Below are 69,780 nucleotides of genomic sequence, written 5' to 3'. Positions count from 1 at the left end.
ATTCATAGCTAGGGCAGTGTACTCCTCTCTGGGTTGCCCAGGTTGAGTGGCCCAGTCGTCAGAGAGACTGGCGAAAGCAGCGCTGGGCGGACTCCCTTTGCCAGTCAGTCGAACGGCCTCCTTGACTGAAAGAGAACTGCAGTGCCAAAAGACACCGCGCTGACGACTGGCTCCGGGAAGAGACTCGGCACAGCACTCTCACAGAAGCGAAAGCTAGGCCGTGGGCCCAGCCTGAGGAGCAGTACGTACGTTTGCCACACTTCTTTACACAGCTAGGCGTGAGCCAGAGAGCCTTGGTCACTGAGGCCTACCTAAGGTACTGCCATACTTACCCAGTAGATCCCACGCAGAGGTCCCTGTGCCCAAACTGGCCTCCACGGAAGGGCCCTGTTCCTCCCGTTGTGTTTCCTTGAGGTAATCAGAAACCACTGAGGATACCTGTAGGAGCTCAGGTATGAAGCTGGGCGACCCTGGCCAAACCTGATTCCCCTCCGTGCTAGACGAGACAGTGGCGGGTCCTCAGCTGCCTGAAGCACACTCCTCGCGCGCACCTTCTCTTTGCTGCCGGAAGGCCTCACGTAAGAAGTCTGAGTTGACTCGTGACAGAAGAAGTCTGAGTTGACTCGTGTGAGGCCTGCTGCTCTCCGTTCCTTGCTGGGAGCTTCAGCAGGAGCGCTCTGGAGCTCGCCGGCAGGAGAACTGTGAGTCCCCCCCGCCCCACCCCGGCCTCAAGCAAAAGTCCAGATTTCCCCCGTTAGTAACACCTCGGAGTGCCAGAGGGAGCGGAGGGGCATGCGTTAACGGAATGCTTCAACCGTGGAAGGTATTTCACGAGACACTGTGCACTCACGTTCGTTGTAACAACTGTCAAAGGGCACTCACTGTATGCCTTCCAACTCCTCGGCCGCGTTGGAGCCCCAGGAAGTAAATGCGTTCGTTTGACTAAGCTCCGTGAACGTGCAGCGGTGATGGCGAAGCGCTGCCCTGTTCGCTCGAAAGCTCTCGTTCGTGCGGCCTTCACACGGCCTCAAGGTACGCAGTTCTAAACAGCCTTCCATTCCATGCTGGTGTGCCAAGCCCCCCACCCACCCGCAGGGAGGAATTTGGGCTCTTCTGAGAAACACCAGTGTGCGCCACAAGTGAAACCAGGGCGTCTCCCCCAGGACGTCGCCGACCGGCAGCCGGATGCCAGAGGTGTACTTCCAGCCGGAAAAAGAGGGAAAAGCACAGCTTTCCCGGGGACAATTCTGGACCCTTGGGACCATCCAGAATCACCAAGGCCTCAACTTTGCACGGCCTGGGGAACGCTCTTCCGCCTGTCCAGCAATCCCCACGTCAAAACCTTTCTCAGCAGAGGCAGGCACTCTCTCCCTTGTACTAGATAGCTCGGCAGAGCCTTCCGAGAAACATGCTGCGTCATTCAGCTTGAACGTGGGACGCGGAGGGGAGAGTACGCTTTCTCCCCGCTTGGAGGCGCCTTGCGCTTGGCTTCAAAGCTGCCTTGAACAGCACTAGCGGCCCGACGTCTCTGCACGGCAGGGCTGTCGTTGTGGGCCGAGGCTGCGTGTTCTCCCACAGCGAAAACCGTGCTGGCAATCCCTTTCTAGGAACTCCTCCCACGGCACCCCAGGTTCAGCTCCGGCCGAACGAAAGGTGACCTCAGGCCTCAAGGTGAAGTTCCAGCGTTTCACGTCAGGGGAGTTGGGTGTGCAGGGGTCTCCGATGAGGCCATACTCCACCACGGAGTGCCTTAACCCTGCGACGCTCCTGGGGACACACAGGGTAGGAGCCCATTCACCAGGTTCGCATGGTGATCTCTCTCCGTGCCGGAACGGTGGCCTCTGGCTTCTGAGGAGCCTTCGCGTAAGCAGGCCCCTGGAGACAGCTCTTCACATTCATAGCTAGGGCAGTGTACTCCTCTCTGGGTTGCCCAGGTTGAGTGGCCCAGTCGTCAGAGAGACTGGCGAAAGCAGCGCTGGGCGGGCTCCCTTTGCCAGTCAGTCGAACGGCCTCCTTGACTGAAAGAGAACTGCAGTGCCAAAAGACACCGCGCTGACGACTGGCTCCGGGAAGAGACTCGGCACAGCACTCTCACAGAAGCGAAAGCTAGGCCGTGGGCCCAGCCTGAGGAGCAGTACGTACGTTTGCCACACTTCTTTACACAGCTAGGCGTGAGCCAGAGAGCCTTGGTCACTGAGGCCTACCTAAGGTACTGCCATACTTACCCAGTAGATCCCACGCAGAGGTCCCTGTGCCCAAACTGGCCTCCACGGAAGGGCCCTGTTCCTCCCGTTGTGTTTCCTTGAGGTAATCAGAAACCACTGAGGATACCTGTAGGAGCTCAGGTATGAAGCTGGGCGACCCTGGCCAAACCTGATTCCCCTCCGTGCTAGACGAGACAGTGGCGGGTCCTCAGCTGCCTGAAGCACACTCCTCGCGCGCACCTTCTCTTTGCTGCCGGAAGGCCTCACGTAAGAAGTCTGAGTTGACTCGTGACAGAAGAAGTCTGAGTTGACTCGTGTGAGGCCTGCTGCTCTCCGTTCCTTGCTGGGAGCTTCAGCAGGAGCGCTCTGGAGCTCGCCGGCAGGAGAACTGTGAGTCCCCCCCGCTCCACCCCGGCCTCAAGCAAAAGTCCAGATTTCCCCCGTTAGTAACACCTCGGAGTGCCAGAGGGAGCGGAGGGGCATGCGTTAACGGAATGCTTCAACCGTGGAAGGTATTTCACGAGACACTGTGCACTCACGTTCGTTGTAACAACTGTCAAAGGGCACTCACTGTATGCCTTCCAACTCCTCGGCCGCGTTGGAGCCCCAGGAAGTAAATGCGTTCGTTTGACTAAGCTCCGTGAACGTGCAGCGGTGATGGCGAAGCGCTGCCCTGTTCGCTCGAAAGCTCTCGTTCGTGCGGCCTTCACACGGCCTCAAGGTACGCAGTTCTAAACAGCCTTCCATTCCATGCTGGTGTGCCAAGCCCCCCACCCACCCGCAGGGAGGAATTTGGGCTCTTCTGAGAAACACCAGTGTGCGCCACAAGTGAAACCAGGGCGTCTCCCCCAGGACGTCGCCGACCGGCAGCCGGATGCCAGAGGTGTACTTCCAGCCGGAAAAAGAGGGAAAAGCACAGCTTTCCCGGGGACAATTCTGGACCCTTGGGACCATCCAGAATCACCAAGGCCTCAACTTTGCACGGCCTGGGGAACGCTCTTCCGCCTGTCCAGCAATCCCCACGTCAAAACCTTTCTCAGCAGAGGCAGGCACTCTCTCCCTTGTACTAGATAGCTCGGCAGAGCCTTCCGAGAAACATGCTGCGTCATTCAGCTTGAACGTGGGACGCGGAGGGGAGAGTACGCTTTCTCCCCGCTTGGAGGCGCCTTGCGCTTGGCTTCAAAGCTGCCTTGAACAGCACTAGCGGCCCGACGTCTCTGCACGGCAGGGCTGTCGTTGTGGGCCGAGGCTGCGTGTTCTCCCATAGCGAAAACCGTGCTGGCAATCCCTTTCTAGGAACTCCTCCCACGGCACCCCAGGTTCAGCTCCGGCCGAACGAAAGGTGACCTCAGGCCTCAAGGTGAAGTTCCAGCGTTTCACGTCAGGGGAGTTGGGTGTGCAGGGGTCTCCGATGAGGCCATACTCCAACACGGAGTGCCTTAACCCTGCGACGCTCCTGGGGACACACAGGGTAGGAGCCCATTCACCAGGTTCGCATGGTGATCTCTCTCCGTGCCGGAACGGTGGCCTCTGGCTTCTGAGGAGCCTTCGCGTAAGCAGGCCCCTGGAGACAGCTCTTCACATTCATAGCTAGGGCAGTGTACTCCTCTCTGGGTTGCCCAGGTTGAGTGGCCCAGTCGTCAGAGAGACTGGCGAAAGCAGCGCTGGGCGGGCTCCCTTTGCCAGTCAGTCGAACGGCCTCCTTGACTGAAAGAGAACTGCAGTGCCAAAAGACACCGCGCTGACGACTGGCTCCGGGAAGAGACTCGGCACAGCACTCTCACAGAAGCGAAAGCTAGGCCGTGGGCCCAGCCTGAGGAGCAGTACGTACGTTTGCCACACTTCTTTACACAGCTAGGCGTGAGCCAGAGAGCCTTGGTCACTGAGGCCTACCTAAGGTACTGCCATACTTACCCAGTAGATCCCACGCAGAGGTCCCTGTGCCCAAACTGGCCTCCACGGAAGGGCCCTGTTCCTCCCGTTGTGTTTCCTTGAGGTAATCAGAAACCACTGAGGATACCTGTAGGAGCTCAGGTATGAAGCTGGGCGACCCTGGCCAAACCTGATTCCCCTCCGTGCTAGACGAGACAGTGGCGGGTCCTCAGCTGCCTGAAGCACACTCCTCGCGCGCACCTTCTCTTTGCTGCCGGAAGGCCTCACGTAAGAAGTCTGAGTTGACTCGTGACAGAAGAAGTCTGAGTTGACTCGTGTGAGGCCTGCTGCTCTCCGTTCCTTGCTGGGAGCTTCAGCAGGAGCGCTCTGGAGCTCGCCGGCAGGAGAACTGTGAGTCCCCCCCGCCCCACCCCGGCCTCAAGCAAAAGTCCAGATTTCCCCCGTTAGTAACACCTCGGAGTGCCAGAGGGAGCGGAGGGGCATGCGTTAACGGAATGCTTCAACCGTGGAAGGTATTTCACGAGACACTGTGCACTCACGTTCGTTGTAACAACTGTCAAAGGGCACTCACTGTATGCCTTCCAACTCCTCGGCCGCGTTGGAGCCCCAGGAAGTAAATGCGTTCGTTTGACTAAGCTCCGTGAACGTGCAGCGGTGATGGCGAAGCGCTGCCCTGTTCGCTCGAAAGCTCTCGTTCGTGCGGCCTTCACACGGCCTCAAGGTACGCAGTTCTAAACAGCCTTCCATTCCATGCTGGTGTGCCAAGCCCCCCACCCACCCGCAGGGAGGAATTTGGGCTCTTCTGAGAAACACCAGTGTGCGCCACAAGTGAAACCAGGGCGTCTCCCCCAGGACGTCGCCGACCGGCAGCCGGATGCCAGAGGTGTACTTCCAGCCGGAAAAAGAGGGAAAAGCACAGCTTTCCCGGGGACAATTCTGGACCCTTGGGACCATCCAGAATCACCAAGGCCTCAACTTTGCACGGCCTGGGGAACGCTCTTCCGCCTGTCCAGCAATCCCCACGTCAAAACCTTTCTCAGCAGAGGCAGGCACTCTCTCCCTTGTAGTAGATAGCTCGGCAGAGCCTTCCGAGAAACATGCTGCGTCATTCAGCTTGAACGTGGGACGCGGAGGGGAGAGTACGCTTTCTCCCCGCTTGGAGGCGCCTTGCGCTTGGCTTCAAAGCTGCCTTGAACAGCACTAGCGGCCCGACGTCTCTGCACGGCAGGGCTGTCGTTGTGGGCCGAGGCTGCGTGTTCTCCCACAGCGAAAACCGTGCTGGCAATCCCTTTCTAGGAACTCCTCCCACGGCACCCCAGGTTCAGCTCCGGCCGAACGAAAGGTGACCTCAGGCCTCAAGGTGAAGTTCCAGCGTTTCACGTCAGGGGAGTTGGGTGTGCAGGGGTCTCCGATGAGGCCATACTCCAACACGGAGTGCCTTAACCCTGCGACGCTCCTGGGGACACACAGGGTAGGAGCCCATTCACCAGGTTCGCATGGTGATCTCTCTCCGTGCCGGAACGGCGGCCTCTGGCTTCTGAGGAGCCTTCGCGTAAGCAGGCCCCTGGAGACAGCTCTTCACATTCATAGCTAGGGCAGTGTACTCCTCTCTGGGTTGCCCAGGTTGAGTGGCCCAGTCGTCAGAGAGACTGGCGAAAGCAGCGCTGGGCGGACTCCCTTTGCCAGTCAGTCGAACGGCCTCCTTGACTGAAAGAGAACTGCAGTGCCAAAAGACACCGCGCTGACGACTGGCTCCGGGAAGAGACTCGGCACAGCACTCTCACAGAAGCGAAAGCTAGGCCGTGGGCCCAGCCTGAGGAGCAGTACGTACGTTTGCCACACTTCTTTACACAGCTAGGCGTGAGCCAGAGAGCCTTGGTCACTGAGGCCTACCTAAGGTACTGCCATACTTACCCAGTAGATCCCACGCAGAGGTCCCTGTGCCCAAACTGGCCTCCACGGAAGGGCCCTGTTCCTCCCGTTGTGTTTCCTTGAGGTAATCAGAAACCACTGAGGATACCTGTAGGAGCTCAGGTATGAAGCTGGGCGACCCTGGCCAAACCTGATTCCCCTCCGTGCTAGACGAGACAGTGGCGGGTCCTCAGCTGCCTGAAGCACACTCCTCGCGCGCACCTTCTCTTTGCTGCCGGAAGGCCTCACGTAAGAAGTCTGAGTTGACTCGTGACAGAAGAAGTCTGAGTTGACTCGTGTGAGGCCTGCTGCTCTCCGTTCCTTGCTGGGAGCTTCAGCAGGAGCGCTCTGGAGCTCGCCGGCAGGAGAACTGTGAGTCCCCCCCGCCCCACCCCGGCCTCAAGCAAAAGTCCAGATTTCCCCCGTTAGTAACACCTCGGAGTGCCAGAGGGAGCGGAGGGGCATGCGTTAACGGAATGCTTCAACCGTGGAAGGTATTTCACGAGACACTGTGCACTCACGTTCGTTGTAACAACTGTCAAAGGGCACTCACTGTATGCCTTCCAACTCCTCGGCCGCGTTGGAGCCCCAGGAAGTAAATGCGTTCGTTTGACTAAGCTCCGTGAACGTGCAGCGGTGATGGCGAAGCGCTGCCCTGTTCGCTCGAAAGCTCTCGTTCGTGCGGCCTTCACACGGCCTCAAGGTACGCAGTTCTAAACAGCCTTCCATTCCATGCTGGTGTGCCAAGCCCCCCACCCACCCGCAGGGAGGAATTTGGGCTCTTCTGAGAAACACCAGTGTGCGCCACAAGTGAAACCAGGGCGTCTCCCCCAGGACGTCGCCGACCGGCAGCCGGATGCCAGAGGTGTACTTCCAGCCGGAAAAAGAGGGAAAAGCACAGCTTTCCCGGGGACAATTCTGGACCCTTGGGACCATCCAGAATCACCAAGGCCTCAACTTTGCACGGCCTGGGGAACGCTCTTCCGCCTGTCCAGCAATCCCCACGTCAAAACCTTTCTCAGCAGAGGCAGGCACTCTCTCCCTTGTACTAGATAGCTCGGCAGAGCCTTCCGAGAAACATGCTGCGTCATTCAGCTTGAACGTGGGACGCGGAGGGGAGAGTACGCTTTCTCCCCGCTTGGAGGCGCCTTGCGCTTGGCTTCAAAGCTGCCTTGAACAGCACTAGCGGCCCGACGTCTCTGCACGGCAGGGCTGTCGTTGTGGGCCGAGGCTGCGTGTTCTCCCATAGCGAAAACCGTGCTGGCAATCCCTTTCTAGGAACTCCTCCCACGGCACCCCAGGTTCAGCTCCGGCCGAACGAAAGGTGACCTCAGGCCTCAAGGTGAAGTTCCAGCGTTTCACGTCAGGGGAGTTGGGTGTGCAGGGGTCTCCGATGAGGCCATACTCCAACACGGAGTGCCTTAACCCTGCGACGCTCCTGGGGACACACAGGGTAGGAGCCCATTCACCAGGTTCGCATGGTGATCTCTCTCCGTGCCGGAACGGTGGCCTCTGGCTTCTGAGGAGCCTTCGCGTAAGCAGGCCCCTGGAGACAGCTCTTCACATTCATAGCTAGGGCAGTGTACTCCTCTCTGGGTTGCCCAGGTTGAGTGGCCCAGTCGTCAGAGAGACTGGCGAAAGCAGCGCTGGGCGGGCTCCCTTTGCCAGTCAGTCGAACGGCCTCCTTGACTGAAAGAGAACTGCAGTGCCAAAAGACACCGCGCTGACGACTGGCTCCGGGAAGAGACTCGGCACAGCACTCTCACAGAAGCGAAAGCTAGGCCGTGGGCCCAGCCTGAGGAGCAGTACGTACGTTTGCCACACTTCTTTACACAGCTAGGCGTGAGCCAGAGAGCCTTGGTCACTGAGGCCTACCTAAGGTACTGCCATACTTACCCAGTAGATCCCACGCAGAGGTCCCTGTGCCCAAACTGGCCTCCACGGAAGGGCCCTGTTCCTCCCGTTGTGTTTCCTTGAGGTAATCAGAAACCACTGAGGATACCTGTAGGAGCTCAGGTATGAAGCTGGGCGACCCTGGCCAAACCTGATTCCCCTCCGTGCTAGACGAGACAGTGGCGGGTCCTCAGCTGCCTGAAGCACACTCCTCGCGCGCACCTTCTCTTTGCTGCCGGAAGGCCTCACGTAAGAAGTCTGAGTTGACTCGTGACAGAAGAAGTCTGAGTTGACTCGTGTGAGGCCTGCTGCTCTCCGTTCCTTGCTGGGAGCTTCAGCAGGAGCGCTCTGGAGCTCGCCGGCAGGAGAACTGTGAGTCCCCCCCGCCCCACCCCGGCCTCAAGCAAAAGTCCAGATTTCCCCCGTTAGTAACACCTCGGAGTGCCAGAGGGAGCGGAGGGGCATGCGTTAACGGAATGCTTCAACCGTGGAAGGTATTTCACGAGACACTGTGCACTCACGTTCGTTGTAACAACTGTCAAAGGGCACTCACTGTATGCCTTCCAACTCCTCGGCCGCGTTGGAGCCCCAGGAAGTAAATGCGTTCGTTTGACTAAGCTCCGTGAACGTGCAGCGGTGATGGCGAAGCGCTGCCCTGTTCGCTCGAAAGCTCTCGTTCGTGCGGCCTTCACACGGCCTCAAGGTACGCAGTTCTAAACAGCCTTCCATTCCATGCTGGTGTGCCAAGCCCCCCACCCACCCGCAGGGAGGAATTTGGGCTCTTCTGAGAAACACCAGTGTGCGCCACAAGTGAAACCAGGGCGTCTCCCCCAGGACGTCGCCGACCGGCAGCCGGATGCCAGAGGTGTACTTCCAGCCGGAAAAAGAGGGAAAAGCACAGCTTTCCCGGGGACAATTCTGGACCCTTGGGACCATCCAGAATCACCAAGGCCTCAACTTTGCACGGCCTGGGGAACGCTCTTCCGCCTGTCCAGCAATCCCCACGTCAAAACCTTTCTCAGCAGAGGCAGGCACTCTCTCCCTTGTAGTAGATAGCTCGGCAGAGCCTTCCGAGAAACATGCTGCGTCATTCAGCTTGAACGTGGGACGCGGAGGGGAGAGTACGCTTTCTCCCCGCTTGGAGGCGCCTTGCGCTTGGCTTCAAAGCTGCCTTGAACAGCACTAGCGGCCCGACGTCTCTGCACGGCAGGGCTGTCGTTGTGGGCCGAGGCTGCGTGTTCTCCCACAGCGAAAACCGTGCTGGCAATCCCTTTCTAGGAACTCCTCCCACGGCACCCCAGGTTCAGCTCCGGCCGAACGAAAGGTGACCTCAGGCCTCAAGGTGAAGTTCCAGCGTTTCACGTCAGGGGAGTTGGGTGTGCAGGGGTCTCCGATGAGGCCATACTCCAACACGGAGTGCCTTAACCCTGCGACGCTCCTGGGGACACACAGGGTAGGAGCCCATTCACCAGGTTCGCATGGTGATCTCTCTCCGTGCCGGAACGGCGGCCTCTGGCTTCTGAGGAGCCTTCGCGTAAGCAGGCCCCTGGAGACAGCTCTTCACATTCATAGCTAGGGCAGTGTACTCCTCTCTGGGTTGCCCAGGTTGAGTGGCCCAGTCGTCAGAGAGACTGGCGAAAGCAGCGCTGGGCGGACTCCCTTTGCCAGTCAGTCGAACGGCCTCCTTGACTGAAAGAGAACTGCAGTGCCAAAAGACACCGCGCTGACGACTGGCTCCGGGAAGAGACTCGGCACAGCACTCTCACAGAAGCGAAAGCTAGGCCGTGGGCCCAGCCTGAGGAGCAGTACGTACGTTTGCCACACTTCTTTACACAGCTAGGCGTGAGCCAGAGAGCCTTGGTCACTGAGGCCTACCTAAGGTACTGCCATACTTACCCAGTAGATCCCACGCAGAGGTCCCTGTGCCCAAACTGGCCTCCACGGAAGGGCCCTGTTCCTCCCGTTGTGTTTCCTTGAGGTAATCAGAAACCACTGAGGATACCTGTAGGAGCTCAGGTATGAAGCTGGGCGACCCTGGCCAAACCTGATTCCCCTCCGTGCTAGACGAGACAGTGGCGGGTCCTCAGCTGCCTGAAGCACACTCCTCGCGCGCACCTTCTCTTTGCTGCCGGAAGGCCTCACGTAAGAAGTCTGAGTTGACTCGTGACAGAAGAAGTCTGAGTTGACTCGTGTGAGGCCTGCTGCTCTCCGTTCCTTGCTGGGAGCTTCAGCAGGAGCGCTCTGGAGCTCGCCGGCAGGAGAACTGTGAGTCCCCCCCGCCCCACCCCGGCCTCAAGCAAAAGTCCAGATTTCCCCCGTTAGTAACACCTCGGAGTGCCAGAGGGAGCGGAGGGGCATGCGTTAACGGAATGCTTCAACCGTGGAAGGTATTTCACGAGACACTGTGCACTCACGTTCGTTGTAACAACTGTCAAAGGGCACTCACTGTATGCCTTCCAACTCCTCGGCCGCGTTGGAGCCCCAGGAAGTAAATGCGTTCGTTTGACTAAGCTCCGTGAACGTGCAGCGGTGATGGCGAAGCGCTGCCCTGTTCGCTCGAAAGCTCTCGTTCGTGCGGCCTTCACACGGCCTCAAGGTACGCAGTTCTAAACAGCCTTCCATTCCATGCTGGTGTGCCAAGCCCCCCACCCACCCGCAGGGAGGAATTTGGGCTCTTCTGAGAAACACCAGTGTGCGCCACAAGTGAAACCAGGGCGTCTCCCCCAGGACGTCGCCGACCGGCAGCCGGATGCCAGAGGTGTACTTCCAGCCGGAAAAAGAGGGAAAAGCACAGCTTTCCCGGGGACAATTCTGGACCCTTGGGACCATCCAGAATCACCAAGGCCTCAACTTTGCACGGCCTGGGGAACGCTCTTCCGCCTGTCCAGCAATCCCCACGTCAAAACCTTTCTCAGCAGAGGCAGGCACTCTCTCCCTTGTACTAGATAGCTCGGCAGAGCCTTCCGAGAAACATGCTGCGTCATTCAGCTTGAACGTGGGACGCGGAGGGGAGAGTACGCTTTCTCCCCGCTTGGAGGCGCCTTGCGCTTGGCTTCAAAGCTGCCTTGAACAGCACTAGCGGCCCGACGTCTCTGCACGGCAGGGCTGTCGTTGTGGGCCGAGGCTGCGTGTTCTCCCACAGCGAAAACCGTGCTGGCAATCCCTTTCTAGGAACTCCTCCCACGGCACCCCAGGTTCAGCTCCGGCCGAACGAAAGGTGACCTCAGGCCTCAAGGTGAAGTTCCAGCGTTTCACGTCAGGGGAGTTGGGTGTGCAGGGGTCTCCGATGAGGCCATACTCCAACACGGAGTGCCTTAACCCTGCGACGCTCCTGGGGACACACAGGGTAGGAGCCCATTCACCAGGTTCGCATGGTGATCTCTCTCCGTGCCGGAACGGCGGCCTCTGGCTTCTGAGGAGCCTTCGCGTAAGCAGGCCCCTGGAGACAGCTCTTCACATTCATAGCTAGGGCAGTGTACTCCTCTCTGGGTTGCCCAGGTTGAGTGGCCCAGTCGTCAGAGAGACTGGCGAAAGCAGCGCTGGGCGGACTCCCTTTGCCAGTCAGTCGAACGGCCTCCTTGACTGAAAGAGAACTGCAGTGCCAAAAGACACCGCGCTGACGACTGGCTCCGGGAAGAGACTCGGCACAGCACTCTCACAGAAGCGAAAGCTAGGCCGTGGGCCCAGCCTGAGGAGCAGTACGTACGTTTGCCACACTTCTTTACACAGCTAGGCGTGAGCCAGAGAGCCTTGGTCACTGAGGCCTACCTAAGGTACTGCCATACTTACCCAGTAGATCCCACGCAGAGGTCCCTGTGCCCAAACTGGCCTCCACGGAAGGGCCCTGTTCCTCCCGTTGTGTTTCCTTGAGGTAATCAGAAACCACTGAGGATACCTGTAGGAGCTCAGGTATGAAGCTGGGCGACCCTGGCCAAACCTGATTCCCCTCCGTGCTAGACGAGACAGTGGCGGGTCCTCAGCTGCCTGAAGCACACTCCTCGCGCGCACCTTCTCTTTGCTGCCGGAAGGCCTCACGTAAGAAGTCTGAGTTGACTCGTGACAGAAGAAGTCTGAGTTGACTCGTGTGAGGCCTGCTGCTCTCCGTTCCTTGCTGGGAGCTTCAGCAGGAGCGCTCTGGAGCTCGCCGGCAGGAGAACTGTGAGTCCCCCCCGCCCCACCCCGGCCTCAAGCAAAAGTCCAGATTTCCCCCGTTAGTAACACCTCGGAGTGCCAGAGGGAGCGGAGGGGCATGCGTTAACGGAATGCTTCAACCGTGGAAGGTATTTCACGAGACACTGTGCACTCACGTTCGTTGTAACAACTGTCAAAGGGCACTCACTGTATGCCTTCCAACTCCTCGGCCGCGTTGGAGCCCCAGGAAGTAAATGCGTTCGTTTGACTAAGCTCCGTGAACGTGCAGCGGTGATGGCGAAGCGCTGCCCTGTTCGCTCGAAAGCTCTCGTTCGTGCGGCCTTCACACGGCCTCAAGGTACGCAGTTCTAAACAGCCTTCCATTCCATGCTGGTGTGCCAAGCCCCCCACCCACCCGCAGGGAGGAATTTGGGCTCTTCTGAGAAACACCAGTGTGCGCCACAAGTGAAACCAGGGCGTCTCCCCCAGGACGTCGCCGACCGGCAGCCGGATGCCAGAGGTGTACTTCCAGCCGGAAAAAGAGGGAAAAGCACAGCTTTCCCGGGGACAATTCTGGACCCTTGGGACCATCCAGAATCACCAAGGCCTCAACTTTGCACGGCCTGGGGAACGCTCTTCCGCCTGTCCAGCAATCCCCACGTCAAAACCTTTCTCAGCAGAGGCAGGCACTCTCTCCCTTGTACTAGATAGCTCGGCAGAGCCTTCCGAGAAACATGCTGCGTCATTCAGCTTGAACGTGGGACGCGGAGGGGAGAGTACGCTTTCTCCCCGCTTGGAGGCGCCTTGCGCTTGACTTCAAAGCTGCCTTGAACAGCACTAGCGGCCCGACGTCTCTGCACGGCAGGGCTGTCGTTGTGGGCCGAGGCTGCGTGTTCTCCCACAGCGAAAACCGTGCTGGCAATCCCTTTCTAGGAACTCCTCCCACGGCACCCCAGGTTCAGCTCCGGCCGAACGAAAGGTGACCTCAGGCCTCAAGGTGAAGTTCCAGCGTTTCACGTCAGGGGAGTTGGGTGTGCAGGGGTCTCCGATGAGGCCATACTCCAACACGGAGTGCCTTAACCCTGCGACGCTCCTGGGGACACACAGGGTAGGAGCCCATTCACCAGGTTCGCATGGTGATCTCTCTCCGTGCCGGAACGGCGGCCTCTGGCTTCTGAGGAGCTTTCGCGTAAGCAGGCCCCTGGAGACAGCTCTTCACATTCATAGCTAGGGCAGTGTACTCCTCTCTGGGTTGCCCAGGTTGAGTGGCCCAGTCGTCAGAGAGACTGGCGAAAGCAGCGCTGGGCGGACTCCCTTTGCCAGTCAGTCGAACGGCCTCCTTGACTGAAAGAGAACTGCAGTGCCAAAAGACACCGCGCTGACGACTGGCTCCGGGAAGAGACTCGGCACAGCACTCTCACAGAAGCGAAAGCTAGGCCGTGGGCCCAGCCTGAGGAGCAGTACGTACGTTTGCCACACTTCTTTACACAGCTAGGCGTGAGCCAGAGAGCCTTGGTCACTGAGGCCTACCTAAGGTACTGCCATACTTACCCAGTAGATCCCACGCAGAGGTCCCTGTGCCCAAACTGGCCTCCACGGAAGGGCCCTGTTCCTCCCGTTGTGTTTCCTTGAGGTAATCAGAAACCACTGAGGATACCTGTAGGAGCTCAGGTATGAAGCTGGGCGACCCTGGCCAAACCTGATTCCCCTCCGTGCTAGACGAGACAGTGGCGGGTCCTCAGCTGCCTGAAGCACACTCCTCGCGCGCACCTTCTCTTTGCTGCCGGAAGGCCTCACGTAAGAAGTCTGAGTTGACTCGTGACAGAAGAAGTCTGAGTTGACTCGTGTGAGGCCTGCTGCTCTCCGTTCCTTGCTGGGAGCTTCAGCAGGAGCGCTCTGGAGCTCGCCGGCAGGAGAACTGTGAGTCCCCCCCGCCCCACCCCGGCCTCAAGCAAAAGTCCAGATTTCCCCCGTTAGTAACACCTCGGAGTGCCAGAGGGAGCGGAGGGGCATGCGTTAACGGAATGCTTCAACCGTGGAAGGTATTTCACGAGACACTGTGCACTCACGTTCGTTGTAACAACTGTCAAAGGGCACTCACTGTATGCCTTCCAACTCCTCGGCCGCGTTGGAGCCCCAGGAAGTAAATGCGTTCGTTTGACTAAGCTCCGTGAACGTGCAGCGGTGATGGCGAAGCGCTGCCCTGTTCGCTCGAAAGCTCTCGTTCGTGCGGCCTTCACACGGCCTCAAGGTACGCAGTTCTAAACAGCCTTCCATTCCATGCTGGTGTGCCAAGCCCCCCACCCACCCGCAGGGAGGAATTTGGGCTCTTCTGAGAAACACCAGTGTGCGCCACAAGTGAAACCAGGGCGTCTCCCCCAGGACGTCGCCGACCGGCAGCCGGATGCCAGAGGTGTACTTCCAGCCGGAAAAAGAGGGAAAAGCACAGCTTTCCCGGGGACAATTCTGGACCCTTGGGACCATCCAGAATCACCAAGGCCTCAACTTTGCACGGCCTGGGGAACGCTCTTCCGCCTGTCCAGCAATCCCCACGTCAAAACCTTTCTCAGCAGAGGCAGGCACTCTCTCCCTTGTAGTAGATAGCTCCGCAGAGCCTTCCGAGAAACATGCTGCGTCATTCAGCTTGAACGTGGGACGCGGAGGGGAGAGTACGCTTTCTCCCCGCTTGGAGGCGCCTTGCGCTTGGCTTCAAAGCTGCCTTGAACAGCACTAGCGGCCCGACGTCTCTGCACGGCAGGGCTGTCGTTGTGGGCCGAGGCTGCGTGTTCTCCCACAGCGAAAACCGTGCTGGCAATCCCTTTCTAGGAACTCCTCCCACGGCACCCCAGGTTCAGCTCCGGCCGAACGAAAGGTGACCTCAGGCCTCAAGGTGAAGTTCCAGCGTTTCACGTCAGGGGAGTTGGGTGTGCAGGGGTCTCCGATGAGGCCATACTCCAACACGGAGTGCCTTAACCCTGCGACGCTCCTGGGGACACACAGGGTAGGAGCCCATTCACCAGGTTCGCATGGTGATCTCTCTCCGTGCCGGAACGGCGGCCTCTGGCTTCTGAGGAGCCTTCGCGTAAGCAGGCCCCTGGAGACAGCTCTTCACATTCATAGCTAGGGCAGTGTACTCCTCTCTGGGTTGCCCAGGTTGAGTGGCCCAGTCGTCAGAGAGACTGGCGAAAGCAGCGCTGGGCGGACTCCCTTTGCCAGTCAGTCGAACGGCCTCCTTGACTGAAAGAGAACTGCAGTGCCAAAAGACACCGCGCTGACGACTGGCTCCGGGAAGAGACTCGGCACAGCACTCTCACAGAAGCGAAAGCTAGGCCGTGGGCCCAGCCTGAGGAGCAGTACGTACGTTTGCCACACTTCTTTACACAGCTAGGCGTGAGCCAGAGAGCCTTGGTCACTGAGGCCTACCTAAGGTACTGCCATACTTACCCAGTAGATCCCACGCAGAGGTCCCTGTGCCCAAACTGGCCTCCACGGAAGGGCCCTGTTCCTCCCGTTGTGTTTCCTTGAGGTAATCAGAAACCACTGAGGATACCTGTAGGAGCTCAGGTATGAAGCTGGGCGACCCTGGCCAAACCTGATTCCCCTCCGTGCTAGACGAGACAGTGGCGGGTCCTCAGCTGCCTGAAGCACACTCCTCGCGCGCACCTTCTCTTTGCTGCCGGAAGGCCTCACGTAAGAAGTCTGAGTTGACTCGTGACAGAAGAAGTCTGAGTTGACTCGTGTGAGGCCTGCTGCTCTCCGTTCCTTGCTGGGAGCTTCAGCAGGAGCGCTCTGGAGCTCGCCGGCAGGAGAACTGTGAGTCCCCCCCGCCCCACCCCGGCCTCAAGCAAAAGTCCAGATTTCCCCCGTTAGTAACACCTCGGAGTGCCAGAGGGAGCGGAGGGGCATGCGTTAACGGAATGCTTCAACCGTGGAAGGTATTTCACGAGACACTGTGCACTCACGTTCGTTGTAACAACTGTCAAAGGGCACTCACTGTATGCCTTCCAACTCCTCGGCCGCGTTGGAGCCCCAGGAAGTAAATGCGTTCGTTTGACTAAGCTCCGTGAACGTGCAGCGGTGATGGCGAAGCGCTGCCCTGTTCGCTCGAAAGCTCTCGTTCGTGCGGCCTTCACACGGCCTCAAGGTACGCAGTTCTAAACAGCCTTCCATTCCATGCTGGTGTGCCAAGCCCCCCACCCACCCGCAGGGAGGAATTTGGGCTCTTCTGAGAAACACCAGTGTGCGCCACAAGTGAAACCAGGGCGTCTCCCCCAGGACGTCGCCGACCGGCAGCCGGATGCCAGAGGTGTACTTCCAGCCGGAAAAAGAGGGAAAAGCACAGCTTTCCCGGGGACAATTCTGGACCCTTGGGACCATCCAGAATCACCAAGGCCTCAACTTTGCACGGCCTGGGGAACGCTCTTCCGCCTGTCCAGCAATCCCCACGTCAAAACCTTTCTCAGCAGAGGCAGGCACTCTCTCCCTTGTAGTAGATAGCTCCGCAGAGCCTTCCGAGAAACATGCTGCGTCATTCAGCTTGAACGTGGGACGCGGAGGGGAGAGTACGCTTTCTCCCCGCTTGGAGGCGCCTTGCGCTTGGCTTCAAAGCTGCCTTGAACAGCACTAGCGGCCCGACGTCTCTGCACGGCAGGGCTGTCGTTGTGGGCCGAGGCTGCGTGTTCTCCCACAGCGAAAACCGTGCTGGCAATCCCTTTCTAGGAACTCCTCCCACGGCACCCCAGGTTCAGCTCCGGCCGAACGAAAGGTGACCTCAGGCCTCAAGGTGAAGTTCCAGCGTTTCACGTCAGGGGAGTTGGGTGTGCAGGGGTCTCCGATGAGGCCATACTCCAACACGGAGTGCCTTAACCCTGCGACGCTCCTGGGGACACACAGGGTAGGAGCCCATTCACCAGGTTCGCATGGTGATCTCTCTCCGTGCCGGAACGGCGGCCTCTGGCTTCTGAGGAGCCTTCGCGTAAGCAGGCCCCTGGAGACAGCTCTTCACATTCATAGCTAGGGCAGTGTACTCCTCTCTGGGTTGCCCAGGTTGAGTGGCCCAGTCGTCAGAGAGACTGGCGAAAGCAGCGCTGGGCGGACTCCCTTTGCCAGTCAGTCGAACGGCCTCCTTGACTGAAAGAGAACTGCAGTGCCAAAAGACACCGCGCTGACGACTGGCTCCGGGAAGAGACTCGGCACAGCACTCTCACAGAAGCGAAAGCTAGGCCGTGGGCCCAGCCTGAGGAGCAGTACGTACGTTTGCCACACTTCTTTACACAGCTAGGCGTGAGCCAGAGAGCCTTGGTCACTGAGGCCTACCTAAGGTACTGCCATACTTACCCAGTAGATCCCACGCAGAGGTCCCTGTGCCCAAACTGGCCTCCACGGAAGGGCCCTGTTCCTCCCGTTGTGTTTCCTTGAGGTAATCAGAAACCACTGAGGATACCTGTAGGAGCTCAGGTATGAAGCTGGGCGACCCTGGCCAAACCTGATTCCCCTCCGTGCTAGACGAGACAGTGGCGGGTCCTCAGCTGCCTGAAGCACACTCCTCGCGCGCACCTTCTCTTTGCTGCCGGAAGGCCTCACGTAAGAAGTCTGAGTTGACTCGTGACAGAAGAAGTCTGAGTTGACTCGTGTGAGGCCTGCTGCTCTCCGTTCCTTGCTGGGAGCTTCAGCAGGAGCGCTCTGGAGCTCGCCGGCAGGAGAACTGTGAGTCCCCCCCGCCCCACCCCGGCCTCAAGCAAAAGTCCAGATTTCCCCCGTTAGTAACACCTCGGAGTGCCAGAGGGAGCGGAGGGGCATGCGTTAACGGAATGCTTCAACCGTGGAAGGTATTTCACGAGACACTGTGCACTCACGTTCGTTGTAACAACTGTCAAAGGGCACTCACTGTATGCCTTCCAACTCCTCGGCCGCGTTGGAGCCCCAGGAAGTAAATGCGTTCGTTTGACTAAGCTCCGTGAACGTGCAGCGGTGATGGCGAAGCGCTGCCCTGTTCGCTCGAAAGCTCTCGTTCGTGCGGCCTTCACACGGCCTCAAGGTACGCAGTTCTAAACAGCCTTCCATTCCATGCTGGTGTGCCAAGCCCCCCACCCACCCGCAGGGAGGAATTTGGGCTCTTCTGAGAAACACCAGTGTGCGCCACAAGTGAAACCAGGGCGTCTCCCCCAGGACGTCGCCGACCGGCAGCCGGATGCCAGAGGTGTACTTCCAGCCGGAAAAAGAGGGAAAAGCACAGCTTTCCCGGGGACAATTCTGGACCCTTGGGACCATCCAGAATCACCAAGGCCTCAACTTTGCACGGCCTGGGGAACGCTCTTCCGCCTGTCCAGCAATCCCCACGTCAAAACCTTTCTCAGCAGAGGCAGGCACTCTCTCCCTTGTAGTAGATAGCTCGGCAGAGCCTTCCGAGAAACATGCTGCGTCATTCAGCTTGAACGTGGGACGCGGAGGGGAGAGTACGCTTTCTCCCCGCTTGGAGGCGCCTTGCGCTTGGCTTCAAAGCTGCCTTGAACAGCACTAGCGGCCCGACGTCTCTGCACGGCAGGGCTGTCGTTGTGGGCCGAGGCTGCGTGTTCTCCCACAGCGAAAACCGTGCTGGCAATCCCTTTCTAGGAACTCCTCCCACGGCACCCCAGGTTCAGCTCCGGCCGAACGAAAGGTGACCTCAGGCCTCAAGGTGAAGTTCCAGCGTTTCACGTCAGGGGAGTTGGGTGTGCAGGGGTCTCCGATGAGGCCATACTCCAACACGGAGTGCCTTAACCCTGCGACGCTCCTGGGGACACACAGGGTAGGAGCCCATTCACCAGGTTCGCATGGTGATCTCTCTCCGTGCCGGAACGGCGGCCTCTGGCTTCTGAGGAGCCTTCGCGTAAGCAGGCCCCTGGAGACAGCTCTTCACATTCATAGCTAGGGCAGTGTACTCCTCTCTGGGTTGCCCAGGTTGAGTGGCCCAGTCGTCAGAGAGACTGGCGAAAGCAGCGCTGGGCGGACTCCCTTTGCCAGTCAGTCGAACGGCCTCCTTGACTGAAAGAGAACTGCAGTGCCAAAAGACACCGCGCTGACGACTGGCTCCGGGAAGAGACTCGGCACAGCACTCTCACAGAAGCGAAAGCTAGGCCGTGGGCCCAGCCTCAGGAGCAGTACGTACGTTTGCCACACTTCTTTACACAGCTAGGCGTGAGCCAGAGAGCCTTGGTCACTGAGGCCTACCTAAGGTACTGCCATACTTACCCAGTAGATCCCACGCAGAGGTCCCTGTGCCCAAACTGGCCTCCACGGAAGGGCCCTGTTCCTCCCGTTGTGTTTCCTTGAGGTAATCAGAAACCACTGAGGATACCTGTAGGAGCTCAGGTATGAAGCTGGGCGACCCTGGCCAAACCTGATTCCCCTCCGTGCTAGACGAGACAGTGGCGGGTCCTCAGCTGCCTGAAGCACACTCCTCGCGCGCACCTTCTCTTTGCTGCCGGAAGGCCTCACGTAAGAAGTCTGAGTTGACTCGTGACAGAAGAAGTCTGAGTTGACTCGTGTGAGGCCTGCTGCTCTCCGTTCCTTGCTGGGAGCTTCAGCAGGAGCGCTCTGGAGCTCGCCGGCAGGAGAACTGTGAGTCCCCCCCGCCCCACCCCGGCCTCAAGCAAAAGTCCAGATTTCCCCCGTTAGTAACACCTCGGAGTGCCAGAGGGAGCGGAGGGGCATGCGTTAACGGAATGCTTCAACCGTGGAAGGTATTTCACGAGACACTGTGCACTCACGTTCGTTGTAACAACTGTCAAAGGGCACTCACTGTATGCCTTCCAACTCCTCGGCCGCGTTGGAGCCCCAGGAAGTAAATGCGTTCGTTTGACTAAGCTCCGTGAACGTGCAGCGGTGATGGCGAAGCGCTGCCCTGTTCGCTCGAAAGCTCTCGTTCGTGCGGCCTTCACACGGCCTCAAGGTACGCAGTTCTAAACAGCCTTCCATTCCATGCTGGTGTGCCAAGCCCCCCACCCACCCGCAGGGAGGAATTTGGGCTCTTCTGAGAAACACCAGTGTGCGCCACAAGTGAAACCAGGGCGTCTCCCCCAGGACGTCGCCGACCGGCAGCCGGATGCCAGAGGTGTACTTCCAGCCGGAAAAAGAGGGAAAAGCACAGCTTTCCCGGGGACAATTCTGGACCCTTGGGACCATCCAGAATCACCAAGGCCTCAACTTTGCACGGCCTGGGGAACGCTCTTCCGCCTGTCCAGCAATCCCCACGTCAAAACCTTTCTCAGCAGAGGCAGGCACTCTCTCCCTTGTACTAGATAGCTCGGCAGAGCCTTCCGAGAAACATGCTGCGTCATTCAGCTTGAACGTGGGACGCGGAGGGGAGAGTACGCTTTCTCCCCGCTTGGAGGCGCCTTGCGCTTGGCTTCAAAGCTGCCTTGAACAGCACTAGCGGCCCGACGTCTCTGCACGGCAGGGCTGTCGTTGTGGGCCGAGGCTGCGTGTTCTCCCACAGCGAAAACCGTGCTGGCAATCCCTTTCTAGGAACTCCTCCCACGGCACCCCAGGTTCAGCTCCGGCCGAACGAAAGGTGACCTCAGGCCTCAAGGTGAAGTTCCAGCGTTTCACGTCAGGGGAGTTGGGTGTGCAGGGGTCTCCGATGAGGCCATACTCCAACACGGAGTGCCTTAACCCTGCGACGCTCCTGGGGACACACAGGGTAGGAGCCCATTCACCAGGTTCGCATGGTGATCTCTCTCCGTGCCGGAACGGCGGCCTCTGGCTTCTGAGGAGCCTTCGCGTAAGCAGGCCCCTGGAGACAGCTCTTCACATTCATAGCTAGGGCAGTGTACTCCTCTCTGGGTTGCCCAGGTTGAGTGGCCCAGTCGTCAGAGAGACTGGCGAAAGCAGCGCTGGGCGGACTCCCTTTGCCAGTCAGTCGAACGGCCTCCTTGACTGAAAGAGAACTGCAGTGCCAAAAGACACCGCGCTGACGACTGGCTCCGGGAAGAGACTCGGCACAGCACTCTCACAGAAGCGAAAGCTAGGCCGTGGGCCCAGCCTCAGGAGCAGTACGTACGTTTGCCACACTTCTTTACACAGCTAGGCGTGAGCCAGAGAGCCTTGGTCACTGAGGCCTACCTAAGGTACTGCCATACTTACCCAGTAGATCCCACGCAGAGGTCCCTGTGCCCAAACTGGCCTCCACGGAAGGGCCCTGTTCCTCCCGTTGTGTTTCCTTGAGGTAATCAGAAACCACTGAGGATACCTGTAGGAGCTCAGGTATGAAGCTGGGCGACCCTGGCCAAACCTGATTCCCCTCCGTGCTAGACGAGACAGTGGCGGGTCCTCAGCTGCCTGAAGCACACTCCTCGCGCGCACCTTCTCTTTGCTGCCGGAAGGCCTCACGTAAGAAGTCTGAGTTGACTCGTGACAGAAGAAGTCTGAGTTGACTCGTGTGAGGCCTGCTGCTCTCCGTTCCTTGCTGGGAGCTTCAGCAGGAGCGCTCTGGAGCTCGCCGGCAGGAGAACTGTGAGTCCCCCCCGCCCCACCCCGGCCTCAAGCAAAAGTCCAGATTTCCCCCGTTAGTAACACCTCGGAGTGCCAGAGGGAGCGGAGGGGCATGCGTTAACGGAATGCTTCAACCGTGGAAGGTATTTCACGAGACACTGTGCACTCACGTTCGTTGTAACAACTGTCAAAGGGCACTCACTGTATGCCTTCCAACTCCTCGGCCGCGTTGGAGCCCCAGGAAGTAAATGCGTTCGTTTGACTAAGCTCCGTGAACGTGCAGCGGTGATGGCGAAGCGCTGCCCTGTTCGCTCGAAAGCTCTCGTTCGTGCGGCCTTCACACGGCCTCAAGGTACGCAGTTCTAAACAGCCTTCCATTCCATGCTGGTGTGCCAAGCCCCCCACCCACCCGCAGGGAGGAATTTGGGCTCTTCTGAGAAACACCAGTGTGCGCCACAAGTGAAACCAGGGCGTCTCCCCCAGGACGTCGCCGACCGGCAGCCGGATGCCAGAGGTGTACTTCCAGCCGGAAAAAGAGGGAAAAGCACAGCTTTCCCGGGGACAATTCTGGACCCTTGGGACCATCCAGAATCACCAAGGCCTCAACTTTGCACGGCCTGGGGAACGCTCTTCCGCCTGTCCAGCAATCCCCACGTCAAAACCTTTCTCAGCAGAGGCAGGCACTCTCTCCCTTGTAGTAGATAGCTCGGCAGAGCCTTCCGAGAAACATGCTGCGTCATTCAGCTTGAACGTGGGACGCGGAGGGGAGAGTACGCTTTCTCCCCGCTTGGAGGCGCCTTGCGCTTGGCTTCAAAGCTGCCTTGAACAGCACTAGCGGCCCGACGTCTCTGCACGGCAGGGCTGTCGTTGTGGGCCGAGGCTGCGTGTTCTCCCTCAGCGAAAACCGTGCTGGCAATCCCTTTCTAGGAACTCCTCCCACGGCACCCCAGGTTCAGCTCCGGCCGAACGAAAGGTGACCTCAGGCCTCAAGGTGAAGTTCCAGCGTTTCACGTCAGGGGAGTTGGGTGTGCAGGGGTCTCCGATGAGGCCATACTCCAACACGGAGTGCCTTAACCCTGCGACGCTCCTGGGGACACACAGGGTAGGAGCCCATTCACCAGGTTCGCATGGTGATCTCTCTCCGTGCCGGAACGGCGGCCTCTGGCTTCTGAGGAGCCTTCGCGTAAGCAGGCCCCTGGAGACAGCTCTTCACATTCATAGCTAGGGCAGTGTACTCCTCTCTGGGTTGCCCAGGTTGAGTGGCCCAGTCGTCAGAGAGACTGGCGAAAGCAGCGCTGGGCGGACTCCCTTTGCCAGTCAGTCGAACGGCCTCCTTGACTGAAAGAGAACTGCAGTGCCAAAAGACACCGCGCTGACGACTGGCTCCGGGAAGAGACTCGGCACAGCACTCTCACAGAAGCGAAAGCTAGGCCGTGGGCCCAGCCTGAGGAGCAGTACGTACGTTTGCCACACTTCTTTACACAGCTAGGCGTGAGCCAGAGAGCCTTGGTCACTGAGGCCTACCTAAGGTACTGCCATACTTACCCAGTAGATCCCACGCAGAGGTCCCTGTGCCCAAACTGGCCTCCACGGAAGGGCCCTGTTCCTCCCGTTGTGTTTCCTTGAGGTAATCAGAAACCACTGAGGATACCTGTAGGAGCTCAGGTATGAAGCTGGGCGACCCTGGCCAAACCTGATTCCCCTCCGTGCTAGACGAGACAGTGGCGGGTCCTCAGCTGCCTGAAGCACACTCCTCGCGCGCACCTTCTCTTTGCTGCCGGAAGGCCTCACGTAAGAAGTCTGAGTTGACTCGTGACAGAAGAAGTCTGAGTTGACTCGTGTGAGGCCTGCTGCTCTCCGTTCCTTGCTGGGAGCTTCAGCAGGAGCGCTCTGGAGCTCGCCGGCAGGAGAACTGTGAGTCCCCCCCGCCCCACCCCGGCCTCAAGCAAAAGTCCAGATTTCCCCCGTTAGTAACACCTCGGAGTGCCAGAGGGAGCGGAGGGGCATGCGTTAACGGAATGCTTCAACCGTGGAAGGTATTTCACGAGACACTGTGCACTCACGTTCATTGTAACAACTGTCAAAGGGCACTCACTGTATGCCTTCCAACTCCTCGGCCGCGTTGGAGCCCCAGGAAGTAAATGCGTTCGTTTGACTAAGCTCCGTGAACGTGCAGCGGTGATGGCGAAGCGCTGCCCTGTTCGCTCGAAAGCTCTCGTTCGTGCGGCCTTCACACGGCCTCAAGGTACGCAGTTCTAAACAGCCTTCCATTCCATGCTGGTGTGCCAAGCCCCCCACCCACCCGCAGGGAGGAATTTGGGCTCTTCTGAGAAACACCAGTGTGCGCCACAAGTGAAACCAGGGCGTCTCCCCCAGGACGTCGCCGACCGGCAGCCGGATGCCAGAGGTGTACTTCCAGCCGGAAAAAGAGGGAAAAGCACAGCTTTCCCGGGGACAATTCTGGACCCTTGGGACCATCCAGAATCACCAAGGCCTCAACTTTGCACGGCCTGGGGAACGCTCTTCCGCCTGTCCAGCAATCCCCACGTCAAAACCTTTCTCAGCAGAGGCAGGCACTCTCTCCCTTGTACTAGATAGCTCGGCAGAGCCTTCCGAGAAACATGCTGCGTCATTCAGCTTGAACGTGGGACGCGGAGGGGAGAGTACGCTTTCTCCCCGCTTGGAGGCGCCTTGCGCTTGGCTTCAAAGCTGCCTTGAACAGCACTAGCGGCCCGACGTCTCTGCACGGCAGGGCTGTCGTTGTGGGCCGAGGCTGCGTGTTCTCCCACAGCGAAAACCGTGCTGGCAATCCCTTTCTAGGAACTCCTCCCACGGCACCCCAGGTTCAGCTCCGGCCGAACGAAAGGTGACCTCAGGCCTCAAGGTGAAGTTCCAGCGTTTCACGTCAGGGGAGTTGGGTGTGCAGGGGTCTCCGATGAGGCCATACTCCAACACGGAGTGCCTTAACCCTGCGACGCTCCTGGGGACACACAGGGTAGGAGCCCATTCACCAGGTTCGCATGGTGATCTCTCTCCGTGCCGGAACGGCGGCCTCTGGCTTCTGAGGAGCCTTCGCGTAAGCAGGCCCCTGGAGACAGCTCTTCACATTCATAGCTAGGGCAGTGTACTCCTCTCTGGGTTGCCCAGGTTGAGTGGCCCAGTCGTCAGAGAGACTGGCGAAAGCAGCGCTGGGCGGGCTCCCTTTGCCAGTCAGTCGAACGGCCTCCTTGACTGAAAGAGAACTGCAGTGCCAAAAGACACCGCGCTGACGACTGGCTCCGGGAAGAGACTCGGCACAGCACTCTCACAGAAGCGAAAGCTAGGCCGTGGGCCCAGCCTGAGGAGCAGTACGTACGTTTGCCACACTTCTTTACACAGCTAGGCGTGAGCCAGAGAGACTTGGTCACTGAGGCCTACCTAAGGTACTGCCATACTTACCCAGTAGATCCCACGCAGAGGTCCCTGTGCCCAAACTGGCCTCCACGGAAGGGCCCTGTTCCTCCCGTTGTGTTTCCTTGAGGTAATCAGAAACCACTGAGGATACCTGTAGGAGCTCAGGTATGAAGCTGGGCGACCCTGGCCAAACCTGATTCCCCTCCGTGCTAGACGAGACAGTGGCGGGTCCTCAGCTGCCTGAAGCACACTCCTCGCGCGCACCTTCTCTTTGCTGCCGGAAGGCCTCACGTAAGAAGTCTGAGTTGACTCGTGACAGAAGAAGTCTGAGTTGACTCGTGTGAGGCCTGCTGCTCTCCGTTCCTTGCTGGGAGCTTCAGCAGGAGCGCTCTGGAGCTCGCCGGCAGGAGAACTGTGAGTCCCCCCCGCCCCACCCCGGCCTCAAGCAAAAGTCCAGATTTCCCCCGTTAGTAACACCTCGGAGTGCCAGAGGGAGCGGAGGGGCATGCGTTAACGGAATGCTTCAACCGTGGAAGGTATTTCACGAGACACTGTGCACTCACGTTCGTTGTAACAACTGTCAAAGGGCACTCACTGTATGCCTTCCAACTCCTCGGCCGCGTTGGAGCCCCAGGAAGTAAATGCGTTCGTTTGACTAAGCTCCGTGAACGTGCAGCGGTGATGGCGAAGCGCTGCCCTGTTCGCTCGAAAGCTCTCGTTCGTGCGGCCTTCACACGGCCTCAAGGTACGCAGTTCTAAACAGCCTTCCATTCCATGCTGGTGTGCCAAGCCCCCCACCCACCCGCAGGGAGGAATTTGGGCTCTTCTGAGAAACACCAGTGTGCGCCACAAGTGAAACCAGGGCGTCTCCCCCAGGACGTCGCCGACCGGCAGCCGGATGCCAGAGGTGTACTTCCAGCCGGAAAAAGAGGGAAAAGCACAGCTTTCCCGGGGACAATTCTGGACCCTTGGGACCATCCAGAATCACCAAGGCCTCAACTTTGCACGGCCTGGGGAACGCTCTTCCGCCTGTCCAGCAATCCCCACGTCAAAACCTTTCTCAGCAGAGGCAGGCACTCTCTCCCTTGTAGTAGATAGCTCGGCAGAGCCTTCCGAGAAACATGCTGCGTCATTCAGCTTGAACGTGGGACGCGGAGGGGAGAGTACGCTTTCTCCCCGCTTGGAGGCGCCTTGCGCTTGGCTTCAAAGCTGCCTTGAACAGCACTAGCGGCCCGACGTCTCTGCACGGCAGGGCTGTCGTTGTGGGCCGAGGCTGCGTGTTCTCCCACAGCGAAAACCGTGCTGGCAATCCCTTTCTAGGAACTCCTCCCACGGCACCCCAGGTTCAGCTCCGGCCGAACGAAAGGTGACCTCAGGCCTCAAGGTGAAGTTCCAGCGTTTCACGTCAGGGGAGTTGGGTGTGCAGGGGTCTCCGATGAGGCCATACTCCAACACGGAGTGCCTTAACCCTGCGACGCTCCTGGGGACACACAGGGTAGGAGCCCATTCACCAGGTTCGCATGGTGATCTCTCTCCGTGCCGGAACGGCGGCCTCTGGCTTCTGAGGAGCCTTCGCGTAAGCAGGCCCCTGGAGACAGCTCTTCACATTCATAGCTAGGGCAGTGTACTCCTCTCTGGGTTGCCCAGGTTGAGTGGCCCAGTCGTCAGAGAGACTGGCGAAAGCAGCGCTGGGCGGACTCCCTTTGCCAGTCAGTCGAACGGCCTCCTTGACTGAAAGAGAACTGCAGTGCCAAAAGACACCGCGCTGACGACTGGCTCCGGGAAGAGACTCGGCACAGCACTCTCACAGAAGCGAAAGCTAGGCCGTGGGCCCAGCCTGAGGAGCAGTACGTACGTTTGCCACACTTCTTTACACAGCTAGGCGTGAGCCAGAGAGCCTTGGTCACTGAGGCCTACCTAAGGTACTGCCATACTTACCCAGTAGATCCCACGCAGAGGTCCCTGTGCCCAAACTGGCCTCCACGGAAGGGCCCTGTTCCTCCCGTTGTGTTTCCTTGAGGTAATCAGAAACCACTGAGGATACCTGTAGGAGCTCAGGTATGAAGCTGGGCGACCCTGGCCAAACCTGATTCCCCTCCGTGCTAGACGAGACAGTGGCGGGTCCTCAGCTGCCTGAAGCACACTCCTCGCGCGCACCTTCTCTTTGCTGCCGGAAGGCCTCACGTAAGAAGTCTGAGTTGACTCGTGACAGAAGAAGTCTGAGTTGACTCGTGTGAGGCCTGCTGCTCTCCGTTCCTTGCTGGGAGCTTCAGCAGGAGCGCTCTGGAGCTCGCCGGCAGGAGAACTGTGAGTCCCCCCCGCCCCACCCCGGCCTCAAGCAAAAGTCCAGATTTCCCCCGTTAGTAACACCTCGGAGTGCCAGAGGGAGCGGAGGGGCATGCGTTAACGGAATGCTTCAACCGTGGAAGGTATTTCACGAGACACTGTGCACTCACGTTCGTTGTAACAACTGTCAAAGGGCACTCACTGTATGCCTTCCAACTCCTCGGCCGCGTTGGAGCCCCAGGAAGTAAATGCGTTCGTTTGACTAAGCTCCGTGAACGTGCAGCGGTGATGGCGAAGCGCTGCCCTGTTCGCTCGAAAGCTCTCGTTCGTGCGGCCTTCACACGGCCTCAAGGTACGCAGTTCTAAACAGCCTTCCATTCCATGCTGGTGTGCCAAGCCCCCCACCCACCCGCAGGGAGGAATTTGGGCTCTTCTGAGAAACACCAGTGTGCGCCACAAGTGAAACCAGGGCGTCTCCCCCAGGACGTCGCCGACCGGCAGCCGGATGCCAGAGGTGTACTTCCAGCCGGAAAAAGAGGGAAAAGCACAGCTTTCCCGGGGACAATTCTGGACCCTTGGGACCATCCAGAATCACCAAGGCCTCAACTTTGCACGGCCTGGGGAACGCTCTTCCGCCTGTCCAGCAATCCCCACGTCAAAACCTTTCTCAGCAGAGGCAGGCACTCTCTCCCTTGTACTAGATAGCTCGGCAGAGCCTTCCGAGAAACATGCTGCGTCATTCAGCTTGAACGTGGGACGCGGAGGGGAGAGTACGCTTTCTCCCCGCTTGGAGGCGCCTTGCGCTTGGCTTCAAAGCTGCCTTGAACAGCACTAGCGGCCCGACGTCTCTGCACGGCAGGGCTGTCGTTGTGGGCCGAGGCTGCGTGTTCTCCCACAGCGAAAACCGTGCTGGCAATCCCTTTCTAGGAACTCCTCCCACGGCACCCCAGGTTCAGCTCCGGCCGAACGAAAGGTGACCTCAGGCCTCAAGGTGAAGTTCCAGCGTTTCACGTCAGGGGAGTTGGGTGTGCAGGGGTCTCCGATGAGGCCATACTCCAACACGGAGTGCCTTAACCCTGCGACGCTCCTGGGGACACACAGGGTAGGAGCCCATTCACCAGGTTCGCATGGTGATCTCTCTCCGTGCCGGAACGGCGGCCTCTGGCTTCTGAGGAGCCTTCGCGTAAGCAGGCCCCTGGAGACAGCTCTTCACATTCATAGCTAGGGCAGTGTACTCCTCTCTGGGTTGCCCAGGTTGAGTGGCCCAGTCGTCAGAGAGACTGGCGAAAGCAGCGCTGGGCGGACTCCCTTTGCCAGTCAGTCGAACGGCCTCCTTGACTGAAAGAGAACTGCAGTGCCAAAAGACACCGCGCTGACGACTGGCTCCGGGAAGAGACTCGGCACAGCACTCTCACAGAAGCGAAAGCTAGGCCGTGGGCCCAGCCTGAGGAGCAGTACGTACGTTTGCCACACTTCTTTACACAGCTAGGCGTGAGCCAGAGAGCCTTGGTCACTGAGGCCTACCTAAGGTACTGCCATACTTACCCAGTAGATCCCACGCAGAGGTCCCTGTGCCCAAACTGGCCTCCACGGAAGGGCCCTGTTCCTCCCGTTGTGTTTCCTTGAGGTAATCAGAAACCACTGAGGATACCTGTAGGAGCTCAGGTATGAAGCTGGGCGACCCTGGCCAAACCTGATTCCCCTCCGTGCTAGACGAGACAGTGGCGGGTCCTCAGCTGCCTGAAGCACACTCCTCGCGCGCACCTTCTCTTTGCTGCCGGAAGGCCTCACGTAAGAAGTCTGAGTTGACTCGTGACAGAAGAAGTCTGAGTTGACTCGTGTGAGGCCTGCTGCTCTCCGTTCCTTGCTGGGAGCTTCAGCAGGAGCGCTCTGGAGCTCGCCGGCAGGAGAACTGTGAGTCCCCCCCGCCCCACCCCGGCCTCAAGCAAAAGTCCAGATTTCCCCCGTTAGTAACACCTCGGAGTGCCAGAGGGAGCGGAGGGGCATGCGTTAACGGAATGCTTCAACCGTGGAAGGTATTTCACGAGACACTGTGCACTCACGTTCGTTGTAACAACTGTCAAAGGGCACTCACTGTATGCCTTCCAACTCCTCGGCCGCGTTGGAGCCCCAGGAAGTAAATGCGTTCGTTTGACTAAGCTCCGTGAACGTGCAGCGGTGATGGCGAAGCGCTGCCCTGTTCGCTCGAAAGCTCTCGTTCGTGCGGCCTTCACACGGCCTCAAGGTACGCAGTTCTAAACAGCCTTCCATTCCATGCTGGTGTGCCAAGCCCCCCACCCACCCGCAGGGAGGAATTTGGGCTCTTCTGAGAAACACCAGTGTGCGCCACAAGTGAAACCAGGGCGTCTCCCCCAGGACGTCGCCGACCGGCAGCCGGATGCCAGAGGTGTACTTCCAGCCGGAAAAAGAGGGAAAAGCACAGCTTTCCCGGGGACAATTCTGGACCCTTGGGACCATCCAGAATCACCAAGGCCTCAACTTTGCACGGCCTGGGGAACGCTCTTCCGCCTGTCCAGCAATCCCCACGTCAAAACCTTTCTCAGCAGAGGCAGGCACTCTCTCCCTTGTACTAGATAGCTCGGCAGAGCCTTCCGAGAAACATGCTGCGTCATTCAGCTTGAACGTGGGACGCGGAGGGGAGAGTACGCTTTCTCCCCGCTTGGAGGCGCCTTGCGCTTGGCTTCAAAGCTGCCTTGAACAGCACTAGCGGCCCGACGTCTCTGCACGGCAGGGCTGTCGTTGTGGGCCGAGGCTGCGTGTTCTCCCACAGCGAAAACCGTGCTGGCAATCCCTTTCTAGGAACTCCTCCCACGGCACCCCAGGTTCAGCTCCGGCCGAACGAAAGGTGACCTCAGGCCTCAAGGTGAAGTTCCAGCGTTTCACGTCAGGGGAGTTGGGTGTGCAGGGGTCTCCGATGAGGCCATACTCCACCACGGAGTGCCTTAACCCTGCGACGCTCCTGGGGACACACAGGGTAGGAGCCCATTCACCAGGTTCGCATGGTGATCTCTCTCCGTGCCGGAACGGCGGCCTCTGGCTTCTGAGGAGCCTTCGCGTAAGCAGGCCCCTGGAGACAGCTCTTCACATTCATAGCTAGGGCAGTGTACTCCTCTCTGGGTTGCCCAGGTTGAGTGGCCCAGTCGTCAGAGAGACTGGCAAAAGCAGCGCTGGGCGGACTCCCTTTGCCAGTCAGTCGAACGGCCTCCTTGACTGAAAGAGAACTGCAGTGCCAAAAGACACCGCGCTGACGACTGGCTCCGGGAAGAGACTCGGCACAGCACTCTCACAGAAGCGAAAGCTAGGCCGTGGGCCCAGCCTGAGGAGCAGTACGTACGTTTGCCACACTTCTTTACACAGCTAGGCGTGAGCCAGAGAGCCTTGGTCACTGAGGCCTACCTAAGGTACTGCCATACTTACCCAGTAGATCCCACGCAGAGGTCCCTGTGCCCAAACTGGCCTCCACGGAAGGGCCCTGTTCCTCCCGTTGTGTTTCCTTGAGGTAATCAGAAACCACTGAGGATACCTGTAGGAGCTCAGGTATGAAGCTGGGCGACCCTGGCCAAACCTGATTCCCCTCCGTGCTAGACGAGACAGTGGCGGGTCCTCAGCTGCCTGAAGCACACTCCTCGCGCGCACCTTCTCTTTGCTGCCGGAAGGCCTCACGTAAGAAGTCTGAGTTGACTCGTGACAGAAGAAGTCTGAGTTGACTCGTGTGAGGCCTGCTGCTCTCCGTTCCTTGCTGGGAGCTTCAGCAGGAGCGCTCTGGAGCTCGCCGGCAGGAGAACTGTGAGTCCCCCCCGCCCCACCCCGGCCTCAAGCAAAAGTCCAGATTTCCCCCGTTAGTAACACCTCGGAGTGCCAGAGGGAGCGGAGGGGCATGCGTTAACGGAATGCTTCAACCGTGGAAGGTATTTCACGAGACACTGTGCACTCACGTTCGTTGTAACAACTGTCAAAGGGCACTCACTGTATGCCTTCCAACTCCTCGGCCGCGTTGGAGCCCCAGGAAGTAAATGCGTTCGTTTGACTAAGCTCCGTGAACGTGCAGCGGTGATGGCGAAGCGCTGCCCTGTTCGCTCGAAAGCTCTCGTTCGTGCGGCCTTCACACGGCCTCAAGGTACGCAGTTCTAAACAGCCTTCCATTCCATGCTGGTGTGCCAAGCCCCCCACCCACCCGCAGGGAGGAATTTGGGCTCTTCTGAGAAACACCAGTGTGCGCCACAAGTGAAACCAGGGCGTCTCCCCCAGGACGTCGCCGACCGGCAGCCGGATGCCAGAGGTGTACTTCCAGCCGGAAAAAGAGGGAAAAGCACAGCTTTCCCGGGGACAATTCTGGACCCTTGGGACCATCCAGAATCACCAAGGCCTCAACTTTGCACGGCCTGGGGAACGCTCTTCCGCCTGTCCAGCAATCCCCACGTCAAAACCTTTCTCAGCAGAGGCAGGCACTCTCTCCCTTGTACTAGATAGCTCGGCAGAGCCTTCCGAGAAACATGCTGCGTCATTCAGCTTGAACGTGGGACGCGGAGGGGAGAGTACGCTTTCTCCCCGCTTGGAGGCGCCTTGCGCTTGGCTTCAAAGCTGCCTTGAACAGCACTAGCGGCCCGACGTCTCTGCACGGCAGGGCTGTCGTTGTGGGCCGAGGCTGCGTGTTCTCCCACAGCGAAAACCGTGCTGGCAATCCCTTTCTAGGAACTCCTCCCACGGCACCCCAGGTTCAGCTCCGGCCGAACGAAAGGTGACCTCAGGCCTCAAGGTGAAGTTCCAGCGTTTCACGTCAGGGGAGTTGGGTGTGCAGGGGTCTCCGATGAGGCCATACTCCACCACGGAGTGCCTTAACCCTGCGACGCTCCTGGGGACACACAGGGTAGGAGCCCATTCACCAGGTTCGCATGGTGATCTCTCTCCGTGCCGGAACGGCGGCCTCTGGCTTCTGAGGAGCCTTCGCGTAAGCAGGCCCCTGGAGACAGCTCTTCACATTCATAGCTAGGGCAGTGTACTCCTCTCTGGGTTGCCCAGGTTGAGTGGCCCAGTCGTCAGAGAGACTGGCGAAAGCAGCGCTGGGCGGACTCCCTTTGCCAGTCAGTCGAACGGCCTCCTTGACTGAAAGAGAACTGCAGTGCCAAAAGACACCGCGCTGACGACTGGCTCCGGGAAGAGACTCGGCACAGCACTCTCACAGAAGCGAAAGCTAGGCCGTGGGCCCAGCCTGAGGAGCAGTACGTACGTTTGCCACACTTCTTTACACAGCTAGGCGTGAGCCAGAGAGCCTTGGTCACTGAGGCCTACCTAAGGTACTGCCATACTTACCCAGTAGATCCCACGCAGAGGTCCCTGTGCCCAAACTGGCCTCCACGGAAGGGCCCTGTTCCTCCCGTTGTGTTTCCTTGAGGTAATCAGAAACCACTGAGGATACCTGTAGGAGCTCAGGTATGAAGCTGGGCGACCCTGGCCAAACCTGATTCCCCTCCGTGCTAGACGAGACAGTGGCGGGTCCTCAGCTGCCTGAAGCACACTCCTCGCGCGCACCTTCTCTTTGCTGCCGGAAGGCCTCACGTAAGAAGTCTGAGTTGACTCGTGACAGAAGAAGTCTGAGTTGACTCGTGTGAGGCCTGCTGCTCTCCGTTCCTTGCTGGGAGCTTCAGCAGGAGCGCTCTGGAGCTCGCCGGCAGGAGAACTGTGAGTCCCCCCCGCCCCACCCCGGCCTCAAGCAAAAGTCCAGATTTCCCCCGTTAGTAACACCTCGGAGTGCCAGAGGGAGCGGAGGGGCATGCGTTAACGGAATGCTTCAACCGTGGAAGGTATTTCACGAGACACTGTGCACTCACGTTCGTTGTAACAACTGTCAAAGGGCACTCACTGTATGCCTTCCAACTCCTCGGCCGCGTTGGAGCCCCAGGAAGTAAATGCGTTCGTTTGACTAAGCTCCGTGAACGTGCAGCGGTGATGGCGAAGCGCTGCCCTGTTCGCTCGAAAGCTCTCGTTCGTGCGGCCTTCACACGGCCTCAAGGTACGCAGTTCTAAACAGCCTTCCATTCCATGCTGGTGTGCCAAGCCCCCCACCCACCCGCAGGGAGGAATTTGGGCTCTTCTGAGAAACACCAGTGTGCGCCACAAGTGAAACCAGGGCGTCTCCCCCAGGACGTCGCCGACCGGCAGCCGGATGCCAGAGGTGTACTTCCAGCCGGAAAAAGAGGGAAAAGCACAGCTTTCCCGGGGACAATTCTGGACCCTTGGGACCATCCAGAATCACCAAGTCCTCAACTTTGCACGGCCTGGGGAACGCTCTTCCGCCTGTCCAGCAATCCCCACGTCAAAACCTTTCTCAGCAGAGGCAGGCACTCTCTCCCTTGTACTAGATAGCTCGGCAGAGCCTTCCGAGAAACATGCTGCGTCATTCAGCTTGAACGTGGGACGCGGAGGGGAGAGTACGCTTTCTCCCCGCTTGGAGGCGCCTTGCGCTTGGCTTCAAAGCTGCCTTGAACAGCACTAGCGGCCCGACGTCTCTGCACGGCAGGGCTGTCGTTGTGGGCCGAGGCTGCGTGTTCTCCCACAGCGAAAACCGTGCTGGCAATCCCTTTCTAGGAACTCCTCCCACGGCACCCCAGGTTCAGCTCCGGCCGAACGAAAGGTGACCTCAGGCCTCAAGGTGAAGTTCCAGCGTTTCACGTCAGGGGAGTTGGGTGTGCAGGGGTCTCCGATGAGGCCATACTCCAACACGGAGTGCCTTAACCCTGCGACGCTCCTGGGGACACACAGGGTAGGAGCCCATTCACCAGGTTCGCATGGTGATCTCTCTCCGTGCCGGAACGGCGGCCTCTGGCTTCTGAGGAGCCTTCGCGTAAGCAGGCCCCTGGAGACAGCTCTTCACATTCATAGCTAGGGCAGTGTACTCCTCTCTGGGTTGCCCAGGTTGAGTGGCCCAGTCGTCAGAGAGACTGGCGAAAGCAGCGCTGGGCGGACTCCCTTTGCCAGTCAGTCGAACGGCCTCCTTGACTGAAAGAGAACTGCAGTGCCAAAAGACACCGCGCTGACGACTGGCTCCGGGAAGAGACTCGGCACAGCACTCTCACAGAAGCGAAAGCTAGGCCGTGGGCCCAGCCTGAGGAGCAGTACGTACGTTTGCCACACTTCTTTACACAGCTAGGCGTGAGCCAGAGAGCCTTGGTCACTGAGGCCTACCTAAGGTACTGCCATACTTACCCAGTAGATCCCACGCAGAGGTCCCTGTGCCCAAACTGGCCTCCACGGAAGGGCCCTGTTCCTCCCGTTGTGTTTCCTTGAGGTAATCAGAAACCACTGAGGATACCTGTAGGAGCTCAGGTATGAAGCTGGGCGACCCTGGCCAAACCTGATTCCCCTCCGTGCTAGACGAGACAGTGGCGGGTCCTCAGCTGCCTGAAGCACACTCCTCGCGCGCACCTTCTCTTTGCTGCCGGAAGGCCTCACGTAAGAAGTCTGAGTTGACTCGTGACAGAAGAAGTCTGAGTTGACTCGTGTGAGGCCTGCTGCTCTCCGTTCCTTGCTGGGAGCTTCAGCAGGAGCGCTCTGGAGCTCGCCGGCAGGAGAACTGTGAGTCCCCCCCGCCCCACCCCGGCCTCAAGCAAAAGTCCAGATTTCCCCCGTTAGTAACACCTCGGAGTGCCAGAGGGAGCGGAGGGGCATGCGTTAACGGAATGCTTCAACCGTGGAAGGTATTTCACGAGACACTGTGCACTCACGTTCGTTGTAACAACTGTCAAAGGGCACTCACTGTATGCCTTCCAACTCCTCGGCCGCGTTGGAGCCCCAGGAAGTAAATGCGTTCGTTTGACTAAGCTCCGTGAACGTGCAGCGGTGATGGCGAAGCGCTGCCCTGTTCGCTCGAAAGCTCTCGTTCGTGCGGCCTTCACACGGCCTCAAGGTACGCAGTTCTAAACAGCCTTCCATTCCATGCTGGTGTGCCAAGCCCCCCACCCACCCGCAGGGAGGAATTTGGGCTCTTCTGAGAAACACCAGTGTGCGCCACAAGTGAAACCAGGGCGTCTCCCCCAGGACGTCGCCGACCGGCAGCCGGATGCCAGAGGTGTACTTCCAGCCGGAAAAAGAGGGAAAAGCACAGCTTTCCCGGGGACAATTCTGGACCCTTGGGACCATCCAGAATCACCAAGGCCTCAACTTTGCACGGCCTGGGGAACGCTCTTCCGCCTGTCCAGCAATCCCCACGTCAAAACCTTTCTCAGCAGAGGCAGGCACTCTCTCCCTTGTACTAGATAGCTCGGCAGAGCCTTCCGAGAAACATGCTGCGTCATTCAGCTTGAACGTGGGACGCGGAGGGGAGAGTACGCTTTCTCCCCGCTTGGAGGCGCCTTGCGCTTGGCTTCAAAGCTGCCTTGAACAGCACTAGCGGCCCGACGTCTCTGCACGGCAGGGCTGTCGTTGTGGGCCGAGGCTGCGTGTTCTCCCACAGCGAAAACCGTGCTGGCAATCCCTTTCTAGGAACTCCTCCCACGGCACCCCAGGTTCAGCTCCGGCCGAACGAAAGGTGACCTCAGGCCTCAAGGTGAAGTTCCAGCGTTTCACGTCAGGGGAGTTGGGTGTGCAGGGGTCTCCGATGAGGCCATACTCCAACACGGAGTGCCTTAACCCTGCGACGCTCCTGGGGACACACAGGGTAGGAGCCCATTCACCAGGTTCGCATGGTGATCTCTCTCCGTGCCGGAACGGCGGCCTCTGGCTTCTGAGGAGCCTTCGCGTAAGCAGGCCCCTGGAGACAGCTCTTCACATTCATAGCTAGGGCAGTGTACTCCTCTCTGGGTTGCCCAGGTTGAGTGGCCCAGTCGTCAGAGAGACTGGCGAAAGCAGCGCTGGGCGGACTCCCTTTGCCAGTCAGTCGAACGGCCTCCTTGACTGAAAGAGAACTGCAGTGCCAAAAGACACCGCGCTGACGACTGGCTCCGGGAAGAGACTCGGCACAGCACTCTCACAGAAGCGAAAGCTAGGCCGTGGGCCCAGCCTGAGGAGCAGTACGTACGTTTGCCACACTTCTTTACACAGCTAGGCGTGAGCCAGAGAGCCTTGGTCACTGAGGCCTACCTAAGGTACTGCCATACTTACCCAGTAGATCCCACGCAGAGGTCCCTGTGCCCAAACTGGCCTCCACGGAAGGGCCCTGTTCCTCCCGTTGTGTTTCCTTGAGGTAATCAGAAACCACTGAGGATACCTGTAGGAGCTCAGGTATGAAGCTGGGCGACCCTGGCCAAACCTGATTCCCCTCCGTGCTAGACGAGACAGTGGCGGGTCCTCAGCTGCCTGAAGCACACTCCTCGCGCGCACCTTCTCTTTGCTGCCGGAAGGCCTCACGTAAGAAGTCTGAGTTGACTCGTGACAGAAGAAGTCTGAGTTGACTCGTGTGAGGCCTGCTGCTCTCCGTTCCTTGCTGGGAGCTTCAGCAGGAGCGCTCTGGAGCTCGCCGGCAGGAGAACTGTGAGTCCCCCCCGCCCCACCCCGGCCTCAAGCAAAAGTCCAGATTTCCCCCGTTAGTAACACCTCGGAGTGCCAGAGGGAGCGGAGGGGCATGCGTTAACGGAATGCTTCAACCGTGGAAGGTATTTCACGAGACACTGTGCACTCACGTTCGTTGTAACAACTGTCAAAGGGCACTCACTGTATGCCTTCCAACTCCTCGGCCGCGTTGGAGCCCCAGGAAGTAAATGCGTTCGTTTGACTAAGCTCCGTGAACGTGCAGCGGTGATGGCGAAGCGCTGCCCTGTTCGCTCGAAAGCTCTCGTTCGTGCGGCCTTCACACGGCCTCAAGGTACGCAGTTCTAAACAGCCTTCCATTCCATGCTGGTGTGCCAAGCCCCCCACCCACCCGCAGGGAGGAATTTGGGCTCTTCTGAGAAACACCAGTGTGCGCCACAAGTGAAACCAGGGCGTCTCCCCCAGGACGTCGCCGACCGGCAGCCGGATGCCAGAGGTGTACTTCCAGCCGGAAAAAGAGGGAAAAGCACAGCTTTCCCGGGGACAATTCTGGACCCTTGGGACCATCCAGAATCACCAAGTCCTCAACTTTGCACGGCCTGGGGAACGCTCTTCCGCCTGTCCAGCAATCCCCACGTCAAAACCTTTCTCAGCAGAGGCAGGCACTCTCTCCCTTGTACTAGATAGCTCGGCAGAGCCTTCCGAGAAACATGCTGCGTCATTCAGCTTGAACGTGGGACGCGGAGGGGAGAGTACGCTTTCTCCCCGCTTGGAGGCGCCTTGCGCTTGGCTTCAAAGCTGCCTTGAACAGCACTAGCGGCCCGACGTCTCTGCACGGCAGGGCTGTCGTTGTGGGCCGAGGCTGCGTGTTCTCCCACAGCGAAAACCGTGCTGGCAATCCCTTTCTAGGAACTCCTCCCACGGCACCCCAGGTTCAGCTCCGGCCGAACGAAAGGTGACCTCAGGCCTCAAGGTGAAGTTCCAGCGTTTCACGTCAGGGGAGTTGGGTGTGCAGGGGTCTCCGATGAGGCCATACTCCAACACGGAGTGCCTTAACCCTGCGACGCTCCTGGGGACACACAGGGTAGGAGCCCATTCACCAGGTTCGCATGGTGATCTCTCTCCGTGCCGGAACGGCGGCCTCTGGCTTCTGAGGAGCCTTCGCGTAAGCAGGCCCCTGGAGACAGCTCTTCACATTCATAGCTAGGGCAGTGTACTCCTCTCTGGGTTGCCCAGGTTGAGTGGCCCAGTCGTCAGAGAGACTGGCGAAAGCAGCGCTGGGCGGACTCCCTTTGCCAGTCAGTCGAACGGCCTCCTTGACTGAAAGAGAACTGCAGTGCCAAAAGACACCGCGCTGACGACTGGCTCCGGGAAGAGACTCGGCACAGCACTCTCACAGAAGCGAAAGCTAGGCCGTGGGCCCAGCCTGAGGAGCAGTACGTACGTTTGCCACACTTCTTTACACAGCTAGGCGTGAGCCAGAGAGCCTTGGTCACTGAGGCCTACCTAAGGTACTGCCATACTTACCCAGTAGATCCCACGCAGAGGTCCCTGTGCCCAAACTGGCCTCCACGGAAGGGCCCTGTTCCTCCCGTTGTGTTTCCTTGAGGTAATCAGAAACCACTGAGGATACCTGTAGGAGCTCAGGTATGAAGCTGGGCGACCCTGGCCAAACCTGATTCCCCTCCGTGCTAGACGAGACAGTGGCGGGTCCTCAGCTGCCTGAAGCACACTCCTCGCGCGCACCTTCTCTTTGCTGCCGGAAGGCCTCACGTAAGAAGTCTGAGTTGACTCGTGACAGAAGAAGTCTGAGTTGACTCGTGTGAGGCCTGCTGCTCTCCGTTCCTTGCTGGGAGCTTCAGCAGGAGCGCTCTGGAGCTCGCCGGCAGGAGAACTGTGAGTCCCCCCCGCCCCACCCCGGCCTCAAGCAAAAGTCCAGATTTCCCCCGTTAGTAACACCTCGGAGTGCCAGAGGGAGCGGAGGGGCATGCGTTAACGGAATGCTTCAACCGTGGAAGGTATTTCACGAGACACTGTGCACTCACGTTCGTTGTAACAACTGTCAAAGGGCACTCACTGTATGCCTTCCAACTCCTCGGCCGCGTTGGAGCCCCAGGAAGTAAATGCGTTCGTTTGACTAAGCTCCGTGAACGTGCAGCGGTGATGGCGAAGCGCTGCCCTGTTCGCTCGAAAGCTCTCGTTCGTGCGGCCTTCACACGGCCTCAAGGTACGCAGTTCTAAACAGCCTTCCATTCCATGCTGGTGTGCCAAGCCCCCCACCCACCCGCAGGGAGGAATTTGGGCTCTTCTGAGAAACACCAGTGTGCGCCACAAGTGAAACCAGGGCGTCTCCCCCAGGACGTCGCCGACCGGCAGCCGGATGCCAGAGGTGTACTTCCAGCCGGAAAAAGAGGGAAAAGCACAGCTTTCCCGGGGACAATTCTGGACCCTTGGGACCATCCAGAATCACCAAGGCCTCAACTTTGCACGGCCTGGGGAACGCTCTTCCGCCTGTCCAGCAATCCCCACGTCAAAACCTTTCTCAGCAGAGGCAGGCACTCTCTCCCTTGTACTAGATAGCTCGGCAGAGCCTTCCGAGAAACATGCTGCGTCATTCAGCTTGAACGTGGGACGCGGAGGGGAGAGTACGCTTTCTCCCCGCTTGGAGGCGCCTTGCGCTTGGCTTCAAAGCTGCCTTGAACAGCACTAGCGGCCCGACGTCTCTGCACGGCAGGGCTGTCGTTGTGGGCCGAGGCTGCGTGTTCTCCCACAGCGAAAACCGTGCTGGCAATCCCTTTCTAGGAACTCCTCCCACGGCACCCCAGGTTCAGCTCCGGCCGAACGAAAGGTGACCTCAGGCCTCAAGGTGAAGTTCCAGCGTTTCACGTCAGGGGAGTTGGGTGTGCAGGGGTCTCCGATGAGGCCATACTCCAACACGGAGTGCCTTAACCCTGCGACGCTCCTGGGGACACACAGGGTAGGAGCCCATTCACCAGGTTCGCATGGTGATCTCTCTCCGTGCCGGAACGGCGGCCTCTGGCTTCTGAGGAGCCTTCGCGTAAGCAGGCCCCTGGAGACAGCTCTTCACATTCATAGCTAGGGCAGTGTACTCCTCTCTGGGTTGCCCAGGTTGAGTGGCCCAGTCGTCAGAGAGACTGGCGAAAGCAGCGCTGGGCGGGCTCCCTTTGCCAGTCAGTCGAACGGCCTCCTTGACTGAAAGAGAACTGCAGTGCCAAAAGACACCGCGCTGACGACTGGCTCCGGGAAGAGACTCGGCACAGCACTCTCACAGAAGCGAAAGCTAGGCCGTGGGCCCAGCCTGAGGAGCAGTACGTACGTTTGCCACACTTCTTTACACAGCTAGGCGTGAGCCAGAGAGCCTTGGTCACTGAGGCCTACCTAAGGTACTGCCATACTTACCCAGTAGATCCCACGCAGAGGTCCCTGTGCCCAAACTGGCCTCCACGGAAGGGCCCTGTTCCTCCCGTTGTGTTTCCTTGAGGTAATCAGAAACCACTGAGGATACCTGTAGGAGCTCAGGTATGAAGCTGGGCGACCCTGGCCAAACCTGATTCCCCTCCGTGCTAGACGAGACAGTGGCGGGTCCTCAGCTGCCTGAAGCACACTCCTCGCGCGCACCTTCTCTTTGCTGCCGGAAGGCCTCACGTAAGAAGTCTGAGTTGACTCGTGACAGAAGAAGTCTGAGTTGACTCGTGTGAGGCCTGCTGCTCTCCGTTCCTTGCTGGGAGCTTCAGCAGGAGCGCTCTGGAGCTCGCCGGCAGGAGAACTGTGAGTCCCCCCCGCCCCACCCCGGCCTCAAGCAAAAGTCCAGATTTCCCCCGTTAGTAACACCTCGGAGTGCCAGAGGGAGCGGAGGGGCATGCGTTAACGGAATGCTTCAACCGTGGAAGGTATTTCACGAGACACTGTGCACTCACGTTCGTTGTAACAACTGTCAAAGGGCACTCACTGTATGCCTTCCAACTCCTCGGCCGCGTTGGAGCCCCAGGAAGTAAATGCGTTCGTTTGACTAAGCTCCGTGAACGTGCAGCGGTGATGGCGAAGCGCTGCCCTGTTCGCTCGAAAGCTCTCGTTCGTGCGGCCTTCACACGGCCTCAAGGTACGCAGTTCTAAACAGCCTTCCATTCCATGCTGGTGTGCCAAGCCCCCCACCCACCCGCAGGGAGGAATTTGGGCTCTTCTGAGAAACACCAGTGTGCGCCACAAGTGAAACCAGGGCGTCTCCCCCAGGACGTCGCCGACCGGCAGCCGGATGCCAGAGGTGTACTTCCAGCCGGAAAAAGAGGGAAAAGCACAGCTTTCCCGGGGACAATTCTGGACCCTTGGGACCATCCAGAATCACCAAGGCCTCAACTTTGCACGGCCTGGGGAACGCTCTTCCGCCTGTCCAGCAATCCCCACGTCAAAACCTTTCTCAGCAGAGGCAGGCACTCTCTCCCTTGTACTAGATAGCTCGGCAGAGCCTTCCGAGAAACATGCTGCGTCATTCAGCTTGAACGTGGGACGCGGAGGGGAGAGTACGCTTTCTCCCCGCTTGGAGGCGCCTTGCGCTTGGCTTCAAAGCTGCCTTGAACAGCACTAGCGGCCCGACGTCTCTGCACGGCAGGGCTGTCGTTGTGGGCCGAGGCTGCGTGTTCTCCCACAGCGAAAACCGTGCTGGCAATCCCTTTCTAGGAACTCCTCCCACGGCACCCCAGGTTCAGCTCCGGCCGAACGAAAGGTGACCTCAGGCCTCAAGGTGAAGTTCCAGCGTTTCACGTCAGGGGAGTTGGGTGTGCAGGGGTCTCCGATGAGGCCATACTCCAACACGGAGTGCCTTAACCCTGCGACGCTCCTGGGGACACACAGGGTAGGAGCCCATTCACCAGGTTCGCATGGTGATCTCTCTCCGTGCCGGAACGGCGGCCTCTGGCTTCTGAGGAGCCTTCGCGTAAGCAGGCCCCTGGAGACAGCTCTTCACATTCATAGCTAGGGCAGTGTACTCCTCTCTGGGTTGCCCAGGTTGAGTGGCCCAGTCGTCAGAGAGACTGGCGAAAGCAGCGCTGGGCGGACTCCCTTTGCCAGTCAGTCGAACGGCCTCCTTGACTGAAAGAGAACTGCAGTGCCAAAAGACACCGCGCTGACGACTGGCTCCGGGAAGAGACTCGGCACAGCACTCTCACAGAAGCGAAAGCTAGGCCGTGGGCCCAGCCTGAGGAGCAGTACGTACGTTTGCCACACTTCTTTACACAGCTAGGCGTGAGCCAGAGAGCCTTGGTCACTGAGGCCTACCTAAGGTACTGCCATACTTACCCAGTAGATCCCACGCAGAGGTCCCTGTGCCCAAACTGGCCTCCACGGAAGGGCCCTGTTCCTCCCGTTGTGTTTCCTTGAGGTAATCAGAAACCACTGAGGATACCTGTAGGAGCTCAGGTATGAAGCTGGGCGACCCTGGCCAAACCTGATTCCCCTCCGTGCTAGACGAGACAGTGGCGGGTCCTCAGCTGCCTGAAGCACACTCCTCGCGCGCACCTTCTCTTTGCTGCCGGAAGGCCTCACGTAAGAAGTCTGAGTTGACTCGTGACAGAAGAAGTCTGAGTTGACTCGTGTGAGGCCTGCTGCTCTCCGTTCCTTGCTGGGAGCTTCAGCAGGAGCGCTCTGGAGCTCGCCGGCAGGAGAACTGTGAGTCCCCCCCGCCCCACCCCGGCCTCAAGCAAAAGTCCAGATTTCCCCCGTTAGTAACACCTCGGAGTGCCAGAGGGAGCGGAGGGGCATGCGTTAACGGAATGCTTCAACCGTGGAAGGTATTTCACGAGACACTGTGCACTCACGTTCGTTGTAACAACTGTCAAAGGGCACTCACTGTATGCCTTCCAACTCCTCGGCCGCGTTGGAGCCCCAGGAAGTAAATGCGTTCGTTTGACTAAGCTCCGTGAACGTGCAGCGGTGATGGCGAAGCGCTGCCCTGTTCGCTCGAAAGCTCTCGTTCGTGCGGCCTTCACACGGCCTCAAGGTACGCAGTTCTAAACAGCCTTCCATTCCATGCTGGTGTGCCAAGCCCCCCACCCACCCGCAGGGAGGAATTTGGGCTCTTCTGAGAAACACCAGTGTGCGCCACAAGTGAAACCAGGGCGTCTCCCCCAGGACGTCGCCGACCGGCAGCCGGATGCCAGAGGTGTACTTCCAGCCGGAAAAAGAGGGAAAAGCACAGCTTTCCCGGGGACAATTCTGGACCCTTGGGACCATCCAGAATCACCAAGGCCTCAACTTTGCACGGCCTGGGGAACGCTCTTCCGCCTGTCCAGCAATCCCCACGTCAAAACCTTTCTCAGCAGAGGCAGGCACTCTCTCCCTTGTACTAGATAGCTCGGCAGAGCCTTCCGAGAAACATGCTGCGTCATTCAGCTTGAACGTGGGACGCGGAGGGGAGAGTACGCTTTCTCCCCGCTTGGAGGCGCCTTGCGCTTGGCTTCAAAGCTGCCTTGAACAGCACTAGCGGCCCGACGTCTCTGCACGGCAGGGCTGTCGTTGTGGGCCGAGGCTGCGTGTTCTCCCACAGCGAAAACCGTGCTGGCAATCCCTTTCTAGGAACTCCTCCCACGGCACCCCAGGTTCAGCTCCGGCCGAACGAAAGGTGACCTCAGGCCTCAAGGTGAAGTTCCAGCGTTTCACGTCAGGGGAGTTGGGTGTGCAGGGGTCTCCGATGAGGCCATACTCCAACACGGAGTGCCTTAACCCTGCGACGCTCCTGGGGACACACAGGGTAGGAGCCCATTCACCAGGTTCGCATGGTGATCTCTCTCCGTGCCGGAACGGCGGCCTCTGGCTTCTGAGGAGCCTTCGCGTAAGCAGGCCCCTGGAGACAGCTCTTCACATTCATAGCTAGGGCAGTGTACTCCTCTCTGGGTTGCCCAGGTTGAGTGGCCCAGTCGTCAGAGAGACTGGCGAAAGCAGCGCTGGGCGGACTCCCTTTGCCAGTCAGTCGAACGGCCTCCTTGACTGAAAGAGAACTGCAGTGCCAAAAGACACCGCGCTGACGACTGGCTCCGGGAAGAGACTCGGCACAGCACTCTCACAGAAGCGAAAGCTAGGCCGTGGGCCCAGCCTGAGGAGCAGTACGTACGTTTGCCACACTTCTTTACACAGCTAGGCGTGAGCCAGAGAGCCTTGGTCACTGAGGCCTACCTAAGGTACTGCCATACTTACCCAGTAGATCCCACGCAGAGGTCCCTGTGCCCAAACTGGCCTCCACGGAAGGGCCCTGTTCCTCCCGTTGTGTTTCCTTGAGGTAATCAGAAACCACTGAGGATACCTGTAGGAGCTCAGGTATGAAGCTGGGCGACCCTGGCCAAACCTGATTCCCCTCCGTGCTAGACGAGACAGTGGCGGGTCCTCAGCTGCCTGAAGCACACTCCTCGCGCGCACCTTCTCTTTGCTGCCGGAAGGCCTCACGTAAGAAGTCTGAGTTGACTCGTGACAGAAGAAGTCTGAGTTGACTCGTGTGAGGCCTGCTGCTCTCCGTTCCTTGCTGGGAGCTTCAGCAGGAGCGCTCTGGAGCTCGCCGGCAGGAGAACTGTGAGTCCCCCCCGCCCCACCCCGGCCTCAAGCAAAAGTCCAGATTTCCCCCGTTAGTAACACCTCGGAGTGCCAGAGGGAGCGGAGGGGCATGCGTTAACGGAATGCTTCAACCGTGGAAGGTATTTCACGAGACACTGTGCACTCACGTTCGTTGTAACAACTGTCAAAGGGCACTCACTGTATGCCTTCCAACTCCTCGGCCGCGTTGGAGCCCCAGGAAGTAAATGCGTTCGTTTGACTAAGCTCCGTGAACGTGCAGCGGTGATGGCGAAGCGCTGCCCTGTTCGCTCGAAAGCTCTCGTTCGTGCGGCCTTCACACGGCCTCAAGGTACGCAGTTCTAAACAGCCTTCCATTCCATGCTGGTGTGCCAAGCCCCCCACCCACCCGCAGGGAGGAATTTGGGCTCTTCTGAGAAACACCAGTGTGCGCCACAAGTGAAACCAGGGCGTCTCCCCCAGGACGTCGCCGACCGGCAGCCGGATGCCAGAGGTGTACTTCCAGCCGGAAAAAGAGGGAAAAGCACAGCTTTCCCGGGGACAATTCTGGACCCTTGGGACCATCCAGAATCACCAAGGCCTCAACTTTGCACGGCCTGGGGAACGCTCTTCCGCCTGTCCAGCAATCCCCACGTCAAAACCTTTCTCAGCAGAGGCAGGCACTCTCTCCCTTGTACTAGATAGCTCGGCAGAGCCTTCCGAGAAACATGCTGCGTCATTCAGCTTGAACGTGGGACGCGGAGGGGAGAGTACGCTTTCTCCCCGCTTGGAGGCGCCTTGCGCTTGGCTTCAAAGCTGCCTTGAACAGCACTAGCGGCCCGACGTCTCTGCACGGCAGGGCTGTCGTTGTGGGCCGAGGCTGCGTGTTCTCCCACAGCGAAAACCGTGCTGGCAATCCCTTTCTAGGAACTCCTCCCACGGCACCCCAGGTTCAGCTCCGGCCGAACGAAAGGTGACCTCAGGCCTCAAGGTGAAGTTCCAGCGTTTCACGTCAGGGGAGTTGGGTGTGCAGGGGTCTCCGATGAGGCCATACTCCAACACGGAGTGCCTTAACCCTGCGACGCTCCTGGGGACACACAGGGTAGGAGCCCATTCACCAGGTTCGCATGGTGATCTCTCTCCGTGCCGGAACGGCGGCCTCTGGCTTCTGAGGAGCCTTCGCGTAAGCAGGCCCCTGGAGACAGCTCTTCACATTCATAGCTAGGGCAGTGTACTCCTCTCTGGGTTGCCCAGGTTGAGTGGCCCAGTCGTCAGAGAGACTGGCGAAAGCAGCGCTGGGCGGACTCCCTTTGCCAGTCAGTCGAACGGCCTCCTTGACTGAAAGAGAACTGCAGTGCCAAAAGACACCGCGCTGACGACTGGCTCCGGGAAGAGACTCGGCACAGCACTCTCACAGAAGCGAAAGCTAGGCCGTGGGCCCAGCCTGAGGAGCAGTACGTACGTTTGCCACACTTCTTTACACAGCTAGGCGTGAGCCAGAGAGCCTTGGTCACTGAGGCCTACCTAAGGTACTGCCATACTTACCCAGTAGATCCCACGCAGAGGTCCCTGTGCCCAAACTGGCCTCCACGGAAGGGCCCTGTTCCTCCCGTTGTGTTTCCTTGAGGTAATCAGAAACCACTGAGGATACCTGTAGGAGCTCAGGTATGAAGCTGGGCGACCCTGGCCAAACCTGATTCCCCTCCGTGCTAGACGAGACAGTGGCGGGTCCTCAGCTGCCTGAAGCACACTCCTCGCGCGCACCTTCTCTTTGCTGCCGGAAGGCCTCACGTAAGAAGTCTGAGTTGACTCGTGACAGAAGAAGTCTGAGTTGACTCGTGTGAGGCCTGCTGCTCTCCGTTCCTTGCTGGGAGCTTCAGCAGGAGCGCTCTGGAGCTCGCCGGCAGGAGAACTGTGAGTCCCCCCCGCCCCACCCCGGCCTCAAGCAAAAGTCCAGATTTCCCCCGTTAGTAACACCTCGGAGTGCCAGAGGGAGCGGAGGGGCATGCGTTAACGGAATGCTTCAACCGTGGAAGGTATTTCACGAGACACTGTGCACTCACGTTCGTTGTAACAACTGTCAAAGGGCACTCACTGTATGCCTTCCAACTCCTCGGCCGCGTTGGAGCCCCAGGAAGTAAATGCGTTCGTTTGACTAAGCTCCGTGAACGTGCAGCGGTGATGGCGAAGCGCTGCCCTGTTCGCTCGAAAGCTCTCGTTCGTGCGGCCTTCACACGGCCTCAAGGTACGCAGTTCTAAACAGCCTTCCATTCCATGCTGGTGTGCCAAGCCCCCCACCCACCCGCAGGGAGGAATTTGGGCTCTTCTGAGAAACACCAGTGTGCGCCACAAGTGAAACCAGGGCGTCTCCCCCAGGACGTCGCCGACCGGCAGCCGGATGCCAGAGGTGTACTTCCAGCCGGAAAAAGAGGGAAAAGCACAGCTTTCCCGGGGACAATTCTGGACCCTTGGGACCATCCAGAATCACCAAGGCCTCAACTTTGCACGGCCTGGGGAACGCTCTTCCGCCTGTCCAGCAATCCCCACGTCAAAACCTTTCTCAGCAGAGGCAGGCACTCTCTCCCTTGTACTAGATAGCTCGGCAGAGCCTTCCGAGAAACATGCTGCGTCATTCAGCTTGAACGTGGGACGCGGAGGGGAGAGTACGCTTTCTCCCCGCTTGGAGGCGCCTTGCGCTTGGCTTCAAAGCTGCCTTGAACAGCACTAGCGGCCCGACGTCTCTGCACGGCAGGGCTGTCGTTGTGGGCCGAGGCTGCGTGTTCTCCCACAGCGAAAACCGTGCTGGCAATCCCTTTCTAGGAACTCCTCCCACGGCACCCCAGGTTCAGCTCCGGCCGAACGAAAGGTGACCTCAGGCCTCAAGGTGAAGTTCCAGCGTTTCACGTCAGGGGAGTTGGGTGTGCAGGGGTCTCCGATGAGGCCATACTCCAACACGGAGTGCCTTAACCCTGCGACGCTCCTGGGGACACACAGGGTAGGAGCCCATTCACCAGGTTCGCATGGTGATCTCTCTCCGTGCCGGAACGGCGGCCTCTGGCTTCTGAGGAGCCTTCGCGTAAGCAGGCCCCTGGAGACAGCTCTTCACATTCATAGCTAGGGCAGTGTACTCCTCTCTGGGTTGCCCAGGTTGAGTGGCCCAGTCGTCAGAGAGACTGGCGAAAGCAGCGCTGGGCGGACTCCCTTTGCCAGTCAGTCGAACGGCCTCCTTGACTGAAAGAGAACTGCAGTGCCAAAAGACACCGCGCTGACGACTGGCTCCGGGAAGAGACTCGGCACAGCACTCTCACAGAAGCGAAAGCTAGGCCGTGGGCCCAGCCTGAGGAGCAGTACGTACGTTTGCCACACTTCTTTACACAGCTAGGCGTGAGCCAGAGAGCCTTGGTCACTGAGGCCTACCTAAGGTACTGCCATACTTACCCAGTAGATCCCACGCAGAGGTCCCTGTGCCCAAACTGGCCTCCACGGAAGGGCCCTGTTCCTCCCGTTGTGTTTCCTTGAGGTAATCAGAAACCACTGAGGATACCTGTAGGAGCTCAGGTATGAAGCTGGGCGACCCTGGCCAAACCTGATTCCCCTCCGTGCTAGACGAGACAGTGGCGGGTCCTCAGCTGCCTGAAGCACACTCCTCGCGCGCACCTTCTCTTTGCTGCCGGAAGGCCTCACGTAAGAAGTCTGAGTTGACTCGTGACAGAAGAAGTCTGAGTTGACTCGTGTGAGGCCTGCTGCTCTCCGTTCCTTGCTGGGAGCTTCAGCAGGAGCGCTCTGGAGCTCGCCGGCAGGAGAACTGTGAGTCCCCCCCGCCCCACCCCGGCCTCAAGCAAAAGTCCAGATTTCCCCCGTTAGTAACACCTCGGAGTGCCAGAGGGAGCGGAGGGGCATGCGTTAACGGAATGCTTCAACCGTGGAAGGTATTTCACGAGACACTGTGCACTCACGTTCGTTGTAACAACTGTCAAAGGGCACTCACTGTATGCCTTCCAACTCCTCGGCCGCGTTGGAGCCCCAGGAAGTAAATGCGTTCGTTTGACTAAGCTCCGTGAACGTGCAGCGGTGATGGCGAAGCGCTGCCCTGTTCGCTCGAAAGCTCTCGTTCGTGCGGCCTTCACACGGCCCCAAGGTACGCAGTTCTAAACAGCCTTCCATTCCATGCTGGTGTGCCAAGCCCCCCACCCACCCGCAGGGAGGAATTTGGGCTCTTCTGAGAAACACCAGTGTGCGCCACAAGTGAAACCAGGGCGTCTCCCCCAGGACGTCGCCGACCGGCAGCCGGATGCCAGAGGTGTACTTCCAGCCGGAAAAAGAGGGAAAAGCACAGCTTTCCCGGGGACAATTCTGGACCCTTGGGACCATCCAGAATCACCAAGGCCTCAACTTTGCACGGCCTGGGGAACGCTCTTCCGCCTGTCCAGCAATCCCCACGTCAAAACCTTTCTCAGCAGAGGCAGGCACTCTCTCCCTTGTACTAGATAGCTCGGCAGAGCCTTCCGAGAAACATGCTGCGTCATTCAGCTTGAACGTGGGACGCGGAGGGGAGAGTACGCTTTCTCCCCGCTTGGAGGCGCCTTGCGCTTGGCTTCAAAGCTGCCTTGAACAGCACTAGCGGCCCGACGTCTCTGCACGGCAGGGCTGTCGTTGTGGGCCGAGGCTGCGTGTTCTCCCACAGCGAAAACCGTGCTGGCAATCCCTTTCTAGGAACTCCTCCCACGGCACCCCAGGTTCAGCTCCGGCCGAACGAAAGGTGACCTCAGGCCTCAAGGTGAAGTTCCAGCGTTTCACGTCAGGGGAGTTGGGTGTGCAGGGGTCTCCGATGAGGCCATACTCCAACACGGAGTGCCTTAACCCTGCGACGCTCCTGGGGACACACAGGGTAGGAGCCCATTCACCAGGTTCGCATGGTGATCTCTCTCCGTGCCGGAACGGCGGCCTCTGGCTTCTGAGGAGCCTTCGCGTAAGCAGGCCCCTGGAGACAGCTCTTCACATTCATAGCTAGGGCAGTGTACTCCTCTCTGGGTTGCCCAGGTTGAGTGGCCCAGTCGTCAGAGAGACTGGCGAAAGCAGCGCTGGGCGGACTCCCTTTGCCAGTCAGTCGAACGGCCTCCTTGACTGAAAGAGAACTGCAGTGCCAAAAGACACCGCGCTGACGACTGGCTCCGGGAAGAGACTCGGCACAGCACTCTCACAGAAGCGAAAGCTAGGCCGTGGGCCCAGCCTGAGGAGCAGTACGTACGTTTGCCACACTTCTTTACACAGCTAGGCGTGAGCCAGAGAGCCTTGGTCACTGAGGCCTACCTAAGGTACTGCCATACTTACCCAGTAGATCCCACGCAGAGGTCCCTGTGCCCAAACTGGCCTCCACGGAAGGGCCCTGTTCCTCCCGTTGTGTTTCCTTGAGGTAATCAGAAACCACTGAGGATACCTGTAGGAGCTCAGGTATGAAGCTGGGCGACCCTGGCCAAACCTGATTCCCCTCCGTGCTAGACGAGACAGTGGCGGGTCCTCAGCTGCCTGAAGCACACTCCTCGCGCGCACCTTCTCTTTGCTGCCGGAAGGCCTCACGTAAGAAGTCTGAGTTGACTCGTGACAGAAGAAGTCTGAGTTGACTCGTGTGAGGCCTGCTGCTCTCCGTTCCTTGCTGGGAGCTTCAGCAGGAGCGCTCTGGAGCTCGCCGGCAGGAGAACTGTGAGTCCCCCCCGCCCCACCCCGGCCTCAAGCAAAAGTCCAGATTTCCCCCGTTAGTAACACCTCGGAGTGCCAGAGGGAGCGGAGGGGCATGCGTTAACGGAATGCTTCAACCGTGGAAGGTATTTCACGAGACACTGTGCACTCACGTTCGTTGTAACAACTGTCAAAGGGCACTCACTGTATGCCTTCCAACTCCTCGGCCGCGTTGGAGCCCCAGGAAGTAAATGCGTTCGTTTGACTAAGCTCCGTGAACGTGCAGCGGTGATGGCGAAGCGCTGCCCTGTTCGCTCGAAAGCTCTCGTTCGTGCGGCCTTCACACGGCCTCAAGGTACGCAGTTCTAAACAGCCTTCCATTCCATGCTGGTGTGCCAAGCCCCCCACCCACCCGCAGGGAGGAATTTGGGCTCTTCTGAGAAACACCAGTGTGCGCCACAAGTGAAACCAGGGCGTCTCCCCCAGGACGTCGCCGACCGGCAGCCGGATGCCAGAGGTGTACTTCCAGCCGGAAAAAGAGGGAAAAGCACAGCTTTCCCGGGGACAATTCTGGACCCTTGGGACCATCCAGAATCACCAAGGCCTCAACTTTGCACGGCCTGGGGAACGCTCTTCCGCCTGTCCAGCAATCCCCACGTCAAAACCTTTCTCAGCAGAGGCAGGCACTCTCTCCCTTGTACTAGATAGCTCGGCAGAGCCTTCCGAGAAACATGCTGCGTCATTCAGCTTGAACGTGGGACGCGGAGGGGAGAGTACGCTTTCTCCCCGCTTGGAGGCGCCTTGCGCTTGGCTTCAAAGCTGCCTTGAACAGCACTAGCGGCCCGACGTCTCTGCACGGCAGGGCTGTCGTTGTGGGCCGAGGCTGCGTGTTCTCCCACAGCGAAAACCGTGCTGGCAATCCCTTTCTAGGAACTCCTCCCACGGCACCCCAGGTTCAGCTCCGGCCGAACGAAAGGTGACCTCAGGCCTCAAGGTGAAGTTCCAGCGTTTCACGTCAGGGGAGTTGGGTGTGCAGGGGTCTCCGATGAGGCCATACTCCAACACGGAGTGCCTTAACCCTGTGACGCTCCTGGGGACACACAGGGTAGGAGCCCATTCACCAGGTTCGCATGGTGATCTCTCTCCGTGCCGGAACGGCGGCCTCTGGCTTCTGAGGAGCCTTCGCGTAAGCAGGCCCCTGGAGACAGCTCTTCACATTCATAGCTAGGGCAGTGTACTCCTCTCTGGGTTGCCCAGGTTGAGTGGCCCAGTCGTCAGAGAGACTGGCGAAAGCAGCGCTGGGCGGACTCCCTTTGCCAGTCAGTCGAACGGCCTCCTTGACTGAAAGAGAACTGCAGTGCCAAAAGACACCGCGCTGACGACTGGCTCCGGGAAGAGACTCGGCACAGCACTCTCACAGAAGCGAAAGCTAGGCCGTGGGCCCAGCCTGAGGAGCAGTACGTACGTTTGCCACACTTCTTTACACAGCTAGGCGTGAGCCAGAGAGCCTTGGTCACTGAGGCCTACCTAAGGTACTGCCATACTTACCCAGTAGATCCCACGCAGAGGTCCCTGTGCCCAAACTGGCCTCCACGGAAGGGCCCTGTTCCTCCCGTTGTGTTTCCTTGAGGTAATCAGAAACCACTGAGGATACCTGTAGGAGCTCAGGTATGAAGCTGGGCGACCCTGGCCAAACCTGATTCCCCTCCGTGCTAGACGAGACAGTGGCGGGTCCTCAGCTGCCTGAAGCACACTCCTCGCGCGCACCTTCTCTTTGCTGCCGGAAGGCCTCACGTAAGAAGTCTGAGTTGACTCGTGACAGAAGAAGTCTGAGTTGACTCGTGTGAGGCCTGCTGCTCTCCGTTCCTTGCTGGGAGCTTCAGCAGGAGCGCTCTGGAGCTCGCCGGCAGGAGAACTGTGAGTCCCCCCCGCCCCACCCCGGCCTCAAGCAAAAGTCCAGATTTCCCCCGTTAGTAACACCTCGGAGTGCCAGAGGGAGCGGAGGGGCATGCGTTAACGGAATGCTTCAACCGTGGAAGGTATTTCACGAGACACTGTGCACTCACGTTCGTTGTAACAACTGTCAAAGGGCACTCACTGTATGCCTTCCAACTCCTCGGCCGCGTTGGAGCCCCAGGAAGTAAATGCGTTCGTTTGACTAAGCTCCGTGAACGTGCAGCGGTGATGGCGAAGCGCTGCCCTGTTCGCTCGAAAGCTCTCGTTCGTGCGGCCTTCACACGGCCCCAAGGTACGCAGTTCTAAACAGCCTTCCATTCCATGCTGGTGTGCCAAGCCCCCCACCCACCCGCAGGGAGGAATTTGGGCTCTTCTGAGAAACACCAGTGTGCGCCACAAGTGAAACCAGGGCGTCTCCCCCAGGACGTCGCCGACCGGCAGCCGGATGCCAGAGGTGTACTTCCAGCCGGAAAAAGAGGGAAAAGCACAGCTTTCCCGGGGACAATTCTGGACCCTTGGGACCATCCAGAATCACCAAGGCCTCAACTTTGCACGGCCTGGGGAACGCTCTTCCGCCTGTCCAGCAATCCCCACGTCAAAACCTTTCTCAGCAGAGGCAGGCACTCTCTCCCTTGTACTAGATAGCTCGGCAGAGCCTTCCGAGAAACATGCTGCGTCATTCAGCTTGAACGTGGGACGCGGAGGGGAGAGTACGCTTTCTCCCCGCTTGGAGGCGCCTTGCGCTTGGCTTCAAAGCTGCCTTGAACAGCACTAGCGGCCCGACGTCTCTGCACGGCAGGGCTGTCGTTGTGGGCCGAGGCTGCGTGTTCTCCCACAGCGAAAACCGTGCTGGCAATCCCTTTCTAGGAACTCCTCCCACGGCACCCCAGGTTCAGCTCCGGCCGAACGAAAGGTGACCTCAGGCCTCAAGGTGAAGTTCCAGCGTTTCACGTCAGGGGAGTTGGGTGTGCAGGGGTCTCCGATGAGGCCATACTCCAACACGGAGTGCCTTAACCCTGCGACGCTCCTGGGGACACACAGGGTAGGAGCCCATTCACCAGGTTCGCATGGTGATCTCTCTCCGTGCCGGAACGGCGGCCTCTGGCTTCTGAGGAGCCTTCGCGTAAGCAGGCCCCTGGAGACAGCTCTTCACATTCATAGCTAGGGCAGTGTACTCCTCTCTGGGTTGCCCAGGTTGAGTGGCCCAGTCGTCAGAGAGACTGGCGAAAGCAGCGCTGGGCGGACTCCCTTTGCCAGTCAGTCGAACGGCCTCCTTGACTGAAAGAGAACTGCAGTGCCAAAAGACACCGCGCTGACGACTGGCTCCGGGAAGAGACTCGGCACAGCACTCTCACAGAAGCGAAAGCTAGGCCGTGGGCCCAGCCTGAGGAGCAGTACGTACGTTTGCCACACTTCTTTACACAGCTAGGCGTGAGCCAGAGAGCCTTGGTCACTGAGGCCTACCTAAGGTACTGCCATACTTACCCAGTAGATCCCACGCAGAGGTCCCTGTGCCCAAACTGGCCTCCACGGAAGGGCCCTGTTCCTCCCGTTGTGTTTCCTTGAGGTAATCAGAAACCACTGAGGATACCTGTAGGAGCTCAGGTATGAAGCTGGGCGACCCTGGCCAAACCTGATTCCCCTCCGTGCTAGACGAGACAGTGGCGGGTCCTCAGCTGCCTGAAGCACACTCCTCGCGCGCACCTTCTCTTTGCTGCCGGAAGGCCTCACGTAAGAAGTCTGAGTTGACTCGTGACAGAAGAAGTCTGAGTTGACTCGTGTGAGGCCTGCTGCTCTCCGTTCCTTGCTGGGAGCTTCAGCAGGAGCGCTCTGGAGCTCGCCGGCAGGAGAACTGTGAGTCCCCCCCGCCCCACCCCGGCCTCAAGCAAAAGTCCAGATTTCCCCCGTTAGTAACACCTCGGAGTGCCAGAGGGAGCGGAGGGGCATGCGTTAACGGAATGCTTCAACCGTGGAAGGTATTTCACGAGACACTGTGCACTCACGTTCGTTGTAACAACTGTCAAAGGGCACTCACTGTATGCCTTCCAACTCCTCGGCCGCGTTGGAGCCCCAGGAAGTAAATGCGTTCGTTTGACTAAGCTCCGTGAACGTGCAGCGGTGATGGCGAAGCGCTGCCCTGTTCGCTCGAAAGCTCTCGTTCGTGCGGCCTTCACACGGCCTCAAGGTACGCAGTTCTAAACAGCCTTCCATTCCATGCTGGTGTGCCAAGCCCCCCACCCACCCGCAGGGAGGAATTTGGGCTCTTCTGAGAAACACCAGTGTGCGCCACAAGTGAAACCAGGGCGTCTCCCCCAGGACGTCGCCGACCGGCAGCCGGATGCCAGAGGTGTACTTCCAGCCGGAAAAAGAGGGAAAAGCACAGCTTTCCCGGGGACAATTCTGGACCCTTGGGACCATCCAGAATCACCAAGGCCTCAACTTTGCACGGCCTGGGGAACGCTCTTCCGCCTGTCCAGCAATCCCCACGTCAAAACCTTTCTCAGCAGAGGCAGGCACTCTCTCCCTTGTACTAGATAGCTCGGCAGAGCCTTCCGAGAAACATGCTGCGTCATTCAGCTTGAACGTGGGACGCGGAGGGGAGAGTACGCTTTCTCCCCGCTTGGAGGCGCCTTGCGCTTGGCTTCAAAGCTGCCTTGAACAGCACTAGCGGCCCGACGTCTCTGCACGGCAGGGCTGTCGTTGTGGGCCGAGGCTGCGTGTTCTCCCACAGCGAAAACCGTGCTGGCAATCCCTTTCTAGGAACTCCTCCCACGGCACCCCAGGTTCAGCTCCGGCCGAACGAAAGGTGACCTCAGGCCTCAAGGTGAAGTTCCAGCGTTTCACGTCAGGGGAGTTGGGTGTGCAGGGGTCTCCGATGAGGCCATACTCCAACACGGAGTGCCTTAACCCTGTGACGCTCCTGGGGACACACAGGGTAGGAGCCCATTCACCAGGTTCGCATGGTGATCTCTCTCCGTGCCGGAACGGCGGCCTCTGGCTTCTGAGGAGCCTTCGCGTAAGCAGGCCCCTGGAGACAGCTCTTCACATTCATAGCTAGGGCAGTGTACTCCTCTCTGGGTTGCCCAGGTTGAGTGGCCCAGTCGTCAGAGAGACTGGCGAAAGCAGCGCTGGGCGGACTCCCTTTGCCAGTCAGTCGAACGGCCTCCTTGACTGAAAGAGAACTGCAGTGCCAAAAGACACCGCGCTGACGACTGGCTCCGGGAAGAGACTCGGCACAGCACTCTCACAGAAGCGAAAGCTAGGCCGTGGGCCCAGCCTGAGGAGCAGTACGTACGTTTGCCACACTTCTTTACACAGCTAGGCGTGAGCCAGAGAGCCTTGGTCACTGAGGCCTACCTAAGGTACTGCCATACTTACCCAGTAGATCCCACGCAGAGGTCCCTGTGCCCAAACTGGCCTCCACGGAAGGGCCCTGTTCCTCCCGTTGTGTTTCCTTGAGGTAATCAGAAACCACTGAGGATACCTGTAGGAGCTCAGGTATGAAGCTGGGCGACCCTGGCCAAACCTGATTCCCCTCCGTGCTAGACGAGACAGTGGCGGGTCCTCAGCTGCCTGAAGCACACTCCTCGCGCGCACCTTCTCTTTGCTGCCGGAAGGCCTCACGTAAGAAGTCTGAGTTGACTCGTGACAGAAGAAGTCTGAGTTGACTCGTGTGAGGCCTGCTGCTCTCCGTTCCTTGCTGGGAGCTTCAGCAGGAGCGCTCTGGAGCTCGCCGGCAGGAGAACTGTGAGTCCCCCCCGCCCCACCCCGGCCTCAAGCAAAAGTCCAGATTTCCCCCGTTAGTAACACCTCGGAGTGCCAGAGGGAGCGGAGGGGCATGCGTTAACGGAATGCTTCAACCGTGGAAGGTATTTCACGAGACACTGTGCACTCACGTTCGTTGTAACAACTGTCAAAGGGCACTCACTGTATGCCTTCCAACTCCTCGGCCGCGTTGGAGCCCCAGGAAGTAAATGCGTTCGTTTGACTAAGCTCCGTGAACGTGCAGCGGTGATGGCGAAGCGCTGCCCTGTTCGCTCGAAAGCTCTCGTTCGTGCGGCCTTCACACGGCCCCAAGGTACGCAGTTCTAAACAGCCTTCCATTCCATGCTGGTGTGCCAAGCCCCCCACCCACCCGCAGGGAGGAATTTGGGCTCTTCTGAGAAACACCAGTGTGCGCCACAAGTGAAACCAGGGCGTCTCCCCCAGGACGTCGCCGACCGGCAGCCGGATGCCAGAGGTGTACTTCCAGCCGGAAAAAGAAGGAAAAACACAGCTTTCCCGGGGACAATTCTGGACCCTTGGGACCATCCAGAATCACCAAGGCCTCAACTTTGCACGGCCTGGGGAACGCTCTTCCGCCTGTCCAGCAATCCCCACGTCAAAACCTTTCTCAGCAGAGGCAGGCACTCTCTCCCTTGTACTAGATAGCTCGGCAGAGCCTTCCGAGAAACATGCTGCGTCATTCAGCTTGAACGTGGGACGCGGAGGGGAGAGTACGCTTTCTCCCCGTTTGGAGGCGCCTTGCGCTTGGCTTCAAAGCTGCCTTGAACAGCACTAGCGGCCCGACGTCTCTGCACGGCAGGGCTGTCGTTGTGGGCCGAGGCTGCGTGTTCTCCCACAGCGAAAACCGTGCTGGCAATCCCTTTCTAGGAACTCCTCCCACGGCACCCCAGGTTCAGCTCCGGCCGAAAGAAAGGTGACCTCAGGCCTCAAGGTGAAGTTCCAGCGTTTCACGTCAGGGGAGCTGGGTGTGCAGGGGTCTCCGATGAGGCCATACTCCACCACGGAGTGCCTTAACCCTGCGACGCTCCTGGGGACACACAGGGTAGGAGCCCATTCACCAGGTTCGCATGATGACCTCTCTCCGTGCCGGAACGGCGGCCTCTGGCTTCTGAGGAACCTTCGCGTAAGCAGGCCCCTGGAGACAGCTCTTCACATTCATAGCTAGGGCAGTGTACTCCTCTCTGGGTTGCCCAGGTTGAGTGGCCCAGTCGTCAGAGAGACTGGCGAAAGCAGCGCTGGGCGGGCTCCCTTTGCCAGTCAGTCGAACGGCCTCCTTGACTGAAAGAGAACTGCAGTGCCAAAAGACACCGCGCTGACGACTGGCTCCGGGAAGAGACTCGGGACAGCACTCTCACAGAAGCGAAAGCTAGGCCGTGGGCCCAGCCTGAGGAGCAGTACGTACGTTTGCCACACTTCTTTACACAGCTAGGCGTGAGCCAGAGAGCCTTGGTCACTGAGGCCTACCTAAGGTACTGCCATACTTACCCAGTAGATCCCACGCAGAGGTCCCTGTGCCCCAAAGGGCCTCCACGGAAGGGCCCTGTTCCTCCCGTTGTGTTTCCTTGAGGTAATCAGAAACCACTGAGGATACCTGTAGGAGCTCAGGTATGAAGCTGGGCGACCCTGGCCAAACCTGATTCCCCTCCGTGGTAGACGAGACAGTGGCGGGTCCTCAGCTGCCTGAAGCACACTCCTCGCGCGCACCTTCTCTTTGCTGCCGGAAGGCCTCACGTAAGAAGTCTGAGTTGACTCGTGACAGAAGAAGTCTGAGTTGACTCGTGTGAGGCCTGCTGCTCTCCGTTCCTTGCTGGGAGCTTCAGCAGGAGCGCTCTGGAGCTCGCCGGCAGGAGAACTGTGAGTCCCCCCCGCCCCACCCCGGCCTCAAGCAAAAGTCCAGATTTCCCCCGTTAGTAACACCTCGGAGTGCCAGAGGGAGCGGAGGGGCATGCGTTAACGGAATGCTTCAACCGTGGAAGGTATTTCACGAGACACTGTGCACTCACGTTCGTTGTAACAACTGTCAAAGGGCACTCACTGTATGCCTTCCAACTCCTCGGCCGCGTTGGAGCCCCAGGAAGTAAATGCGTTCGTTTGACTAAGCTCCGTGAACGTGCAGCGGTGATGGCGAAGCGCTGCCCTGTTCGCTCGAAAGCTCTCGTTCGTGCGGCCTTCACACGGCCTCAAGGTACGCAGTTCTAAACAGCCTTCCATTCCATGCTGGTGTGCCAAGCCCCCCACCCACCCGCAGGGAGGAATTTGGGCTCTTCTGAGAAACACCAGTGTGCGCCACAAGTGAAACCAGGGCGTCTCCCCCAGGACGTCGCCGACCGGCAGCCGGATGCCAGAGGTGTACTTCCAGCCGGAAAAAGAGGGAAAAGCACAGCTTTCCCGGGGACAATTCTGGACCCTTGGGACCATCCAGAATCACCAAGGCCTCAACTTTGCACGGCCTGGGGAACGCTCTTCCGCCTGTCCAGCAATCCCCACGTCAAAACCTTTCTCAGCAGAGGCAGGCACTCTCTCCCTTGTACTAGATAGCTCGGCAGAGCCTTCCGAGAAACATGCTGCGTCATTCAGCTTGAACGTGGGACGCGGAGGGGAGAGTACGCTTTCTCCCCGCTTGGAGGCGCCTTGCGCTTGGCTTCAAAGCTGCCTTGAACAGCACTAGCGGCCCGACGTCTCTGCACGGCAGGGCTGTCGTTGTGGGCCGAGGCTGCGTGTTCTCCCACAGCGAAAACCGTGCTGGCAATCCCTTTCTAGGAACTCCTCCCACGGCACCCCAGGTTCAGCTCCGGCCGAACGAAAGGTGACCTCAGGCCTCAAGGTGAAGTTCCAGCGTTTCACGTCAGGGGAGTTGGGTGTGCAGGGGTCTCCGATGAGGCCATACTCCACCACGGAGTGCCTTAACCCTGCGACGCTCCTGGGGACACACAGGGTAGGAGCCCATTCACCAGGTTCGCATGGTGATCTCTCTCCGTGCCGGAACGGCGGCCTCTGGCTTCTGAGGAGCCTTCGCGTAAGCAGGCCCCTGGAGACAGCTCTTCACATTCATAGCTAGGGCAGTGTACTCCTCTCTGGGTTGCCCAGGTTGAGTGGCCCAGTCGTCAGAGAGACTGGCGAAAGCAGCGCTGGGCGGGCTCCCTTTGCCAGTCAGTCGAACGGCCTCCTTGACTGAAAGAGAACTGCAGTGCCAAAAGACACCGCGCTGACGACTGGCTCCGGGAAGAGACTCGGCACAGCACTCTCACAGAAGCGAAAGCTAGGCCGTGGGCCCAGCCTGAGGAGCAGTACGTACGTTTGCCACACTTCTTTACACAGCTAGGCGTGAGCCAGAGAGCCTTGGTCACTGAGGCCTACCTAAGGTACTGCCATACTTACCCAGTAGATCCCACGCAGAGGTCCCTGTGCCCAAACTGGCCTCCACGGAAGGGCCCTGTTCCTCCCGTTGTGTTTCCTTGAGGTAATCAGAAACCACTGAGGATACCTGTAGGAGCTCAGGTATGAAGCTGGGCGACCCTGGCCAAACCTGATTCCCCTCCGTGCTAGACGAGACAGTGGCGGGTCCTCAGCTGCCTGAAGCACACTCCTCGCGCGCACCTTCTCTTTGCTGCCGGAAGGCCTCACGTAAGAAGTCTGAGTTGACTCGTGACAGAAGAAGTCTGAGTTGACTCGTGTGAGGCCTGCTGCTCTCCGTTCCTTGCTGGGAGCTTCAGCAGGAGCGCTCTGGAGCTCGCCGGCAGGAGAACTGTGAGTCCCCCCCGCCCCACCCCGGCCTCAAGCAAAAGTCCAGATTTCCCCCGTTAGTAACACCTCGGAGTGCCAGAGGGAGCGGAGGGGCATGCGTTAACGGAATGCTTCAACCGTGGAAGGTATTTCACGAGACACTGTGCACTCACGTTCGTTGTAACAACTGTCAAAGGGCACTCACTGTATGCCTTCCAACTCCTCGGCCGCGTTGGAGCCCCAGGAAGTAAATGCGTTCGTTTGACTAAGCTCCGTGAACGTGCAGCGGTGATGGCGAAGCGCTGCCCTGTTCGCTCGAAAGCTCTCGTTCGTGCGGCCTTCACACGGCCTCAAGGTACGCAGTTCTAAACAGCCTTCCATTCCATGCTGGTGTGCCAAGCCCCCCACCCACCCGCAGGGAGGAATTTGGGCTCTTCTGAGAAACACCAGTGTGCGCCACAAGTGAAACCAGGGCGTCTCCCCCAGGACGTCGCCGACCGGCAGCCGGATGCCAGAGGTGTACTTCCAGCCGGAAAAAGAGGGAAAAGCACAGCTTTCCCGGGGACAATTCTGGACCCTTGGGACCATCCAGAATCACCAAGGCCTCAACTTTGCACGGCCTGGGGAACGCTCTTCCGCCTGTCCAGCAATCCCCACGTCAAAACCTTTCTCAGCAGAGGCAGGCACTCTCTCCCTTGTACTAGATAGCTCGGCAGAGCCTTCCGAGAAACATGCTGCGTCATTCAGCTTGAACGTGGGACGCGGAGGGGAGAGTACGCTTTCTCCCCGCTTGGAGGCGCCTTGCGCTTGGCTTCAAAGCTGCCTTGAACAGCACTAGCGGCCCGACGTCTCTGCACGGCAGGGCTGTCGTTGTGGGCCGAGGCTGCGTGTTCTCCCACAGCGAAAACCGTGCTGGCAATCCCTTTCTAGGAACTCCTCCCACGGCACCCCAGGTTCAGCTCCGGCCGAACGAAAGGTGACCTCAGGCCTCAAGGTGAAGTTCCAGCGTTTCACGTCAGGGGAGTTGGGTGTGCAGGGGTCTCCGATGAGGCCATACTCCAACACGGAGTGCCTTAACCCTGCGACGCTCCTGGGGACACACAGGGTAGGAGCCCATTCACCAGGTTCGCATGGTGATCTCTCTCCGTGCCGGAACGGCGGCCTCTGGCTTCTGAGGAGCCTTCGCGTAAGCAGGCCCCTGGAGACAGCTCTTCACATTCATAGCTAGGGCAGTGTACTCCTCTCTGGGTTGCCCAGGTTGAGTGGCCCAGTCGTCAGAGAGACTGGCGAAAGCAGCGCTGGGCGGACTCCCTTTGCCAGTCAGTCGAACGGCCTCCTTGACTGAAAGAGAACTGCAGTGCCAAAAGACACCGCGCTGACGACTGGCTCCGGGAAGAGACTCGGCACAGCACTCTCACAGAAGCGAAAGCTAGGCCGTGGGCCCAGCCTGAGGAGCAGTACGTACGTTTGCCACACTTCTTTACACAGCTAGGCGTGAGCCAGAGAGCCTTGGTCACTGAGGCCTACCTAAGGTACTGCCATACTTACCCAGTAGATCCCACGCAGAGGTCCCTGTGCCCAAACTGGCCTCCACGGAAGGGCCCTGTTCCTCCCGTTGTGTTTCCTTGAGGTAATCAGAAACCACTGAGGATACCTGTAGGAGCTCAGGTATGAAGCTGGGCGACCCTGGCCAAACCTGATTCCCCTCCGTGCTAGACGAGACAGTGGCGGGTCCTCAGCTGCCTGAAGCACACTCCTCGCGCGCACCTTCTCTTTGCTGCCGGAAGGCCTCACGTAAGAAGTCTGAGTTGACTCGTGACAGAAGAAGTCTGAGTTGACTCGTGTGAGGCCTGCTGCTCTCCGTTCCTTGCTGGGAGCTTCAGCAGGAGCGCTCTGGAGCTCGCCGGCAGGAGAACTGTGAGTCCCCCCCGCCCCACCCCGGCCTCAAGCAAAAGTCCAGATTTCCCCCGTTAGTAACACCTCGGAGTGCCAGAGGGAGCGGAGGGGCATGCGTTAACGGAATGCTTCAACCGTGGAAGGTATTTCACGAGACACTGTGCACTCACGTTCGTTGTAACAACTGTCAAAGGGCACTCACTGTATGCCTTCCAACTCCTCGGCCGCGTTGGAGCCCCAGGAAGTAAATGCGTTCGTTTGACTAAGCTCCGTGAACGTGCAGCGGTGATGGCGAAGCGCTGCCCTGTTCGCTCGAAAGCTCTCGTTCGTGCGGCCTTCACACGGCCTCAAGGTACGCAGTTCTAAACAGCCTTCCATTCCATGCTGGTGTGCCAAGCCCCCCACCCACCCGCAGGGAGGAATTTGGGCTCTTCTGAGAAACACCAGTGTGCGCCACAAGTGAAACCAGGGCGTCTCCCCCAGGACGTCGCCGACCGGCAGCCGGATGCCAGAGGTGTACTTCCAGCCGGAAAAAGAGGGAAAAGCACAGCTTTCCCGGGGACAATTCTGGACCCTTGGGACCATCCAGAATCACCAAGGCCTCAACTTTGCACGGCCTGGGGAACGCTCTTCCGCCTGTCCAGCAATCCCCACGTCAAAACCTTTCTCAGCAGAGGCAGGCACTCTCTCCCTTGTACTAGATAGCTCGGCAGAGCCTTCCGAGAAACATGCTGCGTCATTCAGCTTGAACGTGGGACGCGGAGGGGAGAGTACGCTTTCTCCCCGCTTGGAGGCGCCTTGCGCTTGGCTTCAAAGCTGCCTTGAACAGCACTAGCGGCCCGACGTCTCTGCACGGCAGGGCTGTCGTTGTGGGCCGAGGCTGCGTGTTCTCCCACAGCGAAAACCGTGCTGGCAATCCCTTTCTAGGAACTCCTCCCACGGCACCCCAGGTTCAGCTCCGGCCGAACGAAAGGTGACCTCAGGCCTCAAGGTGAAGTTCCAGCGTTTCACGTCAGGGGAGTTGGGTGTGCAGGGGTCTCCGATGAGGCCATACTCCAACACGGAGTGCCTTAACCCTGCGACGCTCCTGGGGACACACAGGGTAGGAGCCCATTCACCAGGTTCGCATGGTGATCTCTCTCCGTGCCGGAACGGCGGCCTCTGGCTTCTGAGGAGCCTTCGCGTAAGCAGGCCCCTGGAGACAGCTCTTCACATTCATAGCTAGGGCAGTGTACTCCTCTCTGGGTTGCCCAGGTTGAGTGGCCCAGTCGTCAGAGAGACTGGCGAAAGCAGCGCTGGGCGGGCTCCCTTTGCCAGTCAGTCGAACGGCCTCCTTGACTGAAAGAGAACTGCAGTGCCAAAAGACACCGCGCTGACGACTGGCTCCGGGAAGAGACTCGGCACAGCACTCTCACAGAAGCGAAAGCTAGGCCGTGGGCCCAGCCTGAGGAGCAGTACGTACGTTTGCCACACTTCTTTACACAGCTAGGCGTGAGCCAGAGAGCCTTGGTCACTGAGGCCTACCTAAGGTACTGCCATACTTACCCAGTAGATCCCACGCAGAGGTCCCTGTGCCCAAACTGGCCTCCACGGAAGGGCCCTGTTCCTCCCGTTGTGTTTCCTTGAGGTAATCAGAAACCACTGAGGATACCTGTAGGAGCTCAGGTATGAAGCTGGGCGACCCTGGCCAAACCTGATTCCCCTCCGTGCTAGACGAGACAGTGGCGGGTCCTCAGCTGCCTGAAGCACACTCCTCGCGCGCACCTTCTCTTTGCTGCCGGAAGGCCTCACGTAAGAAGTCTGAGTTGACTCGTGACAGAAGAAGTCTGAGTTGACTCGTGTGAGGCCTGCTGCTCTCCGTTCCTTGCTGGGAGCTTCAGCAGGAGCGCTCTGGAGCTCGCCGGCAGGAGAACTGTGAGTCCCCCCCGCCCCACCCCGGCCTCAAGCAAAAGTCCAGATTTCCCCCGTTAGTAACACCTCGGAGTGCCAGAGGGAGCGGAGGGGCATGCGTTAACGGAATGCTTCAACCGTGGAAGGTATTTCACGAGACACTGTGCACTCACGTTCGTTGTAACAACTGTCAAAGGGCACTCACTGTATGCCTTCCAACTCCTCGGCCGCGTTGGAGCCCCAGGAAGTAAATGCGTTCGTTTGACTAAGCTCCGTGAACGTGCAGCGGTGATGGCGAAGCGCTGCCCTGTTCGCTCGAAAGCTCTCGTTCGTGCGGCCTTCACACGGCCTCAAGGTACGCAGTTCTAAACAGCCTTCCATTCCATGCTGGTGTGCCAAGCCCCCCACCCACCCGCAGGGAGGAATTTGGGCTCTTCTGAGAAACACCAGTGTGCGCCACAAGTGAAACCAGGGCGTCTCCCCCAGGACGTCGCCGACCGGCAGCCGGATGCCAGAGGTGTACTTCCAGCCGGAAAAAGAGGGAAAAGCACAGCTTTCCCGGGGACAATTCTGGACCCTTGGGACCATCCAGAATCACCAAGGCCTCAACTTTGCACGGCCTGGGGAACGCTCTTCCGCCTGTCCAGCAATCCCCACGTCAAAACCTTTCTCAGCAGAGGCAGGCACTCTCTCCCTTGTACTAGATAGCTCGGCAGAGCCTTCCGAGAAACATGCTGCGTCATTCAGCTTGAACGTGGGACGCGGAGGGGAGAGTACGCTTTCTCCCCGCTTGGAGGCGCCTTGCGCTTGGCTTCAAAGCTGCCTTGAACAGCACTAGCGGCCCGACGTCTCTGCACGGCAGGGCTGTCGTTGTGGGCCGAGGCTGCGTGTTCTCCCACAGCGAAAACCGTGCTGGCAATCCCTTTCTAGGAACTCCTCCCACGGCACCCCAGGTTCAGCTCCGGCCGAACGAAAGGTGACCTCAGGCCTCAAGGTGAAGTTCCAGCGTTTCACGTCAGGGGAGTTGGGTGTGCAGGGGTCTCCGATGAGGCCATACTCCAACACGGAGTGCCTTAACCCTGCGACGCTCCTGGGGACACACAGGGTAGGAGCCCATTCACCAGGTTCGCATGGTGATCTCTCTCCGTGCCGGAACGGCGGCCTCTGGCTTCTGAGGAGCCTTCGCGTAAGCAGGCCCCTGGAGACAGCTCTTCACATTCATAGCTAGGGCAGTGTACTCCTCTCTGGGTTGCCCAGGTTGAGTGGCCCAGTCGTCAGAGAGACTGGCGAAAGCAGCGCTGGGCGGACTCCCTTTGCCAGTCAGTCGAACGGCCTCCTTGACTGAAAGAGAACTGCAGTGCCAAAAGACACCGCGCTGACGACTGGCTCCGGGAAGAGACTCGGCACAGCACTCTCACAGAAGCGAAAGCTAGGCCGTGGGCCCAGCCTGAGGAGCAGTACGTACGTTTGCCACACTTCTTTACACAGCTAGGCGTGAGCCAGAGAGCCTTGGTCACTGAGGCCTACCTAAGGTACTGCCATACTTACCCAGTAGATCCCACGCAGAGGTCCCTGTGCCCAAACTGGCCTCCACGGAAGGGCCCTGTTCCTCCCGTTGTGTTTCCTTGAGGTAATCAGAAACCACTGAGGATACCTGTAGGAGCTCAGGTATGAAGCTGGGCGACCCTGGCCAAACCTGATTCCCCTCCGTGCTAGACGAGACAGTGGCGGGTCCTCAGCTGCCTGAAGCACACTCCTCGCGCGCACCTTCTCTTTGCTGCCGGAAGGCCTCACGTAAGAAGTCTGAGTTGACTCGTGACAGAAGAAGTCTGAGTTGACTCGTGTGAGGCCTGCTGCTCTCCGTTCCTTGCTGGGAGCTTCAGCAGGAGCGCTCTGGAGCTCGCCGGCAGGAGAACTGTGAGTCCCCCCCGCCCCACCCCGGCCTCAAGCAAAAGTCCAGATTTCCCCCGTTAGTAACACCTCGGAGTGCCAGAGGGAGCGGAGGGGCATGCGTTAACGGAATGCTTCAACCGTGGAAGGTATTTCACGAGACACTGTGCACTCACGTTCGTTGTAACAACTGTCAAAGGGCACTCACTGTATGCCTTCCAACTCCTCGGCCGCGTTGGAGCCCCAGGAAGTAAATGCGTTCGTTTGACTAAGCTCCGTGAACGTGCAGCGGTGATGGCGAAGCGCTGCCCTGTTCGCTCGAAAGCTCTCGTTCGTGCGGCCTTCACACGGCCTCAAGGTACGCAGTTCTAAACAGCCTTCCATTCCATGCTGGTGTGCCAAGCCCCCCACCCACCCGCAGGGAGGAATTTGGGCTCTTCTGAGAAACACCAGTGTGCGCCACAAGTGAAACCAGGGCGTCTCCCCCAGGACGTCGCCGACCGGCAGCCGGATGCCAGAGGTGTACTTCCAGCCGGAAAAAGAGGGAAAAGCACAGCTTTCCCGGGGACAATTCTGGACCCTTGGGACCATCCAGAATCACCAAGGCCTCAACTTTGCACGGCCTGGGGAACGCTCTTCCGCCTGTCCAGCAATCCCCACGTCAAAACCTTTCTCAGCAGAGGCAGGCACTCTCTCCCTTGTACTAGATAGCTCGGCAGAGCCTTCCGAGAAACATGCTGCGTCATTCAGCTTGAACGTGGGACGCGGAGGGGAGAGTACGCTTTCTCCCCGCTTGGAGGCGCCTTGCGCTTGGCTTCAAAGCTGCCTTGAACAGCACTAGCGGCCCGACGTCTCTGCACGGCAGGGCTGTCGTTGTGGGCCGAGGCTGCGTGTTCTCCCACAGCGAAAACCGTGCTGGCAATCCCTTTCTAGGAACTCCTCCCACGGCACCCCAGGTTCAGCTCCGGCCGAACGAAAGGTGACCTCAGGCCTCAAGGTGAAGTTCCAGCGTTTCACGTCAGGGGAGTTGGGTGTGCAGGGGTCTCCGATGAGGCCATACTCCAACACGGAGTGCCTTAACCCTGCGACGCTCCTGGGGACACACAGGGTAGGAGCCCATTCACCAGGTTCGCATGGTGATCTCTCTCCGTGCCGGAACGGCGGCCTCTGGCTTCTGAGGAGCCTTCGCGTAAGCAGGCCCCTGGAGACAGCTCTTCACATTCATAGCTAGGGCAGTGTACTCCTCTCTGGGTTGCCCAGGTTGAGTGGCCCAGTCGTCAGAGAGACTGGCGAAAGCAGCGCTGGGCGGACTCCCTTTGCCAGTCAGTCGAACGGCCTCCTTGACTGAAAGAGAACTGCAGTGCCAAAAGACACCGCGCTGACGACTGGCTCCGGGAAGAGACTCGGCACAGCACTCTCACAGAAGCGAAAGCTAGGCCGTGGGCCCAGCCTGAGGAGCAGTACGTACGTTTGCCACACTTCTTTACACAGCTAGGCGTGAGCCAGAGAGCCTTGGTCACTGAGGCCTACCTAAGGTACTGCCATACTTACCCAGTAGATCCCACGCAGAGGTCCCTGTGCCCAAACTGGCCTCCACGGAAGGGCCCTGTTCCTCCCGTTGTGTTTCCTTGAGGTAATCAGAAACCACTGAGGATACCTGTAGGAGCTCAGGTATGAAGCTGGGCGACCCTGGCCAAACCTGATTCCCCTCCGTGCTAGACGAGACAGTGGCGGGTCCTCAGCTGCCTGAAGCACACTCCTCGCGCGCACCTTCTCTTTGCTGCCGGAAGGCCTCACGTAAGAAGTCTGAGTTGACTCGTGACAGAAGAAGTCTGAGTTGACTCGTGTGAGGCCTGCTGCTCTCCGTTCCTTGCTGGGAGCTTCAGCAGGAGCGCTCTGGAGCTCGCCGGCAGGAGAACTGTGAGTCCCCCCCGCCCCACCCCGGCCTCAAGCAAAAGTCCAGATTTCCCCCGTTAGTAACACCTCGGAGTGCCAGAGGGAGCGGAGGGGCATGCGTTAACGGAATGCTTCAACCGTGGAAGGTATTTCACGAGACACTGTGCACTCACGTTCGTTGTAACAACTGTCAAAGGGCACTCACTGTATGCCTTCCAACTCCTCGGCCGCGTTGGAGCCCCAGGAAGTAAATGCGTTCGTTTGACTAAGCTCCGTGAACGTGCAGCGGTGATGGCGAAGCGCTGCCCTGTTCGCTCGAAAGCTCTCGTTCGTGCGGCCTTCACACGGCCTCAAGGTACGCAGTTCTAAACAGCCTTCCATTCCATGCTGGTGTGCCAAGCCCCCCACCCACCCGCAGGGAGGAATTTGGGCTCTTCTGAGAAACACCAGTGTGCGCCACAAGTGAAACCAGGGCGTCTCCCCCAGGACGTCGCCGACCGGCAGCCGGATGCCAGAGGTGTACTTCCAGCCGGAAAAAGAGGGAAAAGCACAGCTTTCCCGGGGACAATTCTGGACCCTTGGGACCATCCAGAATCACCAAGGCCTCAACTTTGCACGGCCTGGGGAACGCTCTTCCGCCTGTCCAGCAATCCCCACGTCAAAACCTTTCTCAGCAGAGGCAGGCACTCTCTCCCTTGTACTAGATAGCTCGGCAGAGCCTTCCGAGAAACATGCTGCGTCATTCAGCTTGAACGTGGGACGCGGAGGGGAGAGTACGCTTTCTCCCCGCTTGGAGGCGCCTTGCGCTTGGCTTCAAAGCTGCCTTGAACAGCACTAGCGGCCCGACGTCTCTGCACGGCAGGGCTGTCGTTGTGGGCCGAGGCTGCGTGTTCTCCCACAGCGAAAACCGTGCTGGCAATCCCTTTCTAGGAACTCCTCCCACGGCACCCCAGGTTCAGCTCCGGCCGAACGAAAGGTGACCTCAGGCCTCAAGGTGAAGTTCCAGCGTTTCACGTCAGGGGAGTTGGGTGTGCAGGGGTCTCCGATGAGGCCATACTCCAACACGGAGTGCCTTAACCCTGCGACGCTCCTGGGGACACACAGGGTAGGAGCCCATTCACCAGGTTCGCATGGTGATCTCTCTCCGTGCCGGAACGGCGGCCTCTGGCTTCTGAGGAGCCTTCGCGTAAGCAGGCCCCTGGAGACAGCTCTTCACATTCATAGCTAGGGCAGTGTACTCCTCTCTGGGTTGCCCAGGTTGAGTGGCCCAGTCGTCAGAGAGACTGGCGAAAGCAGCGCTGGGCGGACTCCCTTTGCCAGTCAGTCGAACGGCCTCCTTGACTGAAAGAGAACTGCAGTGCCAAAAGACACCGCGCTGACGACTGGCTCCGGGGAGAGACTCGGCACAGCACTCTCACAGAAGCGAAAGCTAGGCCGTGGGCCCAGCCTGAGGAGCAGTACGTACGTTTGCCACACTTCTTTACACAGCTAGGCGTGAGCCAGAGAGCCTTGGTCACTGAGGCCTACCTAAGGTACTGCCATACTTACCCAGTAGATCCCACGCAGAGGTCCCTGTGCCCAAACTGGCCTCCACGGAAGGGCCCTGTTCCTCCCGTTGTGTTTCCTTGAGGTAATCAGAAACCACTGAGGATACCTGTAGGAGCTCAGGTATGAAGCTGGGCGACCCTGGCCAAACCTGATTCCCCTCCGTGCTAGACGAGACAGTGGCGGGTCCTCAGCTGCCTGAAGCACACTCCTCGCGCGCACCTTCTCTTTGCTGCCGGAAGGCCTCACGTAAGAAGTCTGAGTTGACTCGTGACAGAAGAAGTCTGAGTTGACTCGTGTGAGGCCTGCTGCTCTCCGTTCCTTGCTGGGAGCTTCAGCAGGAGCGCTCTGGAGCTCGCCGGCAGGAGAACTGTGAGTCCCCCCCGCCCCACCCCGGCCTCAAGCAAAAGTCCAGATTTCCCCCGTTAGTAACACCTCGGAGTGCCAGAGGGAGCGGAGGGGCATGCGTTAACGGAATGCTTCAACCGTGGAAGGTATTTCACGAGACACTGTGCACTCACGTTCGTTGTAACAACTGTCAAAGGGCACTCACTGTATGCCTTCCAACTCCTCGGCCGCGTTGGAGCCCCAGGAAGTAAATGCGTTCGTTTGACTAAGCTCCGTGAACGTGCAGCGGTGATGGCGAAGCGCTGCCCTGTTCGCTCGAAAGCTCTCGTTCGTGCGGCCTTCACACGGCCTCAAGGTACGCAGTTCTAAACAGCCTTCCATTCCATGCTGGTGTGCCAAGCCCCCCACCCACCCGCAGGGAGGAATTTGGGCTCTTCTGAGAAACACCAGTGTGCGCCACAAGTGAAACCAGGGCGTCTCCCCCAGGACGTCGCCGACCGGCAGCCGGATGCCAGAGGTGTACTTCCAGCCGGAAAAAGAGGGAAAAGCACAGCTTTCCCGGGGACAATTCTGGACCCTTGGGACCATCCAGAATCACCAAGGCCTCAACTTTGCACGGCCTGGGGAACGCTCTTCCGCCTGTCCAGCAATCCCCACGTCAAAACCTTTCTCAGCAGAGGCAGGCACTCTCTCCCTTGTACTAGATAGCTCGGCAGAGCCTTCCGAGAAACATGCTGCGTCATTCAGCTTGAACGTGGGACGCGGAGGGGAGAGTACGCTTTCTCCCCGCTTGGAGGCGCCTTGCGCTTGGCTTCAAAGCTGCCTTGAACAGCACTAGCGGCCCGACGTCTCTGCACGGCAGGGCTGTCGTTGTGGGCCGAGGCTGCGTGTTCTCCCACAGCGAAAACCGTGCTGGCAATCCCTTTCTAGGAACTCCTCCCACGGCACCCCAGGT

This window comes from Pseudorca crassidens, chromosome 20, assembly GCF_039906515.1.
Source record: "Pseudorca crassidens isolate mPseCra1 chromosome 20, mPseCra1.hap1, whole genome shotgun sequence".
NCBI classification, from domain to species: Eukaryota; Metazoa; Chordata; class Mammalia; order Artiodactyla; family Delphinidae; genus Pseudorca; species Pseudorca crassidens.
This window is presented reverse-complemented; position numbering follows the sequence as displayed.